Raw genomic sequence first — 72,089 nt, 5'->3', positions numbered from 1 at the left:
ATGGTGAACATGAGATAAGAAACCATGTAACTATTTATGATACTATATGGTCTAGTAAAATAATTTTGATAAACTTTAGGGACTAAGTTTATAATTAACCTATTTAAATTCCGCAGTAAGTCCCAAAACTTCACACGTATATGCTTGTTAGATTTCTTGGGTCTCGCAGGTGGCAGATTACTTATTCCAGTTTATAGTGTTTTTTTTTATAAAAAATATATTAATATTAAAAATAATTTTTTTAAATTTTAAAAAACATAATTTCAATCACGTTTTCAAACACATTCTTAAACCACGTAGATCTACCAAACAACTACTAAAAAGCTGTAAAAACAAGAAAATAATACAATAATGCTATTGTCATTCCAGTTTCCACTGTCTCCACACTACCCTCCATGCTTTTGCATCTGCTACTCTGCTCACAAGAGGGTCTCTAAAGTATATAAATTAGCAGGTGTCATTTTTTTTACCAAACATGTTCATGTGAAAGAGAGTTTCATTTTCTACTCATAAGACCCTATCAACTTTCTCATGAAGAGGAGGCTAATTCACATTTAATGCTATAAAAGAAAGTTCATGTTTTCCTGCTATACATGATGATATTTACCCTTGAGGTACTGCATGTTCTTATCAAACCAAACATGTTCGCCAAGTAGATGTTATATCTTCATGCCAATGCAACTAAAAAGAAAGATAACTTCTTACATCATGACGAACTCCCTTCTGGCTTTGTCTTCGTTTCTTTTGTTTATCTGAGAAAGAGCTGTGTAGAAGTCGTTGAAATGTTTTCCTTAGCCTTTTTCGCTACACTTGAAAATTGGTAACGTGTTTCCTTTATCTGCATGTTAGGGTGTAGGATTGAAATTAGATGATGCTCTTGCATTCTGGAAAGCAGAGTTCTCCCAAAAGGTTAGTAGCTCAGTATAATCTACACGAATATGTGCAAGATTGTGGTGTCAATTTAACTACCAATTTCTTATAGATGTTGCTGTTTGTATATTTCACTGTGCATGTTAGGAAGTTGCGTTTTATGATGAATTAGCAGAAGGAGGGCAGATGTCTAGTAATCTCTCTCCATAACTAGCATTTTACATGAACATGCAATTTCAAAGGTGCCATACGAAAAATATGATCTCTTGGTGCATGGAAATCAAATGCTAATCAATAATGTTCCTCATCTTTATATCTTTTTCCCCTTTCTGTAGGTCGGAGCTGAGAGGTTTGACAAAGAATATGCAGACAGCATTCGCCACAATTATGGAAGAGAAGGAAAGAGAACAGTAAGATGTCTAGCCCATCACCATCATCTAGATGCGTCGTCATTGTCGTGCTAGACTGGTTAGATTGAGACTATGCACCAGAATACAATGAAGAAGAATTATGAAATGATTGTGATTCGGAAATTTAGTAGCTTAAGAATTTCAATTCCGTGATTGATATAATTCTTGGTGAATTGACTTTTTGTGTCTTTAGTTCTTTTATGTTCATTTGTTGGTGCATCATGACTGTCTAAAAAAGTGCACTCTTTTTGTTTATGCAGGATTACACTCCTTATTCTTGTCAAGAAGTATTCTCATCAACTCCTGGTGTCGGAGATCATCATGGTTGTCCCTATCGGCATCCATGATTTTCAAATCCAAGGTACTTGCTGGTATGATTAATTAACTTTTTTCCCATTTGGCTCTCAGAATTTGAAGTTTGATACATGTGTAGAGATTTTTTTGGCGAGGATACGATGTTGAAATTCCACCCCAAAGGAACTAGGATGCAGCCAATAATGGGTCCAGGCAATATGTCGTCATGAATATGATGATGCTGGCAATTGAGCATCAAGTAATCTTGTAATCTGATACCTTTACTTTAAGCTTATCGTATTACACAAACACATTCAGAGATTCACAAAATGATGAGTTTAACTTTTATGGTAGCCATTAATCAAAGGAAGGGAGAAAAGTAGTCTTCGTAACAAATAATCATTTAAGAGGGGAACGAAGTGGACAAAAGAGAAGAAGATTTAGATGTAGCAACAATCGTTGCTTGTTTTTGCTGCACAAGTGGAAGGAAGGAAGTAATGTTTAAGACTATCTTTGTTTTTTGAAAAGTAATTTTTAAGAAAATATTTTTCAAATTTTTTTGTGTTTATTTATTGTTAAGAAATTTGATCAATGAAAAACACTTTTTAATCAACGAAAAACATTTTCTGGTCAAAGAAAAAATTGGTTTGGTTTCCAGAAAAGTGTTTTTTTTTTATTTTGAGCGGAAAACACTTTCTAAAAGTTGTGAAAATTTAGAAATATCATATTATTTGTTGATTATATCAAATTTCGTTCTCAAACTTTTGATTGCTATATATATTTTGTTTTGAATATTTTTTTTTCAATTTCATCCCTTAGAATTTAATTTTTATATCAACTTTGGTTTTTATTTTTATAATTGTTATTTGCTTTTTCCTTATTATTTTTTAATTGGAATTTTTTATCTATCAAATTTGATCCTCATTCTTTTGATTGTTACTTATTTTATTTGAAATAATTTATGAAATGTTAATTATTATTATTTTAATTTCTTCATCTTTCAATTTTTTTATTTTTTAGATTTGATCTCTATTATTTTGATTATTATTTATTTTATTTGAGATAATATATGAAATTATATTTTTTTTTCAATTTCATTATCATTCAACTTTTTAATTTGTAAGATTTGTTCATCATTATTTTAATAAACTTAAAAAAATAAAACATTAATAAGTTATTTTCCAGCTCATTTTTCATGACATAACCAAACACTGGAAAATGTTTTCCAACTTATTTTTCATTACACTACCAAACATCGAAAAATAATTCACTTTTCCGGAATTTATTTTCTAAAAGGAAACTACTTTCCAGCAAACAAACAGAGCTATAATACTAGTATGTTTCAACTCCATCTCTGCAAGATCCGAACCTCCTTTCCCCAAACTGGGTTTTCCAAATAAGATTTGTTTACTGAATCTGTTATCATGAGATTCTATAACCGTTTCAACATCATTTACTTCCGGTATGCTTTGATTCTTCTTTATTGATGATGTTTTAAAGTCTAAATTGATTAGGAATAGGTATTTTAGCGGCTGGATTATGTGCTAATTATATTTATTGTTTATTTTTTATTGTTTATGGAACTTGTAGCTTGTTGTAGAAAACTTATATCCTGCAAAAAAAATTCTTTTTTGTTAGTTTAATATGCCATATAACCAATCATTTGGTTACACTGACATTATTAAATTAATGAAAATATATATTTATTATTAATAAAAGCTTAATTTATCTTTAATATTCATATAAAATTAGATTAATGAATCTAATATTTGATATATGAATCTAGAGTAAAGATAGAGTCTATGAGATAAGAATAATTTGCAAAGGAAATTATAAAGTTGTTATAATTCTTTGATTCATATTGCATCAAAGTATTGTTTCTAAAATGTTCATGGTCGATGTTCTCTTAAATATTAGATATTTATTAGAGTCGTAGAGACTAATGCATATTATGTTCTTTTCTTTATGAAATGAAGCAATTGTTCTCATAAGCTGAGATATAAGGGATACATATAATTAATATGTAAGTGCTTATCATAAGACATGTATATTGAATTGACTTGCATGAAAATTCCATATAGAGATATCACATATGTTTATGGAAAGGCTCACATGACAATTGTGCAAATGATCCTTAGACTTGAGATCACTAAGTTATCTTATATATAGAGAGTGTTATGTTTTGGTCTTGTTACATATTATTTTGGTAAAGGTAGCAAATGGGCAAACATTGAATATAACATAAATTATATGAAGGTATTTGAGTGATCAAGATATGATTTATCACCCTAAGTGAATTAGAGAAAATGTTCCATATATTCTCAAGTAGAATTGATTGTTAAATCCTTGTGCAAGGTGGAATGAGATTTGAAAAGAGTTTCGAATCTTATTCAAAGGATCAATGACTATAATGTTGCAAACAAATATGATTTGACATGGCAGACAAACTCCATGCTAAAATATCTAAATCAAAATATTATTGATGAAGAGATAATAATTACACTGAGAAATCGGTCACTAAAATTTTAAATCAAATCACTTATGACATTCCTAATATTTGATGGATCATGACATGTTGCTAGAAAGTGTACTTGATCTTCAAATATAAATTAATCAATTATTGAATTGATAATAAATTAAATTATTTGATTTATTTAATTTTATTTATTTAGAATTGTAATTTATATTTGGGCCAACATATTAGGAACCTAATGAGCTATATACATTAAAAACCATTAGTAAAAAATTAAACTGGGATAATTAATTATTTGTAACTTGATTGAAAATAATTTTAGAAATTAAGCACTAGAATATATTTAATTCAGGGATTATAATTCTAGTCCTAGAATAATCAAGTAAGGATTTGATTGATTAAATTTTTAAAATTATCCTTAAATAATATATGAATATCATTTAAGGGGCAAATGAATATTTTGCCATTTATAGAGTTTTTAGGATTCCCTATAAATATAAAGTTATGCCTCTTATTTTTTATAAATTTTTATGTAAGATCAAAAACTATGTAAGTCACAGGATAAAGAGTTAACACTTTAGGCATAACAATTCTTGTGTGCTAAATAGGAATTTAGGAGATTTTTCACTGGTAGTTCGTGTGGATTTTCGTTGGAGGTTAAACAATTGAACGACTTGTAGTGTGCGACAACCCAACCTTGAATGAATTATTCAAAGCCTAAGAAGATCATATTTTTAGATAATAAATCCCTAAATAACTCTAGATTTGTCTAACAGGATCATAGAGACTCTTAGATAATTTTGTTTTATTATTTCTATTGTGTGTGATATTCGGGAACCCAACACCTTTGGTGGGATTTGGAAACCCCAAAATGACAAAGTCGGTGACCTTTAAGCAAATAGTTACAATAAATGAAAGAATGAGCAGTTATTCTTAAAAACAAAAAGTGTTTGTTCTTAGTTTTGATACGTTAAAATGTTCTAACATTGAGAAGGTTTTTTTGTTGAGAATAGAGACTATGAACCTCTTCTCTAGATAATTCATAAGGTATTTACAGCCCATAAATCTTATTTTTTTGTTTGAGTGGAGGGATTGAAGTGTAATTTTGCTCTAATGGCATTAATGAGAAATAAATATCTATTGCACAAGCATTAATGAGAGACAAAGATATCTTACACATGTATTGATGAGAGATAAATATCCTTGATATAACCATTAATGGGGGACGGGGAAAAAATATTTGAGACATTAGCATTTTACGTTAAAAGTCATAGAAATAAATCAATGGAGCCTTATAGCCTAACATGAGGCCTATAATGATCTCTAGGCTTTTAGCCCTTTGTACTTGGCACATTACCAAACCCATAGTCAATGGGTATGACAGTAGACCAAACCTAAGCCCATTTATGGAAATAAACCAAAACCAAACCCAAACCCAAACCCATTTAGGCTTCGCACGTGGCCGAGCTCAATGGTGTCAAGTCTGACACCACGTCATACCCATGCTTAATTAGACCTAGGATGTAGCCAAGCTCAATGTTGATGGATCAGAAAGGTAGCTAGACTCATGCTCAATTGGACTTGGTTGCGGGCCAAACTTAAGGGCGATGGGTCTGGCAATTCGTGAGACCCATGTTTAATGGGGCTAGACGCACACCTAAGTTCAAGCGCGTTGGATGTGGCAACTCGACAGGCTCATATCTACTTAGGCTCAACACAATGCCAAGTCCAAGGACGATGGATCTAGAAGCTTGCCAGACCCATGTTTGCTTGGATTCGACATATAGCTAAGCCCAAAGGAGTTGGGTCTGACAGCTCACCCAACTTGCACTCCATTGAGCTTGATACGTAATCAAGTCTAAAGACGTTGGTTCTAGAAGCTTGCTAGATTTATTCTTGTTTGGGCTCGGCTTATAGCTATGTCTAAAGATGTTAGACCTAGAAACAAGTTAAACCCATATCATTTGGGTTTGACATTCTACCAAGCATTGTGATGTTAGGTATGGACTCAAGCCCCACTTATCTATCGATGAGTTATTGTCTTGTCTTTAAACCTTCTAAACAAGGGCTTAGATTCAAAATTTATTTTTTATAAAAGTGCAAAAACTATCGATCCATCAATTGTCTTCTTATTACATTTCCTTTTATTACTTTCTGGTTTTCATGCTTCAGTTTGTCTCCTCCACGCATATCAGTGATGCTAAATTCTATGAGAAATCGTTTATTATATTTGATTTTGTGAAAAATAAAAGATATTGGTGATATCCATTTTTACCAAACTATATAATAGAGATCTTGAATTTTACATTGAGATGTAGAAATGAGTTTTGTCATTTTAAATCTAGATCTGGATAAAACTTGTGTGAGAGAGATTCGAGAAGAGATAACTACACTAAATCATAAAACCAGTGTGAGAAATTAATTTTAGTAACGAGTTTTTTTGTTTGATTTGATATATTTTTTTATTGACATAAGATACAAACTATAAATTTTTAAAACTCGAAAAACAAATACAATTTTGATAATACTATAAAATGTAAAATGTTAGAAGTAATTTTTCATCAATTTAATAATTTAATAAAAATATCTATTTTGAATTAAACAAGACACAAGTGATGCAAGGATGGGAGGCTTATGACGTCTCATAGCCAATATGAGAGAGTTGGATTTTTAGTTCATGCTTTTGATATTTTAGTGTTCTAAGCATCGAGGAACCCACACAAATCGTTTCTAGATTTGATGGTTAAATTGTTCTCCTTCAAAATGATAGAGAGCTTAACTCTAATTTTTTTTTATTTAAAAAAAAACCAAATGAAAGTGAAAAACTGTCGGCATAAAAAAAGTGATTGAATTGTAAATGTCTTGTCTAATTAATTAATTCCTCCCTCTTTTTCGAGAGGTGTTTTGTAGGGTCGTAGCGCAATGATGTCTCGTTCTATATACCTCTAACCAAGTCTTTTTTTTTTTTCAATATCAGGGTTCCGCGGCTGGGAGGCAATAGCCACATGTGATTCACTACAGGGTCAGATAATTGTTTTACATAAAAATAATGGTTAGATAATATAAACTTGTTTTAGAGAAAACAAATTCATGATTTTGACTCGAACCTAAGAATTTTTTTTTAAAAAACAAATAATATAATTTAATTCACAACTTATTAAATATAAAATAATAAAATTAAGTAAAAATAACCTAAAAATATATTACAAGTTAACTTGAGTTAGCATAAAAAATCTATAACCCTGACAATTAAAACTAAATCAACCCGAATTTATTTTTCCAAACCTGCTATTCAAGTCATAATATTGGATTGAAAAAAAAATCACAAAATCTATTTTTTTTTAAAAGAACTAATATCAAATGATGACAGGAGAAAAAAATAATTAAATAAATAACATAAACACAAATTAATTAAATAAATATTATAAATTAAATAAGTCAACCCCAGTTTAAATATAAAATGATAAAATTAAATATAAAATGATAAAATTAAATAAAAATAACCTAAAAATATATTATAAATCAACTCGAGTTAACATAAAAAAACATATAATCCTGACAATTAGAATTAAGTCAACCCCAGTTTACCCTTCTAAACCTACTATCTAAGTCATGATATTGGATGATTGGATTGAAAAAGAAAAAAAATTCATAATTTTTTTTTAAAAGAATCAATATCAAATGATGACAGTAAATAAATAAATAAATAACATAATTACAAGTTAATTTTTTAAATTTATAACTTGAATTATCAGATTAAAAGCGCTAAAGATTAATATGTTCATTATCACTTCAACTTCTTAATTTAATGGTATCAAGATTATAGCTGAATAGTTAAAGCTTGAGTTTCAGCTTGGAGTTCTTGTATTATAAAAGGATTTGAAATTAAACTGGGGGGGATGGGATTTAATTAGTTGGTGTCCATTTTGGACTGGTCTTTCCATGGTTACGGGCTAGGCTAAAGTATCTAGACTTGAATGTATTTATTTTCCCTAGGCTTTATATTTTCTACAAAAACTAGTTCTGTATCGGAATGAATTACCCTTTAATGTTTTAATTAGTAAATTGTATGATAGATTACCTTTTTTTTTTTTATAACCCGGGATGATCGGATCAATTTACACGCAGTACGATTAATTTATGGAACCATTGAATACCATACAAGTCCAGTGAACAGGTAAGACACCATGAAAATAACAAACATATACAAAAAGGAATGAGTCTGAATTTAGAGGAAGGAAATTCCCTGCCAGGACCGCTACACCATGACCTCAAGTGCATATTACCCTTTTCTTGCATGGACATGTGGTTATATAATCTTTTTGAAGAAATTTTATGTTTATTTGGTAATATAAAGTGTATCCCACGATCACATGATCTTATCTTGTGAAGAATGAAATAATAATTAAAAACAATTGATTTTCTTTATATATAACCCGAAAACATGAGTTGTTAAGTGTTTTATCCTTTTTTTGAGAAGACAAGTTGGTGAAAGATAAGTGTTGGTGAAAAGTAAGCGTCTTCTAAGAAAAAAAGGTTAGAGAAGATGGCCATTAACAAGAAAATAGATGACCTATAAGGAGATGTGTTAAAAAATAGCTATTAATAAAAAAAAATAACATCACATTAATAACTCGTGCGTAAGTATAGAAGAGTGCAACTTCATACTAATTTTATTGGAGATAGTATCTGTACTTTATGGTGTGTACTAATCGCTAGACTTCTTGAGAATTTACACGAGATTGGACGAGGCCTGGTTTGTTGTTTAGGGCCTCGAAGAACACTAAGAGTAGGAACGATACAGCATGGCTCAAATGGTAGGAATGCCATTCTTTGTTGTTTGGGCATGGCACAAATGGCAGTCCATCCCCCCCCCCCCCCCCTGTTTTCCTATTTGTTTTATCACCAGGGACGACGAGATTCCAAGATTAAAAGAAAACTATTCCTTATATATTTTAAAATTAATTGAAACTTTCAATGAAAGGATAATAAAATTAAAAATACAATAAAATAAACACACTAGCATGACCCGTGAGACTGCAATGGAAGTGAGTAGTAGAAGCCCCACGTATCCTAGCGTGCCCGAAATCGCTGCCATTTTTCATCTTCTTCATACGGTGTTGAAGGTTACAAGAGAAAAGAATTTAATGTAATTTCTTTTTGTAACCACTTTGCTATACATAATAATAATTATTATTTTGATTAACGTGGGTATGCGGAACAGTTTGCGCGTATCACGACTAATTTTATGGATTCTGAAATTAACGACCATGTAAATCTTCAATGATCATTATATTAGTAACCACAGGACTCTCGAATCACAAGGAGAGCAAACCCTTTAATTTTAAATTCTTATCATTAGGCTATCTATTAAATAGTTAATTTTTTATTTCTATAAATATTTAATTAATTGAACCCATAACTCCGCGATGAGCAGTGTAGAATTAAATGCAACCATAGTTTTAAAAACTTTACTAGTGAGCAAATACACAGCAAATCATTAATTGCACACTAAAATGGTGTATGGACTAAAAGCTTTTGTATTAAATTGATGTTATTCAGCACAATTATTAAATTTGCCTATCTTATTTGATAAATCCATGATATAAAGTATGACTCAAGTCGGTCTTATATAAATTAACTTTGGTATTGACCAATTAAAATAACTTTAATAGATTGACCCTCAACTTAGTTGACCAAACTATATTCAGCCAAATCAGGACTAAGAATTATTTTAAAAAATTAAAATATCATTATTTTAAATAAAATAATAAATTTAAGTTTACTCCATAAACCACAAATCAATCCAACAATAAAGATTTTTTTTTTCAATTAAAATCCTAAATCAGGACTAAGAAATGTGTAATAACAATTGCTATTGAAAGTTGAGTCTAGTTAATTAGCCGAGCCCTTGTGTTTTAAAGAAGAGAGATGCGGGTAACATCTAAGTGATAACCTAGCGAGAATCCATGTCAACATTCTGGCCAATGAAGTTTGAAATTATTGATTTTTTAATCATAGTTGTAAAACTATGATTGATCTAAATTTAAAATCTAGTTAACTCAGGATTTAAATTAGTTTAACAGAAAAAACAATAGAAAAGAAAAAATATTTGGTTTATTGATCTGCTAAAAAAGCCCCACCGACTTAGTTTTTGTTAAAACTTTTTAAAATATTTAATTAAAATAATATTATTTTAAATTATTTTAACTTTTTTTTTTAGAATTCCAATCGAGCATGGCCAAGGTCGGTTCCATGACTATGTTTTTAACAACACAATTCCAATCTCCTTAATTATCATCTTTTTAATTTAATTTTTAGAGATATAGTTTAACTAGTTAGATTTTAGATATGTTTTTTAAAGATTATCAATTTGAATTTTATAAATTTCAGGAACATTAAAGATTTATATGATTGTTAACTTAAAAATTCATGGTATGAATCAAGATAGACGTAAACTAACCCAGATACTTATAATAATAATAATAATAATAAAATAAAATAAAATAAAAATAAAACCAGGTTAGATTACATAGCAGTAGTAAATTTAAGGCTTTCACAACTGGAGGGGATAAAAACAAGATTCAACACGTCCGATTTGAAAACAAATCAGAAGATGAGTTCTTTTCTTTCCTTTCTTCCTTCCTTTCAATCTTTCAAGACATGCACTCACTGCGTATCTGCATTACTGTGAAGTGAAGTAATGCCAGAGAGAGAGAGAGAGAGAGAGAGAGAGAGATGTGTTCATGACTCTCTGTCTAATCCTAATCAATTGCCATTATTACTTACCATGTCGGTACCAAACTGCATTTTTTTTTTGGTTATGATTTTAAGAAATGTGTTTAATTTGATATATTTTTATATAAAAAATAGAAAACGGTAATAATAAAAAACTTAGTTGTTTAAAAATATATTAAAATAATTTATTTTTTTATTTTTTAAAATTTAATTTTATCATTAACATATTAAAACAATAAAAAATATAAAAAACAATTTTTTTTTTTAAATCAAAATCCAATTGCACCGCTGCCCTAGCTGTTCCGTATTCACCACTTTTTGGTACTCCAAAAACTTGCAAGCAAACCTCTACTCTACAAGACTACTACCAAGCGCAAAAAATGCTAGACATGAAAAATACTATTCTCTAATACTATTTCAGATTTGCATGGATTGCCTTGAGGCGTAACAATTTGGACTTGAAAAGAGAGACTAGTAGTCCTAGATGGAAGGTCTATCTCTACGATGATCAATGGCCTATGTATATGTCCTCCTCTTTTTCCAAGTAATTAATGATTCTTTCTTGCCTGCAAATAATGATCTCTTGCGCTTTTTTATTTTTTATTTTTTAATGGAGAAATTATTCCCTGCACTTCAATGCAAGCCATGGAAATTTTTGTGGATTAATTTGTACCCAACAGTACATCTTGCACCAGTGAATCTTATAGTATAAATCCACGTCTACAAGCAAAAAATTTCAAGCTTTGCACAGTACTCCACCATGCAAGCCATTGAAAGACTCGAAGGATAAAACCATTTTTGTTAAAACCCAAAACACACACACAGAGAGACAGTGTCACAAACACAGAGAAAGAGGGGGAGGGAGAGGGAGAGGGAGAGGGAGGGGGAAGTAGTAGTAAATACTGTCAGTTTCTATATTCATCATCATCATCTTCTTGAGAGTACTCATCGGCAAAAATCATCTTCTAAGAATGTGCCTTGATTAACTAGCCAGTCATAGCTGCCATTCTTGCACATGCATTAAGATTCGCCCATTAACAAGAAACTACTAGATACAACTGTAGAAACCCAAGATGAGAAGAAAAAGCACTACCACATATAATATATAGCAAAATACCTTACTACTTACTGAACAGCACTAAACCACCATAGATGGAGGAGAACTAGCAGCACTCTTGTTGCCACCGCGATGACCATCAGACCCCATTCCCAATTTCAAGTCGAGCTCCACATTGCCACCGGCACTAGTTCCTTTCCCTTCAAAATCACTGAACAAATGTGCCACAGAAGTGACAACTGCACACTTCCTACCACCATTACCAACCATTTTGCTGCTGTGGTTATTAACGTTAGTCCTCTTCCTCGCTTCTGCGTTATTAGAGATTGAACCTGAGCATGCACTTGGTGGAGAAGAGGAAGAAGAAGATACAGGAGGCAAAACAGGAGGGATTTCAAAGTTAGTTCTTGCTTTTGCACCTCTAAGTCTTCTAGCAGCTGAGTCATATGCACGCGCTGCCTCCTCTGCGGTGTCGAATGTTCCAAGCCAGTGGCGGCACCTTCCTATCCGATCTCTTATCTCAGCTGACCACCTCCCCCATGGCCTCTTTCTCACCCCTCTGTAGGTCTTTCGTATTGGAACCCCATCACTGACACTGCTTCTCACAGCGCCACTTTCTTGCTTACTTGTTTTTGACCCGGTACGTTGAGAAATTGAAGAAAGACCCGATACTTCTGAATTCCTGGAGTCATTCGTACCAAAAAGGACTTGTTGACCAACAATAGCACCGATTCCATCAAGGACCGGTGGCGTGTCTGGTGATTTCTTGAAACTATCGGAGAGTGAAACAGAAGCCGAGATATCGGGTGAAACAGGAGGGTAACTTGTGGGGTTGTAGTGGTTAAAGGTAAAAGGTGAAGAAAATGAATTTTGGGGTTCTAACAAAGAGCCACGAAACGATGGATTTTCAGTTAGGAGCCGAAACATTTGATATGTTTCGGGCTGAGGGAAGAACGGAACGGGGAGCAATTTCTGGTGGTTCATCGTGGGGTTTAGCTGATTTGATGAAGCATAACATGTCATTTGTTAGTGTGAAAGGAACCTCCTAGGGGATTATATACACGAGGTAAAATAATTATTTATTGAAGAAATTGCATATTTAAATAAAATCGCTAATATTATTTATTTATTTAATAAATTTTTTTAAATAGACATGGCTGTCAAATTTGATGAGACAGTAACCCCTCAAATTGACATGCTTGTCTTTCCTTGGCAGCGGGGATATCCTCATTTAAATCAATTCTAATGTCAGAAATAACCCTACAGTTTGTAGAAGGTATCTACAAATTATAGGTACATTTTTTAGGAAATAAAATACCATTTATTTATTTATTTTTTAAACTCTCACAAAGTGAATGCATGGTTATTGAGCGCGGCCCCTACGGATCTGACTTAAATCCCGGCCGATTCATCTCTGCCCGTGTCAAGTGTTAAAAAAAAATGACTTTGTTTCAACCGGTCAACTCTATAAAAATCTAAATTGATTTTTTTAAAATAATATTGCTTTGGTTTTTTTCTCTCTTCATTAATCTAAATAAATCCAGATTAATTTATTTGATCTGTTTGTTGTATCAAGTCAATTTTAAATTGAGTTTAATATCTATAAATAAATACTATAATTTGATATGTTTTAAAGGTACTTTATAATTTAATATCGTTCATTCGAGCTATAACGAACAACATTATCATGACATGTATGATGTTAGATAGCGGGTACTAATATTATTTGATAGAGAGGGCCAAAACTAATATAAAAAAAATATATTTTTTAATTTACTATACATAAATTGTAAAAATAAAAGAAATTGCACGATTTAGTTTTATTCAAAGAACTTACTACAAACATATGATGATTTTTGTATAAGGTAAGAGGTTTAAAGGAATACTAAATTGAGTCAAAGCTATGAAGTTAATTTCATCTTTATAATATATTCATCACTTTAATTTTGTTAGTCTTTATACCTATCAAATATAAATATACAAAATATATAAGAAACATTAGCTAAAGCAATGCATTATTTATGTTTGATAAAACTTCGAAATAAAGTAAAAAATAATAAAGAATGATTCTTACATATTTATTTTAATTGTACTCGTCGTTCTTTCATAGAATAGAAATCATTGATTATCATATCAATTGTAAATCTTTCAACAATTTTTTTTTCGATATAGACAACCAAATAATTTGCAAGAAAATCATCCTCCATCTAATTGTGAAATCTTGTTTTAACAACTTTCATCGCAGAAAAAGCTCGCTCGGTAATTGTTGTTGAAACAGGAAGAGTCAAAATAAGTCGAATCAACCTGTCAATGACCGGATAAATTGTTGATTTTTCTATTTCTACCAATCCTTGACATAAATTAGCAATCAATGACGTATTCTTTAACTTTGGATGATTGGGTACATTAAGCTTATAATGTTGCAATTGAAATCTTAAATGAGTTTTTTTTTTAAAAAAAAAGTCTTCAGGATAGAACTTGTCAACAAGTAAGCATATATCTTTAACATTGAATAATTTATAGTTATTTTTAGGATATAAAGTTGTGCTCAACTTAAGAAGCTCGATTGTCTGCTTATTGAATCTATTATTTAGCTCTTGGAATTGTTGATCAATGATAGCTGTAAATATATCAACTTGATAGTGATGCTCAACTGTTATTGATTTTGTTTTACGACGAGATCGTTCTATACTAGAAAAACAAGCATCCATATTAAGAACTTCAATGTCTTGATGCTTACAAAATGATGTCACTTCTTCTGAAAGAGTTTCCCAACTATCATCTCTTAACTTCTGAATTAAAGTCTTTATGGTAGTCACCGAACGCATAGCATTTAAAATGTCTTGAGATTTCTGTTGCAAAACTTGACAAACCATATCAGTAATTCCCATAACATTCTTCATTATATGCAAGATAAATGCAAAATCAAATGACATTAGCAACTTAAATGAAAAGACTGCATCACCACATTGAGAATAAATAGATCCATCTAAAGCGATGTTTTCAAGAATCGAACAAGTTGCCCCATATATTTTTATCAAACTGCAAATTGATTTGAAGTGCGAGCTGCATCTGCTATCTCCAGGTCGTTGCAAACCACATACTTGATTAACTTCTTTACCCATTTCAATCTTACAAATATCAACTAAATGTTCAATTGTATCTGCTTGAAAAGCTCCTAATTCATCATTACACTTACAAGAAGCACTAACAATGTTAACAATAAAAATCAAATTCTAAAAGAAAGTGTGAACATCAGATATTTCTCTAGCTGCAGCAATAAAAGTCAATTGTAATTAATGAGCTAAGCAGTGTACATAATATGCATAAGGACAATCATTAATGAATAAAGTTTGCAATCCATTCTACTCTCCACGCATATTACTAGCACTAGCATACCCTTGGCCCTTAATATTTTGAACATCAATATTATGATAAGACAAAACAAAGAAAATCTCTTTCTTAAGAGTTGGAGCAGTTGTATCTTTGACATGAATTATATCCAAAAATTGTTCTCGTATAAATATACTTTTATCAACAAACCTAATTATAAGGGTCATTTGCTCTCTTCTAGATTCATCTTGAGTTTCATCAACAATTAAACAAAATCTTGCATCACCAATCTCATGACGAATTGAAGACTGAACATTTCTAGTAAAGACATGCAAAATTTCTTTTTGAATTTGATGTAAGGTGTATTTAGTATGTTATAGAGCATTATCCAAAACAAGAGCACTTACTTGTTCATTGTATGATGCTAAAAGTTCCAACATTTCAAGAAAATTACCTCGATTTATTGATACTGGACGTTCATCATGCCCTTTAAAAGTATATGCTTGAAATGTAAGCCAACAAACAATATTTATTGAAGCTTTAATACGCAATTGATTATTTATAATTTCTTGAGTAATTTGCCTCTTAACTACCTTTTCAATATGACATGATTGATTTTTCAAATTTTCCAAGCACCTGGTAGCAAATCTATGAGCTGAATTCGGACCTTTTTCCATATAAGTCAAATAAGCACATCGTTCCCCATTATTAACTTTCTTCCAACAATTGAATCCTTTAACAATAAATGTGTTTGATCTTGGTTTTCTAGATGACTTACCTGAAAATAGATAGCAAGGAAAACAAAATGCAATATTTTTCTTTGAATAGTCAAGCCATGGATAACTTTTGAACCAATAAGACTGAAATCGATGAGGATATTTTTCATCTGTTAGCGGATATTTAGACATCAAAGGTTGATATGGCCCCAAATTAATGTATACCCTTCAAATTTCATCTTGTTGATTAACCGAGTATTCCCAAATTTGAGGACGATTGCTTGGATCTCTAATTAAATGAGCAATATCGATTCTAGTAGGAGGCTGCTCACTAATCAATGCAGGTTCTTCGTAAACTGAAGCACATTGGGGCTGCTCAACCATAACTTCAACATTACACATTGGAGTTGGTTCACTAGATTGTGAGTTATCAATAATTTTTCTCTTTTTCTTAAAAAGAAATCAATTCTTCTTATTTTGTTCATCATTCAATCTCAAATCAAAACATCATAAATTTTTATTCAAAACATCATAAATTTTTATTGTTTTCTATTTTAAAAATAAATACAAATAACGATGTGTTGAAGCAATAATAATAACCAAAAATAAATTTTTACATGTAAACCACACTGACATATAAAAGCAAAATTAACTTATTAAAAAAAGAAATTGATATATAAAAGCAAATCTAACATAAAAAAAATGGGATTATTGGTTCCTAAATAAGAAAACTTACACTAAATCAAAGATGGGTATATGTTCTTCAAAGAACTCAATTTGGCTAGAAAGATTGTGTCTAATTGGACCTGGTGATAGTAAGGCACACATGAGAAAAAATGGATAATTTTTGTGGCTTTGCTAAAAATAAAACATAAAAAAATCCAAGCGTAATCAAAACAAACCCATAAAATATATCCAATTAATTAAAAAAAGACAGTCACTATAACAAGAATTTAAAAAATAGTAAAACTAGCAGATCTGGAAAAAAAAAGTAAATATAACATAATTATATAAAATAAACCTCATCATTTTCTTAACAAATATATAAAGAAAAGATTTTAAATTTGGGTCACTATTGACTAATTACCTGGTAGCTTTTCTTTAGCCTTCTGCGGCGCTTTATATTCTTATACTTTTGGGTTAGGGCTGCAGAGGGCTTCGAAGAAAGAAACAGAAAAATAATTAAATTGAAAAATTTATTTGCCTTTTCTTTTCCACTTCCACGTAAGTAAGTAGAGCATAAAATAGAGACTTTTAAAGTGGAGAGTTTAATAGGTAAGGAAATAATAATTTATTATTAGAAGGGCCCATCCCTTTAAAAGATTACACTATCTATGCATTTACACACTAAATAAAAAAATGTTTTGTAGGGGCCACCCCCCTTTAATTCCGTCCTTGGCGGGTAGGATTCTTGGATTAAAAAGGTTTTAAATGTGTTGGGATTAATCATAGAAATATGATTAATAGGGTTCAAGAGTCGTTAATATGGAATCTAATTATATGGTTACTACAATAAATACAATGACATGTATAACAAACATGTAGGACTTAAACTATACCAAAATTTAAATAACATACACATTTACATCACCATAATTAGTTATTGATAATAGTTACATAACAAAATAGAGTGTCTGAAATTACAATCCATAAAATTGATATTACAATATATTAGTTCATATTTTCCTATATATACATAAAGGTAATAAACTATTTATCAACCATGGTGAGTCCGTGAGGTACCTTTAAAGAAAATCGATAATATTCATTAAGTTTCAAGATAAATAGTTTGTTTGAAACTTTAAGAAAATATCCAAAATTTTCATCTAGACAATATTTAAAACCATTTCATATAATAATTCCAAATTTTTTTTTACATAAATTTATTCAGCCTAAAACAAATCTTACAATATTCATAATGTAATCTTGGTTGCCAATCAATCTAGCATTCTTATATGAAAGGCAATCATTCGATATTCCTTTATGAATACCAGTCAATTCGACAAATCCATTGTGGTATTTTCACATGGGAGCCAATGATCTGATATTCTTTTGTGAATATCAATCAATCATCTCAACTTACATGATTCTCTCTCTCTCTCTCTCTCTCTCTCTCTATAGTGTGTGTGTGCGTGTGTATTTATGGATTAACTAATTCACAAGTAAAATTTACAGGAAATTATTACAGAAAATTACTACAAAGTACAGAGTACCCACCTGTAGTCTAACTATGAGCAACTCCACCAACTCTCTCAATCACTACAACAGTCTCTCCTGCATCGATATGTTTTTCAATTAAGTATTATTATCATATAATAAAATACTCCTTATTCATCATAATATTTCTTATTATTATATTCAAGTTTTTTTTTATCAATACATTCTAATCATTAATTACACAAGAAAATCAACTTAGTTACAAATAAATTCATGATTCCTTCAACTCTTATCGATTTTACACAATTCCATACAATTTATAATTTCTCTAACATTTTACAAATTTCCTCCTTTTAGGCCCAACCAATCAATTATTCAATATTTCATCATTTCATTAATTCAACTCAATGAAAAAACATTATTCACATGATCATACACATATTTATAACAAAATTAATAGACAATATTATAAATGTGAAACCTCCCCCTTTTGTTCTTTTTATAGCCAACACCTAGGGCTTCCCTACATATCAAAATTTCTTTGTTATTTCAACATGATATCACTCTGATTACACCTTACAAGGATAATAGAAACTCAATCTATATGAAAACCATTCTTCCTCTAATTTCATTTTAAGAATCCTAATTTAATTTTGATCAATTTTGCTCAAAATCATTTAACTCTTATTCAAATTGGTATAAAGGGGTTTCAAACATCTTACCTGGTTAAAAGATTTATTTTGAAAATCAACCAGTTGAAATTTTTCAAGGCTTCTTATTTTTTCCTTTTCTTTCTTCACTTTTTCTCTAACTCAATTTTTTTTTCTCTTTAATTTTTCTTAATTTCTAGTATGAATGTGTTTTTTTTCTTTCAAAACCCTCTCTTTTCACTCTTAGACCTTTCTATCTAGTCCTTCAAGGTGAAAGGAAGGAAGAAGAATTGAAAATGTATTTTCTCTCTTCTTGGACACCATTATGTTAGAAGAGGAACAATAGTCTTTTTTTAAAATAGTTAGAGACAATTTCTGAAACTGGAGAAATACAATTTTTGCATATAAACTTATCTTTTTACCTTTTTAACTCTCTTTCCCTAATTTATTCTATTCATTTACTTATTTCATTTAATTACACCATAATTTCTATTATATTATTACTTTTAATCTATCTTGGGGTTTACAAAAGGACCAAAATTAACTAAATTAGGAGTCAAATTGAGAAAAATTAAGAGTTTGATGGTCAATGGAGGATCAAATTGGATAATCTAGAAATCAAGGATCCATTTATAAAAGGCATGTGAATAAAATGATTCCAATCAACATTTTCAGAGATGTAATTGCATAAACGAAAAAGTTTTCATGTTAATAAACGATGCATGTGCCAAAATTCAAAGTACAAAGACTATAATGGAAATTTTTGAAGCCTAAATTTAAACTCTAATTTTTAGGATTTAGGCTAGGCGACATGTCATTTGAGTTTTAATAAAAAAGAGGATGACACTTTATTTAGTCATTGTTTTTCTTTTTCAGCATAAAAGATTAATTGAGAGCCACTTTCAAGTGAATAAATGTGACGTCTTTGAACATTTTAAAAGCTCTAATTAGAACCGAACATCCAAGAAACACTTTATCTATAAGGATTAGTCATCCTCATAAAAACTTTATACCATAGTTTTCAAACCCGGCCCAGTGGTCAGCTCGGTCCAAGACCCGGGTTCCGGGTGTTGACTAGGTCACCAGGTCGTCGGGTCAATTTTTTTTTTAAAAATCAAAATGATATCATTTTAGTAAAAAATAAATAAATAAAAGTCAACAGGTTGCAATCGAGATTTTGACCGGGTCTTGTCGGGTCACCCTAGGTTTTGCCTTTTCCTATTTTTTCTTAAACTCGAATCAGTTCCAGCCCCGGGTCCCGAGTTAACTCGCCGGGCCGAGTTTAAAACTATGCTTTATGCAGTATTTATCTAAAAATTTTTTCTAACATCTTATCCTTAGTCAACCTCCCTTTCCTTGAAAAATTCAAGTTGATCAAAAGCTAATCTTCCAATTAATAAATATTATGTTATGGACCTCCAAATTGAGTGCGACTTGTTCCCGATGATAGATGTCTCAGGTCCTTTATTCGAACGTTTACATAATTTCCATGATTAATTCATCAAAGCACCCTACCCAAATAATCTTGACTGAAAAATAAAGTCACCCATAGAAGAGTAAGCTTTGAGGCTGCATTCTTTTGATAAGGTTTATTGTATAAAGAACAAAAGGAAACCATACACCGTAACTTTTTAGGAAGCTTATAAAAAACAGGGGTGAAATCTTTCATTACCACCTATATTTGGAAAGCAACCAAGAAAATGATGAGTAGTTTTGTAACTTCTTAGTTTTGTTATAGCCTATAAAAGAGTGTTTTTCTAGAGAAAAAAGGGAAAGAGAACAAGAGAGAGATTCCAAAAAAAGAAAAAGAGGAAAATAGTAAGCATAAGTGAGGAAAAAAAAAGATAGGAAAAGGAGTAGAGCAACAAAGGGTTGAGAGGGAGAAAGAAACAAGAAGAAAAAGAGTAAGAATATACTATTGGCCCTTTATGAGAGGATGTAGCTTAATGAGCACACCCCTTTCAATGCCTTTTAAATCATTACTTGAATGTTTATTGTTCATCTATTGTAATTAGTTGTTGTTTAATGGAAAATATATGTGTTTTCATGTATTTAATAATGTCATGAAGTAATATGCATGTTTTGACATGTATGTTCAAAATGGTATTGGATGCATAACTTGAATTTTGAGGACTATTATTGTAATGATATTAGTTTGTTTAAATGATAGCCAAATATGTTTTGATGTTTAGATTGGTCACTGGATTTGTTTTGATTTCATGTGTTAATAAGTGATTTACCAAAATTGTGGTCATAAGTTATTTTTGGTGAGAAGTTGAGTTTAATCAAGCTATGTTTATGATAATGTTGGTTAAAAACAAATGTTAGAATCTATATAATAGTGTTTAGAGTCGAAGAAATACACTTTTAAAGTTCGTGGTTAATTTGCTTTAACTATTGCATTGTTTTTTTTCTCGAGTTTTTTTATGGTTCAAGCAAGTCATTATGATTATGTTTGAATTAAAGTTGTCGGGTTTAGGCTTTTATTTTAGGATATTGGTCATTTTATGGGTTTTAAGTTGTTTTTGGGTTTTTTCTAAGTTTCTAGGTTAGTGTTTATAGGTTGTCATTTTGATTATCTTGCAAATTGATGTTTTTGGCTTATCTTGTGTGATTTGATCTAAACCTATACCCATACACAAGTGTTCTTTGCCCACAATTAGTCTTTTTAGCGACTGGTTTGGATCAATCGATCATTTAAATCTAATTAAAACTTTAGTTTAGGTTTAAGTTGTTTTGCTTGATTCAAGGAATATTTGACCTTTTTTATTCTCACTCGATGCGTCTTTTTGCTATAGTTTTACATGCTCTCTTTTTTGTGCCTTTAGTTTGATATGATTTGGTCTTTATTTTTAATTTGGTTTCTAGGATCATATGATGTTTTTCGTGTTTTTAAGTTATTCAACCAAAAGTCCACATTTTGATCTTCAAGAAATTTATTCTGATTATGGGTCTTGTTTTTAGGATTTGGGCCAGGTAGGGAAGCTTAGTTCATGTGACTGGGCTGAGCTTTTTTGGTAGTTTAAAGCTTTTTTTAGCAAAGCAAAAATCCACCAAAGAAAAAAATATATATTTGGGTCTTTAAGGTGGGTTTGGAAAACATGCCCAATGTTATTTTCACAACCTTTTTATTTTGGTGTTTTGCCGAACATGCCCTAGTTTAATTTTAATTGATTTTAAGATTTTTAAAGGACTATTTTATAATTAATATTCGGTCTTTTATGCTATTTTAATATTTTTTTATTTAACATCTAAGATTGTGAACTTATATGTAAAACACTTTTTCAATATTAAATAAACCATTTTTTAAAATAAAAAATAAAATTATTTGTTCAAAAACAAATAACATATTTATGTTTTAAACTTCATCGACCAAGTTTTTTTAAAGAAATCATGTTTTCTTTAATAAAAAATAAAAAAAATGTGAAAAGAAATAGAAAGCAAAAAAAACATATTACATGATTTAACATTTCCTGAAAATACCAAAAATTCAAAAAAATATAGTTTTTTATATTTTACATGCATCTTGGATTTAATAAAAAACTTATCAAGCCAAAGGAGGACTTGATCCAAATTTTAAAAATACAAAAAAAAAACCAATTTTGCTTATTGAAGTACATAATAGATGAATCTCTTTATCTCTCTCCTCTTTTTGTTTATGTTTAATATTCATGAAGTACAAACTTATACAGAAGATCAATTCCTGGTATTAAATGAGACAAAAATAAAAATATAATGAAATTTTATTTGATTTTTAATGGCTAAACTTGTCATATAAAACCACAATTCACCTTATTAAGGTGGATCCAGTTTGACCAATAGATAAAGAAATGAATAGTAAAACACAATGAGACTTAAAAAATAATTAAACAAATAAACAATACAATTTACTTTATGTAAGATGTATTAGAGATGATATTGTCTTTTCTATATACAATCAATCCATTACTTAAACTCTAAAGATCAATTGAGATTTTTAATAATCAAAATATTAGATGATAACTTCAAATTTTTTAAATCATAAAAGTAATAACAATTCCTTGTTATTTTCACACATAAAAAATCCCAATACAAAAGAACAATCATTATAACGCTGCACATTAGCTGTACAAGGAATTAGTGTTTATAATCATTATATGTTTCATGATACTATCAACATTTATTTGTTTTAAACACATTAAGTAGATTAATTAATTGTGAAAAAAATATAATTAATTCCATTGTAATGTAAGTTAATATCATATTTTCGTTAATAACATAAATTATTAGAGGCTGCATTCTGAGTCAATGTAAAAAATAGTCGGGTTCAAAACCAAAGCTGCGTATCTACTGCTAATTGTAGCTGTAAACTGGGACTGGATTGATTTGTAAAACTCAATTATAGCTGGCAATGAATTCTACCACCAGTTTTATATATATATATATATATATATATATATATATATATATATATATATATATATAAAGAAACAGAGAAAAGGATGGGGAAGAGGACAGAAGCTTCAGCAGGAACAGATCAGTAGCGTTTTGCACAAAACCTCATGATTTGATGGGGGGATTAAGGGACGTCGATGTATAATATCGAGGAAGCAAGCTAGGGTGTTTTCTTTGATAACCGTTGGATTACGTAAATCCTTTTTAGCGTCATGTTGTCGCCAAAGACTAGATTGTTTGACTGCAATTCGTGCTTACCTTCAGAGACAGTAATGGTGAGTTTGTCAGCGTGGTCAAATTGTTTTTTTTTTTAATTTTAATTTAATTTAATTTATATATTTTTAGATTGTTTTATATGTTGATATTAAAAATAAATTTTAAAAAAATAAAATAAATTAAAAAAATAAGATTCTATAATACATATAAGATTTGACACTATGTTCACAAACAAATACCGTTTTTTATATAAATTTCCAATTACTAACACAAAGTCCACCAAAGTAGCTAAGCAGAGCTTGTTGAAAACCAGGAATAAAGTGGGATTTGTGTACGATTCAGTCTTGGAAATTTACGTTCGAGTGAGAGTCGTTGGCGTATGATGACATACAAATGGTCTTTCATCATGTCAATCACTTCTGGGTAGATCACATAAGAGGTTTTGAATTATTATTTTTTTTTTGAATTTTTGTTACTGACTATAAAAAATTTATATTATTTTTATACAAATATCATTGGTTATTTTATGAATATATTTTGAAGAAAAATATACAAGATAAAACCACATTTAATCATGTTTAAAATATAAGAATATCTCCATCCAAGCTATAATCTTTTTATTCTCTCATTATAATATATCCCTTTATAAAATAACAGCTACCAATGATTTTTAAAATAGTATAAAATAGTTTTAAGAGCATAAACGTGAATTATCGAACATTATCCATACTAGTTTTATGCCGTTAGCTCATGCAATACAACAAAATAGATTGTTTTCTTGAAGTTTCTGTAGTAAAAACTTTAAAAGAGGTTTGCTAGGGAAATGCCTGATAGACGAGGACCCAAATTCTTTTGGTTGGGGATCTAATTGCAAAGTAGATGATAATTGGAGGATAAATATGTCCTTTGCTCTAAACTGTTTCATTTAATTACTATTAAAAATTAGTAAAACATAATGTTAAGAGCGCAGGGTGGTTGTGCATTGCATGTGTCTCGAATCCGACGAATGCTTGACAAATATGTTAATGTCATTAAATTCCTAGAAGTGCCGAGAAAATACATGTTACAAATTGGCTTTTAATCCAAGGGGATGGGAAAGTGAAGAATCAAGATTTTATATATATATATATATATATATATATATATATATATATATATATATATATAATGATGGATAAAAAAAAATACATGGATATAATTTTTCTGAATTATCAGGTGTGTTGGACTGACACGTGCCAGCACCGAACACATCCTAGTAGAGATGTGCTGGGTTTGGCCAACGCCTAACCTAAACCTTGTTATGTCTAGTGCTAGCTAGACCCAATAGATAATTGGGTATGACCAACTCTAGACCCAAATCTTACTGGGTTTGACAATCATTCCTAGCTTAGTAGCTGCTGCTGCTAGATTTAACAACTTGGCTTCAAGTTGCCAGACTAATGATTGAGATGGGCTTGGCGCACGAATTCCAAGGATATCTAACCATTTTTATCATTGCACCTTAGGCATGGCCAGATTCGTTACACTCATGGATTCAAACATAATGCCTGAATCTAATTTCATCAATTTTATAAATTTTTATATAAAATTATAGATTAATTATTTCTCAACAAATAGGCTTAATTAAACAAGTCTATGCTCCACCAACATCATTAGGTGTATTAAAGTCTTTCATGACCTGTTATGTCTTTATCTTTTAATTAGATAAAATAAATGGAATACAACTTACAATACAACTTAAAATATTACAAAAATAAAATTATACACCAACTCTTCCTCTTAACAAAAGAACAAGACTCATAAACTATAACTATGAATCCTTCGAAACAAAGGTTCACAATTTTCATTCTTTACTACATACATATTTAAGATCATCTATCTTTATATTATTATTGTATTTTCTCTTTCTAAAAAGATATTTATTTAAGCATATGAGAATCTCCACATCCACCAAAAAGGATTTTTTACAGGTACTAGTCACAAGCCACATTGACCTACTAAATACCAAGTACAAGCTATCAATTACCTTGGCTATAAAAAATAGATAAAATTGTTAGAACCAATTGATTGACCAATTATTTAACCTGAAAGCCCTATTCCTAAATATCTTAAATTTTTGAGACCTGGTCCGAAAATAAATGGTAAAATTAATTTTAATCAATATTGCATCAAATCAGAAAGAAAAAAAACTAAGATATTCTCCATTCATGAAAAGGTATACAATAAAAAGAAAATGAATACTTTTTTTAATTATATTTCTTAGATTAAAGGCCAATATGTATAACAAGTTTGGTGATTATAACGTTTTATTGGCTTTTATGACACAAAATACCTGCTTGTCTCTAAGTGATGGAGACACTAGTGTATTTCATGTACACTAGTTATATGCTCCACATCATGAGGATATTATAATTTTAGTTATTTGATTATTAAATTGTTTAGTAGTTTAATTATATTATCATAAAAAAAATTTATGTGTTATTATAATTTTTATAATTATGTGTATCTGACAAATCTTTTACCCAAAAAAATGTTTAACCTAAATTTTGTATAATTTCATAGCGTTTCATTTTTTTTCCAACCTGATATCAGTTTTTATATATTTTTACTAATTAAAACAGAATTTAAAGAATTTATATCTTGAAACTAGTTAATAATATTTTTAAAAAATATATAACACATTTTGTTTTTTCAATATATATGGGATTTTTTTATTATTCTTGATTTGTAAAGAAATACTATTGTATTATTTGATTTTAAAATTTTATTAAGAAAATGGTTAAATTAAAAATAATATGAAATCCAATAATATATAAGAGAAATCTTGTTCTATTATAAACTTTTGAACATAAGAAAGATCTTGATATGAGTTGATCTAGCATAAGAAATTGATTTCTTGATTTTTTTTCCTTTACATCTTACTAGAAAATGAAGTATGGATCTTAAATTAAAGCATGATCTTTCTATTTTTTAAGAAAAAAAGTTTACAATAAACCTATGTAAAAAAATCATGATTCAAAGTATTTACGTGAAAATCTTTTTTCAACTTGGAATAAATATTTTGATTTTTCTATTTTTATCTACATAAATGGCAAGATAAACTTTTATGATGCCCTAAAAAATTCAAGAAGCTCAAGAACAAGGCTTATATGTTGAATAATTGATTAATCACTTATTTCTAACAATCTGATCCATTTTTCCTGATCTATATGGCTGGTAGCATGACATGGGAAATCAAAGTAGCTGATAGCTAGTGTGTGGTAAATGTGGTAAACTAATATGGTTGATAAGTCAAGGTGGCTGATTCTTGGTAAACTGAAGTGATTGATTCATTGTACTTACAAAAGATCTCCTATGACGGATATGAGATTTTCATATGTTTAAGTAAGTATATTTGTAGTAAGAGAGAGAGAGAGAGAGAAAAAGAGTGCAGTAATATTTTAGAGAGAGATGCTTTGAAAATATATATGCAATAGAGAATGAAGATTGTAAGCTCTTTATCTTGGTAGTTTAGGGGGTATTTATAACCTTTGAACCTTGCCTTTTTATGAAATAAAAGGGCTAGAGAGTCATTTCACCATATTAAATTAATCTTAACTCATGAACAATATTTCACTTAGCCTACCCAAGACACCACAACCACACATGTCTTCCATTAAAATTATCCAGCTAAGAGATGGAGATATGATAGGCCATAAAAGACTTTTGTATATCTAGGGGTGTAAATAGAGTAGGATCTAAACTAAAATGGCTTGGGTTAGTGAAAAAATACACTTGACACAAGAGGTGAAGGTGGCACACGACATGAGGAGCATCAAACGCGGAGCATCGACTCAGTAAAATAAAAAAAAGGTTATGTGTTGGGCCTAAGCTATAAGTCCAAGTCCAAACAATACCTGAGTTTGGGTTTAATAGAGCATCGGGCCAAAGATGGGTAGGGCTGGTGGTGCACGAGGCAAGGCCTATGGAAGGTTGTGCTTGGTAGGGTGTCATGCCCATGAGGGTCATGCTAATAAAGTGTCATGCCTGTGATATTTGGGTCTGGTAGGGGTGTAGGGCCCACGAGAATTGAGCCTGGTATGGGTGTCGAGCCAATTGTGTTTGAGTCTAGTTAATGTGTTAATAAGGTATTTGTCTCATAATGCTTAGGTCTGGTTAGGGTGCTTGGCCCATGAGGATTAGGCCTGGTAAGGTGGCAGATCCATGATGTTTTGACTTAGTAAGGTAGTAGACTAATGAGGATTATGTTTGATAAGGTGTCAAACACATGGTGTTTAGGTTTGGTAGGGTGTCAAACCCATGAGTATTAAGACTGGTTAAGGTAGCAGGTTCATGTTGAACATTTGATCTGGTAGGGTGCCATGCCAATATGATATTGCGAGATCTAATTTGATAAATCCTAGTCTGTCAAACCTGAAATACATGTTTAATTTCTTTTAGTAGATGTCAAATTTTATTAGTTAAAACTTAAATATATTAACACATAAGCAATCCATATATCAATAATCATAACACCATTTTGAATTGCATCATTCTTTAGAATCTTATATAAGAAAACGAAGGAGGATTAAAAACTAAACATTTAAAATTAAAAAAAAATAGATCAGATGCCCATTTTTTATACATTCAAGGAAAATGTTATAGTTTTACTATATTGAACATATATCTTACATTTTCATGCTACACATGTTCAAGGTCTGTTAGATGGAAGGTCTTGATTACTGATTTTAATTATTAATGTTAGGGATTCAATGATCTCTTCTTCTTCTTCTTCTTCTTTCCAAGGACCCCATCTGTGACCAAGGCCAAGTTTATGCTTGTCCCAAAAAATATCAAATCTGGGCACTAGTTTGGACACGAGCTTGTAGAATGAACAGATTAAACTTTACTCTCAAGTTATTGCTAACATGATGTATAATATTGATAAAATCCAAACCAATGCTAGTTAATATTTTACTCTTAAAATAAGTAGACGGTTAGAATATATTTTTTTTAAATTGATAATTAATTTTTCTTTACAAAGAAATCCAATCTATTGGCTTCAAAATTCTTATATAGTTCAAATTTCACAAATATAATACATACATTACCTCTTAACTTTCTTAAAAAAAAAAAAAAACTAATCCGATCTGAATGAATACAATGTCATGCATGTACCCAAGCGAACATGTAAATATTGATTTATATTCATAAACAAGGAGTTCATGATTTTTCGGTACTCTCATATTCATGCATATATAAAGCTAGACACAAAATGAGTCGGAACGGCCGCAAACACAACATCGGATGAATACAGAAAATAATGAGTGGTCCAAATCAAATAGATCTGTCCAAATCTTGAAGTCAATCTTCTATTCTTGTGCTTTGCTTACTACTCCCACGCAAAAACCCTCAAGCAGAACCCCCTCTTGCACACAATCACGAGTATATATATATTGCTGCATTGACTGGTATTGCTTGGCTTTATATAGGGCATATTTCAATGTGCTAGAGGAAATTAATTAATATCACCTCCTCCTTGCATGTTACCATGACATTTGAAGAAACATTCACTAGGAACAAAAAAGAATGTCGGTCTAGATGACTCAAAGCAGACTGCATGAGAGATAGATAGAAAGAGAGGGATTGTGCTCCCAAGAATGCTTAGTGAAGCACGCGAATGTTCGTGTTTTTAACTCTCGGGACTCGCATTTTCCACTTTGCAAGGAGTGAAATTGACCATTTACCTTGGCGTTTTGAGAGGGCAGGGAAGAGAGAGTTGAGTGTGACAAAATCCCAAGAAGAAACCAGACAAAGAAGGTGTGCCATGATGATATCTTTATGATTTTTGTACTTTGATCGATGGTGTTTATATTCGAGTAAGTGATCTCTATTTAAATTGCTAGTTTCATGACTTGTCGAAAAGTGTAATGTGCATAAACACCACTGCATATTTTTATACGTGTTTCTCTTTCGAGTCAATTGATGGAGCCTCTCTTGAATATACTTCCATGGTTTTGCTCCCTCTGCGCAAGGTTAGTATTGAAGGAAAGATGAAAGCTGGTGAATAGCACCAAGTGCTGTCGTTGTAAAGATGAATTTGACTTGAAGGTGTTACCTTAATTAATATGATATTATGTTTGTTTTCGGAAATTCAAAATATAATTTAAGACGGAGTTCCACTGATCTTACATAAAATTGGAGAAAGTAAGGCGTGGAGAAGATTAATATGTTACTGACGAAAGGCTTGCTTCTTCTTTTTTCTTTTCTTTTTTGTGTTAGAAAAGAGAGTTTGTGTTCTAAGATTTACAAGAGGTAGAACGCTAAAATGAATTGAGCTAGATAAAGAAGCCGTGATAGGTGGTCAGCTACAGGCAAATATTCATATTTTAAATAGATATATAAAATATTATTTTAATATATTTTTAAATAAAAATTATTTTAAAAAATAACCACTTAAACTTCCAAACGCGCCGATTATAATTTTAATGTTTGGTCTCCACGCAGTTCTGGCCTTATCTACCTCCATCCCATTCCTGAAGCAGTTGGGTTTCGGGTCGGATACTTAAAAAAGTCTTGATGTGTTTTAGCTTTAGGCCACGTCAGGTTGGAATTGTTAATAGCCTTTTTTTCCCCTGTATTGTGCAGCATGGACCCACATAGCTGACGTGGCTGATGATGTGTACACTGCTGATAGTATGGCAACGTTGCTGATGACTGGACCGGTTTTGTGCATACGGAAGTGGTGCTTACGTGTTTGGTGATGAGATCTGAGTTTCGGGTTGACCCGGCTAATATCGTGGGTTGACTGGTAAAGAAGGCGATCTAGACTCTAGAGTATGTAGCGTGTGTAGAGACCAAGTCAGAGACGTTGAGGACTATTTTGATCTCTTTTTTGACATATTTTTCACTATTGTGTTTGTATTGACGTGTTCTTCGTATATTCAAAACATATTTTTGAACGTTTTGAATTATGAACAAAGATTAAACACGCATTTTTTCCTAACAATGCTATAATGCCACGCTTTTTCTAGTTTAATATTTTTTTTACGAGAAGAACAAAACCGTCGTTAAGTGTCCAATGAACAAAGTTTTTACAAGGAGTATTAGTTTTTGTTAATAAGATCGCCTATGGCTTATTCATCTTTGCCGACACACTGGTAAATGGACATATTTTCTACTGGTTTTGTGCTACCATATCTCTGAAGGATGTTTTTCTAACGTTATAAAGAAGTACAAGTAGAAAACAAGAAGTCTCCCAAGGTTATTGTGTTCTGTCATATTCCTTCGCCATCTGCACATAAATTTCTGTAATTTTCAGAAATTTAAATTTTCTGCAACCTTTTTTGCCTACGTTTTTGTTAGTTAATGTAGGGGTTGTGTTTTGTGCTCTCTTTTTCCTCTATAGTAGTTGATATTCTCAGGGTAGCTTTAACGTACGGAGTTTTCCACCTTTATTCTGTCCAATAAAATCATAGGACTTGGAAAGAATCAGAGATAATAAAAGATTAGGAAAATCTGCTTGATGTGGTTCAATTAGAGCTGCATAAAACATGAACTCCAATTATGATCATACTAATCGATGAAAAAACCTTGCCCTCACCATTTTCTTGTCTAAAAACAGGTCTGGTTTATTACATTTTGGATAATTTCATCTCCTGAAGTTGTAAATGTTTTTGGCAGAATCATCACTCATCCAGCATTTCTTTTGTTGAAAAAGAAAAGTAGCTATCGAAATGGTTCGGGGGCTCGTACACGAAACAAGAGATCACATCTCTGAGCGTAATCACGCCCACAACTTCTTCAGATTGGTTAACCACATGAATCCTGTGACCCGACCTGGAAGAAAGAGCATGGATCAAGCTACCAAGAGTTGCATCAGGCTTGCAGGTAATTGGTGGGATGACGCTTCCTGTTCCTTTGGTTGTTGAGACGATGATGTTCATGAAATCCATAACGGTATGCTGCCTGAAAAGAGAGAAAAATTGGAAGAAGTGAACTTGGATAAAGCAGACTTCACCAGTAACATGCTTAATATCCTCTACACTACCTGAAATTGGAGAAAAGCTCAGGCTTGAGCAGCAAGTGTCTGATGTCCCGTATGCTGAGATTTCCAATAATCTTCTTATTTGGTCCCTCTACTACAGGAAGACCACCAATTTTGTTATCTTTCATTTTCTTGAAAGCTTCCAAGATCAGTTCACCACTCTGGACACTAACAACCTGGCCAGGAAGCAGAATATCAAAGAAGTCCAAATTGAGAAGTCAGCCACGAGAAAACTAATCAGGAGAACATGTACCTCGTTAGCAGACACAAAAGGAAGGCCTACATTTGAAATAGGTTGTGCAGCAATGCAATCAAACCAGTCTCTTCCCTTGCATCCCTCCAGACCTTGAACAATTGCAGATTGAGTTATGAAGTTCTGAATATCAGGTTTCCCTGGCTCGATCACAGGTACATTTCGCAGCCGATATTTTGAAAGTAGAAGTAAGATGCTCAACATTGAACTGTTTGTTGTGACTGGAAGAAAAGGAGACCAGCGGTATGACTTAATAATCGATCCCACCTTTAGCCAACCAGAAAAAATAAAACATAAAATACAGTTAGCCTTTCCCAGATGGCTAGAAAAAGACTGGAGCTTCTTTCTATTCCCTGTCAAGGTAGTCCTCAAAATGTATATGTAAGTTATGAAAAGGTATCTTGAACACAGCATTCTGAAATTGAACTTACAGTGGTTGACTTGAAGGGTTCTTCTTGAAGAAGAACTTTGTAGAAATCCTGCCCCAAGTTGTCAGCAGCTGTCGAGGCGTCTTTTCCAGCTCCTTTTTCTGCAGCAACACCACCAACTACAGCAGCACCTACTGCAGCAGCAGTTAGCCCAGCAACCGCAACAGGACCTGTTAAACCCAATGCTACTGCTCCAAGAGCACCGACAGCTCCAGTACCTATGCCAGCAGCTGCTGCAGAAGTGGCTGCTAAAGCAACAGCCGCGAGCTCAGCACTCTCTAATACCCAGAGGACGATTGCTGAGTAATCTATGATTCCTAGGTACCTATCTCTCCAATCCAAACTGTCTCCAGCATCTACTTTTTTTACAGGAGCAGCCATAATGTTGCATTCAGATAAAATTCTAACAGCATCAGCAACCGACGAATCCGCTAAAATTTCAATGACTGCAAAGATTGAGTTGTGAAACACCTTTTAATTAATTAAGAAATATTGTTTGTCAGACTAACTGTAAAGGCAAGAAAATTTTGCAATCACCTTTGCCACCTGGAACTGGTGGGAATGATGAAGCTGGAATCTCTGCAAATGCAGCAGTTAAGGTCTCCTGTAATGAAAATGGCAACTTCTTTCTGGACTGTATGTTCTCAAAATATGAATCACAGATTGAAAGTTCTGAACTTTTTGTAACCTGTTGTTTTCCTGCCATATCCACACCCTGCGCATAGAACAACTTGGGCAATGAAAGGGATGGTAGGCCTAATAGGTGGTTTAAGTTCCTAGCCCATAAGAAATCATGGGTTAAAACAATTCAATCACCCCATTGAACATTGCACCCACTGAATTGTCTTCACAAAACTGAAGACCCAGATCTCATAACCTTTAATCTGCTTGGATTCTGACATATTACAACAATTTTCCAATGTTATACCTGAAAAGGCTACAATTTTGTTTCCTCCTATAATTAAGTTGGACAATTTAGTAGAAAAGATGTCAAGACTTATTCAGTCATAAATGCTCAGCATGGAAATTAAGCTCTCCTCGTTTAGATTCAGAAACAAAAACCAAAAACAAAAACCTAGTATCATATCATTAAAAGAAAAGGATCATTCAGTGGTCGATGCAACCATGATCATAAAAAATATATATACTAAAGATGGATCTTGTATAAAAAGATCAATTCCACAGAAACATACCTGCAAGCTTTTAAAAAAATTCTGTGTTAAGAAGTTGGATTGGGGTCCATTCTTTGGCAAAAGCTTATGCCTATCCATTCCTCAATTCACTGATTGTACGTGGCACTGCCATGTGTTGGCATTACGAAGCTGGAAGAGTTAGAGCTGAGCACGTGTAATTTGTTTTTTGCTTAAACACCTTTTTGGAACTGGAATGCATATTCACTAGCCCGACTTAGGCAACTTAGTTGCATATTAGTGTAGCGGCCCACTCGTTTGATAGCGGGTTAATAATAATATTTTATAAATATAAAAAAATTTATTTTATATTTTAAAAAAGTTTTGGACCAGTTAGTAATATCAGGCCTAAAAGCTTTGGATCTAACAGTTAAGATAGATCCAAGAGCCTTGGATGATCCCAAATACTTATGTCTAACAGTCATGCCAAATCCAAAATACTCAAATCAAAATGCTTCAATCGGTGTAGAACAACTTGAATACAACATAAATTGTGTTATTTTCTTGATTTTGTTAATTATGATAGTTTATAAATTATAGATTTATAAGAAAAAACATTATTATTATAGCATGTTTGTTATTGTATTTCAAAAATATTTTGAAAAACAATAATTTTTATTTTATTTTTTCTTTGTTTTAAATAATTTTTTTATATTTTCAAATTATTTTAATGTATTAATATTAAAAATAAATTTTAAAATAAAAAAATATTATTTTAATATATTTTTAAATAAAAATACTTTTGAACAAAAACTATATTGGTAACAACCATAAAATAGAATTTCTATTGAAGGAATAATAAATTTATAAACATAAAAAATAAACTATTTTAATAGGAAGATATGATTTGAATTTTTAGATTTAAAACATTAAATTAGATTTTTGTGATGATTTGTTGTTTATAAATAACTTTTTAACCCACATTACTTAGATTTAACAAACATGTTTGGTCCAAGTTTACTTGAATAATCATAACAACAGCAACAACAGCAACAATAACAACAATAATAACCATATTAATAATAAAAAATAGAATTTTTATTGAAAGAATAACAAATTCATAAATATAATACATGAACTATTTTATTGATATAATGTGAACTTTTAGATTTAAAATGTTAAATTAGATTTTTGTGATGATTTGTTTATAATAATAAAGATATGTTTGTTTAGGTTTGACAACCATATGTGTTGCTAGACCGAAGTGAGCGAGTCTGCAGATCTGAGCATCTAGGACTTGGGTCTAGCTCTCCTAATAATAATAGAAATAATTATATTAAACTTATCTTGTTCAAGTTCTTATAGTTTTTAATCAATTCAAATTAAATTTATGGTTTTTCTTTAATAGTAATAATATTTTTTTAACAATAATAATAATAATAATAATTTTTAATTTTACTCTTTAAATTAAATATATAATTTTTTTAATAACAACAACAATAATAATAATAAAAAAAAAGCTTGGAAAACTGGTATCATCTCTTTATGCAAAAGATAATCTGTAAAAAAAAAAAAAAACCTTAAAAGAGAGGCATGAAAGAAAACCAATAAAAAATATAAATGAACCTATCCACACCCTTTAATCCAAAGAAATGACGTGGAAGAATGACAATATTACCAAACTCGAGAATAACAGTAGCATGCCTGATTAAAAAAAAACAAACAATAAAATAGAACATAAAAATGATATTACTGTGACTTAACTGTTACAATCCAGATTGGATTGTCTTTGCCCGCATAGTAATATCAATAAGAGTTTTAGTTTTCTTTTAATATATATATATGGGTTTTTTTAGGTGCTAATATTATAAATAATTTTTTTAAAATAAAAAAATTATTTTAATATATTTATAAATAAAAAATAATTATTATCCTATTTTTAAATGCTTTTTATAATTTAAATATATAAATAGATTTTAAATTGAGGATGAAAATATCCATATTCACCTTAACTATAATTTGGATTGACATCCTCCGGCAGCTATTAAGATAATATGTTTGGTAGTGTAATAATAGTTGTTTTTTAAATAATTTTTCATGTTAAAATAGATGTTAATGATGTTTTTTTATTTTTTAAAAATTATTTTTTACATTAGTACTACATCAAAACGATTTAAAATTATATTAAATTTTAAAAAAAAGAAAAAGAAAAAAACGTGATTTGCTACATTTTGTAGATGGCTAGTTGGCTTGTGAAGAGCACGAAGGAAATTAGTGCTGCAGGTGACAATCTCAGTCTGGCTGATGTCCATGTTCTGCTCTTGTTTTGGGCTTTTTCGGCTTTTTCATACCATTTTGATTCCTTAGTTGCTACAAGTAAGGTTTTAGTTTCATCCTTTGTCATAGAATCAAGGTTGTTAAAATTATAATTTTAACACAGCACGAAGAACTGCACGTAAACTCGAATGGTAAAAACAGATTATAAAATCATAAAAAAATTATAAAGAATTTTAAAATACATTAAAAAAAATTTATATTTTAAATAAAAATTCATACATAATTCAAGCACTTTAAAAATAATGCTTCAAATAAAAATTCATACATGATTCAAAATTAGAAACCATCAAATCTCTCCTTTTGTCGTGACTTGTTTTCCACAAGTCAATAAGATTTTTTTAGATAATTAAGAAAAAAAATAAAAATTAGATAAAAAATTTCAATTAAAAAAATAATAATAAAAAAAATAAATAATAATCATAAAAATAAAAACCAAAATTAATATAAAAATCAAATTATAAGGAATAAAATTAAAAAAAAATTCAAATCAAAATTGATATAATCAACTAATAACATGATAGTTTTAATTTTTTTATAACTTCTAAAAAGTATTTTTTTTGTCCAAGATAAAAGAAAAATACTTTTTTAAAAACCAAAATAAATTTATTTTTTATTGAAAAATATTTTTCGTTGCTGAACTTTTCTAATGATAAACAAACACAGAAAAATATAAAAGTAATCTTCCAATAAAACCCAAAGAACCTAGCCTAAATTCTCCAAGCTAATGGCAGACAAATCTGAGAGTAAAATAAACTAACCGAGCTCACAGCTCTGCTCAACCACATATGCATATTGTTTTAAATCATTAGTACTTTCATGTAATTCGAGGGCTACTATGCATGCCATGAGTGCAAGATATAGAGAAAACTTGGGACAGGCTGATAACAGGATTTGATAATGAATACATATATCCTGAATTTCTGATAAAATTACATGCTACCAAACCTTGCTTCAATTAGTCTTGTCAAGTGCTGGAAGACATTCAAGTATAATCTCAGCAGCACGCTCCAGTTCTTGTTCTGAGATGATCAACGGGGGCACCAGCCTGACAACATTTCCTTTTCCAGCAGTTAATATTAGAAGACTGGAATCTCGGCAGGCATCTACGAGGGGTGAAGCGGATACATCCAGCTCTATCCCAATTATAAGTCCCAAACCTCGTACTTCTCTCACATGTGAATTTCCTCCTAGTTTGTGAATTAAAAGTTCTTTGAAGTATTGACCTTTCTCAGAGACACTGGCCAAGAAACCTGGCTTTGATATTTTATCTAAAACAGCAATGGCAGCGTTACAGACAAGAGGTCCACCAGCAAAAGTGCTCCCGTGGTCTCCATATTTTATGGCAGCTGCAACTTTTTCACTCACCAATGCAGCTCCTATAGGTAGACCTCCTGCGAGAGGCTTGGCAAGTGTCATTATATCTGGGACCACACCATATGCCTCGTGTGCCCAAAGATAACCAGTTCGGCCTAAGCCACATTGGACCTGAGAACAGAATGTTTCAAAAAATACTTCTCAGTTGAACTGTGATCATTGTAGCATACATCAGAACACCTTCCAGTGCTAAACATGATATGAAGTAATTACACAACAAAACTATTGCAATTAGGAATGAAGAATAGTATCCCATTTTCTGCCCTTTCCCTTTTAAAAGGTTGCCTGACCCTGACCCTGACCCTGAATCTGAAAAATGTTATCTTCCAAATAAAAAGAGAAGGAATTTTCATTGAAATTGCACTTTTGGAGCTATGGTGCTCTATCCAGGGTGATGCTAATTTGTGAAGAGACTAAAAACATGTCTACAACTTGCTATTCGGATACTTTTCTATGATTAGAAAAAAACATTTTTGGTTCAGGTGGTGTGTCATGGGTGGAAATGAGGGAGAGAATAACATGCATTTAAGAGGTACCTATAACCTTAGAATCCACAATTTATATGAGAAAACACGATTTCAAAATGAAAAGCAGTTCACCTCGTCAAAAACCAGGAGAGACCCAGCATCATCACAAGCACTACGTAAGGACTGTAAGAATTCCTTTGTTGCACTATAAATACCACCTTCACCCTGTATAGGTTCTACAAATACAGCAGCAATCCTGCCAGACTTAATCAGTTCTGTTGCAGCCTGTACGTCACCATATTCCAGGAAATTAACTCCAGGCATGACAGGCTCAAAAGGAAATCGATACTGCTCCTTGCTTGTCAATGCCAGAGCCCCCATTGTCCTCCCATGGAAGCTATTACTAAATGAAATAAACTCTGTCACTTGCTGCTTCTCATCAGGATTTGTAAATCGTTGATACTTCCGTGCAAACTTTATAGCAGCTTCATTTGCTTCCGTACCAGAGTTCGTGAAAAATACACGATCGGCAAATGAACAAGCCACAAGACGTCTAGCAAGCTCTACCTACAAGAGATGCATGCTTTCATTTTAACGAACTTGCTCTAAAATTACGAGAGAAATAAAACTATGAAGGAAAAACTTACCATATACCAGCATCAAAATCACCATATACATGTTCCCAGTTCATATCAATCACAAAGCAGACAAAATCATAATATTCTTGCAATTCACTTCATTATTATATGCAAAATTGGTCTATTAAAACTTGCAAAATGAACAGATAATAATTCCCCTGTCCATGGCATTTCACAGTTAATTCTTTTTCCTATAGCCAGTCTAAATAATAATAATAATAATTTCAAATCGAAAAATCTAAAAATTCACGTTTCAGATTGTAAACAAATGAAGACAACACAAAAATATATGAATTAAATAAAAAAAATTTCTAATACAATCAAAATTAAATTAATATGTGAATAAACCCTCATTATATATATATATATATATATATATATATATATATATATATATATATATAAAATGACAGTAAAAAAACCCATTACCTGAGGAACTGAATAGAAAACATTGCTGACATGAGTGAGCAAATTAGCTTGCTCAACAACAGCTTTGACCCAATCAGGATCCCCATGACCAAGAGCATTAACAGCAATACCAGAAGTACAATCCAAGTACTCTCGCCCTTCGGGATCATACAATTTACAACCTTTTCCACTCGAAATCACAACTGGGTTTCTTGCATATGTCCCAACTAACACCTTCCCTTCCATCTCCATAACCTCTCGACTTTTCAAATGGGTTTTGGGTTTCACTGATTCCGGTGCATGCACGTCCAGGTTAAGGCATGCTCGTAAGAAAAAAGAACGGCGATGATTGAGATTTGGAGAAAAGGGGAACGAGATCGGACTGTTGAGGAAGTGCTGGAGAGAACCCATTTTTTTCCTCTTTGGTTCTGCTTAATTTGAATCAAATTAACTGCTTATAGGGTTTAAATAGGAGGGTTTTGAATTATTTTTTTTATTATTTTTTTTAGTTTAATGTGGCTACTGTCGGTGTGAGTTTATGTATATTTTAATTAATTTTATATATTTTAAAATTAATAATTATATAACCTTTAATAATCATTATATAAAAAACTAAAATGTTCAAATCTTAAAAAAACAAAAAAAACCTCTTACTACTAGTTAATTATCTAAATGATTTATTCTCTTGTATTTTTAGAGGTGGTGGTGGTGGAATGATTTGATTTGATTTCTGCGTGATAACTGTGGGAGAAAAATGAAATGATGGAGTATAGAATTTTTATTTATTTATTGAGATTTGAGGGGAGGGTGTTTTTTTTATATATATAAAGGGAGGCTAGGGTTTAAGGTTCTGTTCTTGAGAAGAAGTTGATGATGGAGTTTAACTACAGTACAGCTTAGTACCTATAAGGTATCTAAATTAATTAATTAGTCCCTTTATTATATAAATTTATTAAATGACCCCTTGATTATGCTCAATTAGTAGTTTATTTCTTTTCAAATATGCCCTTATTTCCTAATCGAGTCTCCCTAATCCCTATCTTGCATGCTTCTGTTTTCTTCATTCTACTTTGAAAGAAAGAAAAGGACAACACAAATTAAAATTAGAAAATAGCAAAAAAAATGACAAAATGGGTGAATTATATACAATTTTTTGGTTAATTTTACATTTGTTTTTAATTTATAAATTATAAGAAAATTGGAACACGTTTCTCCTCTGACCCAAACATTGAATATGTTGTAGTTGAGCCGTTTGACCGGGAAAAAAACTCTCACAAGATAGAATTCTTGTTCTTGAAATCCTAGCTAGCTGATGGCAACGAAGGAAAAAAAAAAACAGAAACTTTAGATACACGTTCCTTCTGTTCTTCAAAGAATGTGCTTGAACGATTGAATTGTATTATAAAATAATTTTAAATTTTTATTGTAAAATAAATTTTTAATAATTTTATATCATTTTAATATACTAATATCAAAAATAAATTTTAAAAAATATAAAAATATTACTTTAATATATTTTTTAACATTGTAGATAGCTGTCGGTGCGGAGCTTCTGCATCCTATATTGACAATGAAATAACTACTTGTTATTTATTGATAATCAATTAAAATAATATTTGAGAGTGTAGTAGCTGTTATAGTTTAAAATATTTTTTACTCAAAAATATATTAAAATAATATATTTTGTTATTTTTTAAAAATTAATTTTGATATTAATATATTAAAATAATCTAAAAACATAAAAAAGTAAATTCTTATATCTGTTTTTTAATTAAAAAATACATCTTCAAAGTACAAGCAAAAACTTATAGAAAAATGATGGTGTATTTTATTTTATAGAAAACATTCAGCAATAGTAAGAAAAAAAACAAAAAAATATTGAATTATTTATATTTTTATTATTGATTTCAATTTAATAAATAAAAGCTCTTATTGCTTTAAAATAATAAAATTGCAACTAAAAAACCTCTTTCTTTGCCAAACATGAAAATGTAGCCACCTCCTTAATTTAGAGGGTGTTTGAAAGTGTGGTAACAATTAATTTTTAAAGTATATTTTTACTCGAAAATACATTAAAATATATTTTTTATTTTTAAATTTATTTTTGACATCAACACATTAAAAAAATTCAAAAACACTAAAAAATTAATTTGAACAAAAAACATTTCAAGTTTTTATGAAAAGTAGGCTGAATCGCAATCTCAAACGGGTACTTAGACCTTGATTGTTTGTTAGAAAATAGTTTTTTTAAAAAAATATTTTTCGTAGAAAGTGAATTTCTGAAAATTGAATTATTTTCTGATGTTTAGTAGTGTAATAAAAAATGAGTTAGAAAAAACTTTAAATTTTTGAATAAGTCATGAAAAATAAGCTAAAAAATAACTTTTTAATTTTTTAATTTTTTTTATGTTTATTGAAAGAATGAGGACCAAAACTTATAGATAAAAAAAAGTTTGAGAAAGAAATTAAAAAATATATATAATTTTATAAATTATTTTAAATAAAATAATAAATAACAATTAAAATAATAAAAACCAAATCTGATAGATAAAAAAGTTCAAAAATAATGAAATTAAAAAAATATAATTTATAAATTATTTTATATAAAAATAAATAGCAATAAAAAAATTAGAACAAAATATAATAGATAAAAAATTTTAATTAAGAAAAAAAATAAAAATAAAAAGAATGATGACTAAAGTTTATATAAAAATCAAATTTTAAAAAAATAAAAATTAAATAAAAATTAAAATAAAATATATAGTAATAAAAAGATGATTAACAAATAATAAAATATTTATGTTATATTATAAAAGAAATTAATTGAAAGAAATGAATGGTAGGAAAAGAAGATTAAGAGTGAAGTTGTACAGAAGAAATAAATTAGATTTGATTGATTGATTTTTTTAAGTGAATAGTAAATCTTGATTGTTTATGTTATATTATATACCAGGAGAGATTCATTTTACCGTTTAAATTTAAAAATTGGGTTGATTTGGAATGTAAATTATAATTTTTTTTAAATAAAGATAATATAAAAAAATAACTAAATTATAGTATTCTAAAGTAATTTTACCTTATTAATATTTATAATATTAAACGAAGATAAATATAATGAAAATAATGCGGTTGATTGTGGTTCACACACACACACACTAATTAACAAGTTCCTCGGATCAGAAGAGATTAGCGATGAGGCTTCCTTGGTAACGTTTGGCTCTCGACTTTGAGTGAGATTCTCTCCTTCCTTTCTTCAGCACCATAACGTCCATCTTTGAAGTTTGATTCTTCGTTCAACGAGGTCTCTGTAGCTACAGGAGGACTTGAAAAGGACGTCTGTGTGTTGTCTGCGTTGTTCTATTAATATCATCAGACAGACAAAACAATATTCAATTAGCCATTGATGATGGAGAAAAACAGGACAAAAACAGAGTAAAAACAGGGGACTAAACTAGATCAGTGGGTGGTTTGAAACTTGTAAATAACCAGTGCTTCAAACCCTCCTCAATTGACCAGCAGGCAAGTTGTTTTGAGGTAAGATTACGCCTTGACTTTGATAATTTGGAGACTCTAAGAGACTATCAAAGCGAGGTTGAAAGAGAAAGCCAGGCTTGCCTTCAAAAGGAATGCTGCTGTAGCTTCCTTTGCCACATTATCTAAGCCACTCTAACTTTGAGGCATAAAAGAGTGTTGATCGTATGAGGACTCGAAACTCCATTGACATTCCTCGGCCTTCACCTCCAGAGGATCCAAGTCAGGGAAATTACAATACCCATTGGCAAGATTCAAAACCAAAAGCCAAGTAGCAAAATGCACGTACATTTAGGGACCTAAATTGATTGAATGAGAGGTCAAATTAAATTAAATTAAAAGTTTAATAGTTAATTGGGAATCAAATTACATAATCTGAAAACCAAGAACCAATATATAAAAGGCGCATAAATCAGAGGATTCCAATAGACATTGTTAGAGATGTGATTGCATGAAAGTTCACAAAAAAAACCTAATTGAAACCCTTTTTTTAGGAATTTAAAATAGGTGACATGTTGTTTGAGCTTCAATGAAAGGAAAGGATAACATGTCATTCGACCATTGTTTTTCTTCTTCTTTAACCAAAAAGGTTGATAAAAAAGCCACCTTTAGGTGAATGAATGTGGTGTCTCTAACCACCCCATAAGCTCTAATTGACACCAAACATCTATGAAACACTTTTTCTATAAGGATCAGCCATCCTCATACAACATTTATACATTATTTGTCTCAAAGGACTCGACAACATCTTGTCTCTAGTCATTCTCTCATGCCTTGACAGATTCAAGCTGTTTGAAAGTCAATTTTTCAATAAATAAATATGGAGTTCTAAACCTAAAAATAAAGCGTGGTCTATTCCCAATGATAGATCTGCATCTCCTCTGAATGTTTCAGGTCATTTGATGGCACGTTTACATTCCAATCTTCACGATTAATTTATCAAAGTACCCTACTGGTTAGCCTGGACTAAAAAAAAGGGTCACCTATAAAAGAACCAACTTTGAGGTTGTTTTCTCATGGTAAGGTTCATTGCACAAAGACAAAAGAAAACCATGCACCATAACTTACAAGGAAGGTTATAGAAGATACAGATGAAGGTAGAATCTTCCATAACAACCTATCTTTGAAAAACCATCATAGAAATTTTAGGTGGTTTTATAACTTCTTGGTTTTGTTTCAGCTTATAAAAGGAGTGACTTTTCAAAAAAAAAAAAAAGGAATCAAGAAGGGAAAAAATTCCAGAGAAGAAAAAAAGAAAAAGAAGTAAGAAAAAGTGAAAGGAAATAAGAGTAAAGAAGAAGAGCAGAGGAACAAAGGTTGATAAGAGATAGAAATAAGAAGAAAATGAGAAATAACATCTAGAAGAGAAGGCTGCGTTTTGACCGGAAAATATACCATTTATCCTTTATAAGATGATATAGATCAATGAGCACACCCTCTTTCATTTCTTTTAAGTCTTTACTTGAATGCTCAAAGTTCATCCACCATTATTAGTTAGTTTGATGAATGATGTGTGTGTTTTGATGTGTTTAATCATGTTTTGAAGTAATATGCATGTTTTGATGAATATATGCTCAATGTAGTAATGAATGCATTGCTTGTGATTTCAAGATATGATAGACTATTAATGTAAAGTTAATAGTTTGTTTAAATAACAACCAAGTCACTTTTGATGATTGGGTTAGTCATTGAAACGTGGTTAGATTGAAAATATGTGTTGATAAACATGATTTGTCAAAGTTATAGCCATTGATTGTTATAGATTGAATGGTGTGTTTACTCAAGCGATATTCATGATACTTTTGAATTAAAACAAGTGTTAAAATTAATGTAACAGTGTAATGTGTCAAGAAATCCATTTTAAAGTTTTGTGGTATTTATTAGTTTAACTATTGCATTATATGTTTTATTTGTTTTCTTGAGGTCTTAGTAGTTCAAGCAAATAAGTTTGAGTATGCTTGAGCTAAAATTGTTGAGTTTAGGCTATTTGTTTTGAGAGTTTTGGCTATTTTCTAGGTTTAAGAGATTTTCTAAGTTTCTATTTTCTCCTTCCAATTAATTGATTTGAGTACTGGTTTAGAACAATTGATATTTAATTTTTTTGAAGACCTAGGTTTTTTTTTAAAAAAGTTACCAGATCGATTCTTGGAATATTTAGCATATTATTCTCTTTGAATAAGTTTTTAAACTTTTATTTTACATAGTCTAGCTTTCTATATGTGTGATTTGATGCAACTTGATCTTTAGATTAGATTTGCTTTATGAGTTTTTATAATGTTATTTGTGTTTTTAAAAATGTTCAACCAAAAACCACCATTTAATCTTTAAAAATTCTATTTTGATCTTTAAAAATTCTATTTTAATCGTGAGTTGTGTTTATGGGTCTTGGCTGTGTTTATGGGTCTTGGCTAGGTTGGGAAGCCTAGTCCACATGATGGAGATGAACCTTTAAGGCTTAAGATCTTGTTTGGTAAAGTCAAAATTTATCAAAGAAAAAAATATATTTTTGAGTTTTTTTTTTTTTTTTTTTAAAGCACATAGGAGTTTTAATCAGGCATTTCATTAGTTTAGGAATTCTCAGGTGACCAGTTCCGCAAACATGTTCTATCAATTCAAAACGTAAATCCTTACAAGAATGTTTCTAAAACTTTCGAGTGATAAAAATGGCAAAATTGAAGTTTCAAAATGCTATTTCATAATAAATCCACAATGACCATGGTATTATTTAACAAATTTATGGTTAATTACAGCATTACATATTTTGCAATCACAGCCAAATAATCTGACTGCTATAAGTAACAATCATACAACAAGCAACGGATCCAGAAGACAGGATTTTGATCAAATCGCAAATAATGATCACTTACTTACAGAAATCCATTGAAGACTGCACAAATTAAATTCGTAGACGCCCTTTTTTAGTCCAATACAAGTTCAATACATCCATGATAAGTCTTGCCGGAATGACACGGATCTTGCAGCTCCTTGAACGCCCCTTTCAGAAATTTGAGGGCAATCTTCAACAGCTAAGAAATCCAATTTGTCTGTTCCAGCAAGAGGGTACAATCCATCATCAGTAACCCCTAAACATTTTTTTAATCGTAAAATGCACAGACGAGGAAACTGCCCCACAAGCTGTAGCCCCTCGTCACTGATTTCTTGGCATCTGACAAGCTCTAAGGTTTCAAGATAGTGAGCTGAACAAAGAGCTTCCATACCATCGTCATTGAAGGAATACACATGGTCAAGAGCAAGTTCCCGAATTGGGCACATCTGAATCAAATTAAGGATTCCGTTTTGTGTAAATGAAGAAAAGGAAGGAAATTCCCCATCAGAAAAAGATATCCGGACAGATTCAAGCATTGAACAGTTCTGAGCTAGGGCTTTAAGACTCTCATCTGTTAATCTCAGCGGATTGTTCATCAGAAGTGGCAGAGAGAAATCAGAAGGAACTCGGAGTGAAATTGAGCGAAGGTTACTTGATTTTTTAGCTAAGCCTATGATGTCACAATCTCTGACTCCAACACACATGTCCAAATGAATCTTCTCCAGGTTCTTGCACTTCCCCAACATACAAGCAAGCCCTCTCCCAGGACTGATGATACAATTCACCAGGCTAAGCTCCAGCATGGACTCACACGGGATCCACTGTTTTTGCCATCGATCAACAGCTAGCCTATCATAAACCTTCATATATCTGTAATTAGCATCCACCTCAAACTGCAACCTTTTTAGTTTTCGCCAGCTAGATCCTAGCTTAATCAAATCACCCTCACCAAGTGCTCTGCAATTCTTAATTGAAAGGTCTTCCAGTGTTTCAAGCTTTCCAATGTATTCAAGCCATTCAACGCTGGTAACATTAAGACATCGAATAAGGTGAAGAATTGTAAGATTCTTGCAGCCCACAACAAGAGATAAAATGCCACAACCAGTGATTCTTGGAGTGAAATTCAACTTCAAGGCAGAAAGCTTGGAACAAGAAGCCAAGTGCCGAAGACCTACATCAGTTATGAATGTACAGTAGCTCAGTGTCAGATCAGTCAGAGAAGGACAATTATTGGCAAGAATGACAAGCCCTTGGTCATCTAATTGCTTTCCCAACTTAGACATCCAACCAGCATATGTTATTTCTACTTTTGCCAAGTTAGGAAACCTATTGCAGAGCGATGTCAGGGCTTGATTTGCAGGGTCTAGTCCACAACCAACCCTCATAGATTGTCTTTGTTCATTATCCAGTTCGTAGATACGTTTACATGCTAGTGAAGCAGAGTTCTTATCCACAGTTTTCTTAACCCTGCTCAAGATATCCCACACCAATTGGTCTGGCAAATCGTCCATCGAAACTAGTTTTTTCTTCTTCCGTCAAAAAATGAACATTAGCAACAACCTGAAATTTATAACAGAACCAGCATGAAACGTTAATATATAGTAGAGGAAGATTCAAACGAAAATCATTGTGTGCTATTTGCATGAATGTTTGGAAAAATCCACGTACAAGCTCTCATAAGCCACAACACACGGACAAACTCACATCATGAATCCAAAATTGAATAATTGAAGCTAAGAAGCAGCATTGGAGGGGGAAAAAATGATAGAAGCAACCACAAAGGGAAAAAAAGGTTACTTTGACATTGATTTGTTTGCACCAAACGAAAGAACCTATTGATAAAATAATCCAAAATTTTAATATTTCGTGAAACAAAGAAAGAAAAACTTACCCAAACCCAGATGATATCTATCCTCTAAGACTATAAATCCAATCATTTCAGAACATTATTAACCCAAAAAAAATCCAACCCACAAACAAACACATAAAACCCAGATGCAGAATCCCCTGAAATAATTGATAGAGAAAAACGAGAGAATATCTAGTCAAACCAAGTGAAATTCATTAAAAAAGATTTGATTGAAAATTGGAATAAAAAGCACATGTTATACATGAATGCTATAATTATGTAGTGGTGACCACAAAGAATGAAACTTTATTACCTCACAAGGGGAAGACTGTGGAGAGATTTTGATGATGACGGTAAATTTTTCTTAGATAATCTGCGGGTGCTTGTTGGAGCAGTTGTTTCATCTGCATCTGTACGATTCAAGTTTTCTTGTATTTTTGTTTTATTTTGTTCTTTTCTTTATAGAGAAGTATCCATGTCTTTATTACTCCAATCATGATTTTCATAACATTGTCTTGCCGTAAGGATATTTGCCGTCCTCGTTGGATCTGACTTAAAACATTACCTTTCATTATTGAATTGGTGGATTAACGTAAAATATTTTTTTATTAAAATAATATTATTTTACTTTTTATTTTTTTATTAGATTTAATTATGTCAAATAAGTTATTGATTAAATTGTTAAATCAACTGAATTTAAAAGCAAAGATGTTCTTTTACTAAATTATCCATTTAGTTATTTATCTCTTTATTATTATTTTGATTTTTTCATTAAATATTTGTTCTATTCTTTTTGTTTTCAATATGATTTATGAATAGATTCATTCAGAAGATATTATAATAAAAGAAAAAAAATAACATAGTAAAACTCAAATATATTTTGATTTTTTTATTAGTATTATATAAAAAGAGTATTATAAATTAAGGAAAAGGACAATATGGTTTGTAATTTCTGCTTTAGCAAGGGTATTATAAATTAAGGACAAATATGGTTGATTTAATTATACATTACAAAAAAAAAAACTAAGTCTCATAGTGAAGTTATTATGAGACAAATTATTGTGAATTATAATAATAATTCATGGTAATATGATTTTTTTTTTAAAAAAATTGATCCTTTAATTTTTTTTTTTTGCTTTGACATTGCAATATTTTAGTTTTGGACTTCACTAGTTGTTTTAACCACCTATGAATATAGAATTGAAGGTGTCGATGAAATTTTCCTTCCTCATCTTCAATCTATTTTTTAGATAATATTTAGGTTTGAAATAACCATCATTCAACTCTTTTCATGAAATAAAATTCATAGACGCCAATAACAACTAATTTGGTGGCTGAAATATGCAAAAATAACAATTTTCTCTCTCCCTAAAACCTATCTCTCCTTAAAAAACCAGGAACTTAAAAATAATAAAATTGAAGTTGTGTATCAAAATTAGATTTATAAAAATATAAGGGACTGAAAAGGTCTAATTTTATAAATTGAGGGATTAAAGTGTATTTTTTACGTCAATTTTAAACAAACCACTCATTTTCAGCGCTTTTATTATGTTGGTCCTCTCTTTCTTTCAATTTTGTCCATAATCGATAAATTTGAAGCAGCAGGGTGCTAACCTTGCAATTAAAGAACATTTTAAAAAAAAAAATAAGGGATCAAAGCAAAAAAAATACAAATAACACAATGTATTGTAAGTGTGTGAACAATATTTTTTAATATTCAAACATACCCTTCCACTTCAGTTTTTTTTTTTTACTTATTAATAGGTGTTCATGTTGATTAGGTGGCTCTAGAAATCAGATCATATATCTCGTTTAGGAAATTCGACAATTTTTTTTTTGAGAAAGGGGGGAATTGGATAACTATAGTTGGGTGTCTCTATTTTTGTTTTGTTTTGTTTGTGTTTTTATGAAGATTCATCTAGCTTTTGTTTAAATTTTATTATGTTTAATGTTTCTTTTGCCCAACTTAACATATTAATTCGGGAGGATATAATATTTTTAAGGAGAATGAGGATTTAGTTTAAATTAAATTTTAAAGATTTAATTAATGTTTGTTTCTTTCTAATACAAATTATAGAAGTGGTGTGATTACGCTATTTATTTAAGTCAATTAACTGCTTTTAATCAAACCCACAAAGATGAGATGACGGTTTAAAATAGTCCAAAGGGGAAGAGTAAATGAAAGCCATTTTCATGTATAAAATTACAATTATGTAAAGATGAACTGTGGTTTTAAGCTATTATTATTATTATTATTATTTATATAAAAAACTAAAACATTCGAGGTTTCTTAAAGGTATTTCACTTATGATATGAACTAAAAAGATCAGAGAATAAAAAATAACCAAGAGAAACAAATAAAAAAAAATTCAAATAAATTTTTTTATAAAAAAGATGAAGAACAAGTCAATTTCAAACAAAAACAAGGAATGATTCAGGCAGGGGCGGAACAGGTAGCATTTGATAAAGAGATCAAAATTAATATAACAAAATATATTATTAAAAAATTTATTTATTTAAAATAAAAATATCATACTATTTCATATTTAAATACTAAATAAAAAAATTAAAATGTTTTGTAAGAGCTCGGCCCTGCATGCCTCCCCTGATTCGACCCCGGTGTGTTATTGGCAAGAGAGAGCGGATGAATTATCTAAATTTAAAAAAAAATATGAAAAAAACTATTTATGGAGTTAATGAATGAATTATCTATAATTCTTCAGAGCACATTAAAGTTCACAAAATAAAAATGTATTTTCTAGTGGTTTTTCCAACAGAGATAGGCAGGAAGACATTATTGATAAATGCATGAAAAGTTAGCGAATAAACTTATATAAACTGTTGAAGAACTTGATAAAACCAATGTAATGGTGAGATGGAATTTACTAATAACCCAAGGAAAAAAAGAAAAAAGCTCTGAATCTTTCTCAGGGAAGACAGAAAGTCCTTTTATCTATTGTATCTGTGTTTGCGCTCTATGCTGCTACTTTTTTATGCTGTCATTATTCCACATGGCCATTCAAACAAAGTATAGCGGATCTCGATACTGTTTGTGAAATCAAAGGGTAGTTTCTGTAGATTAATCTTGAATTTCCGTAATGATATAGTAACATCTCTGTACATTTCTATAACAAAAGGTCAGGAATTCAAGAAGCATGAATTCTGATTTATGTGTGTATATATCTGAGAATCACTATTTCTCAAGATGGCTAGATGTTTGAGCTTTACTGCATACCGGGATTGGTTCTACCGCTACTCATTGGCCAACGCTGGTCTTCGTTCCCTCTCTTCTAATCTTGGAGATGGCACAATTATTCATTGTTGGGTACCAAGAATCAGCAAACAATCAAAACCCAGTCGATCTGCTTCTCCATGGCTTTGGAGCCAATGCAATGCGGCAATATGGTAAGCATCTCCAGATGTTCACATCACGTTTATGTTCCGGACCTTCTTTTCTTCGGTGAGTCCTACACTTCTAGGCCTGAAAGAACCGGATCTTTCCAGGCTCAATGCGTTATGAGGCTAATGGAGGCACATGGTGTGCATAGAATGAATCTTGTTGGGATCAGCTATGGAAGGTTTGTGGGGTATAGTATGGCTGCGCGATTTCAAGAAAAAATAGAAAGAGTTGTGCTGTGCTGTGCTGGGGTTAGCTTGGAAGAAAAGGATACGAACAATGGTTTGTTTGTGGTTTCGAATTTAGATGAAGCAGCCACCATATTGTTGCCACAGACACCATAAAAATTGAGGGAGTTGATGCGGTTATCGTTTGTCAAACCTGCCAAGGGCGTGCCCTCGTTCTTTCTCACAGATTTCTTCAATGTAAGAGTTAATTTCTAACATTTACTGGAATTCCATATTGTTGACCTTCTGTGGATGATTGAAGTTCATGGAATTTTTCTCAGGCTAGGCTGAATATAGACACAAAAAAAGTCCCAGATATTCTCTCTGTAATGTTTCTGTTCTGACAGGTTATGTGCACGGATTATGTCAAGGAGAAGAGGGAATTGATCCAGGCTATACTTCAAGATCGAAATCTTTCTGATCTACCAAAGATCACACAGGTTCCTTACCGTTCTTGGCACATCTAGTTCAAATCGTTTATTTCGTCCCATTCTTTTACCCTATGAGACTTTGACATCATAGGAGGCATTAGTGCTAAGGAATGTGTAAAATGAATCTTTGAAAAAGCAGTCAGTTCATGATACAGTACTCCTGGTCTTAATGTTTTTTTTTTTTTTTTGAAAAGCAGCCAACATTAACGATATGGGGAGAGCAAGATCAAATTTTCCCACTGTAATTGGGGCACAGATTGAAAAGGTCAACTTGAAATCCTCTGTTGATTTTGGCTTCTGATGCTCTGAAAATTTGAGTGTATTTTGTCTGTAGTAACTATTCCCTGACAGCTTACATTCTTTGTACGCATGTGGGAGAAACTTCTCACTTAGTGATGATTAATCAAGAATGCGGGGCACGCAGTCAATCTAGAAAAGGCCAACGAGTTTGCTAAGCATCATTCCTCACTGACTCAGTTGCTCCTCCATATCCAGAATCTTAGAAAGATTTTTATCCACGAAGGATCAACATTTGATTCAAACAGAATGAAAATAGTTGGCTTGTGTTAGAAATGGAAAGCTCTTATACTTTGAAAAAATGGCCAAGTTTGGTCATAAACTAATATGCCGTTTGGTAACCCCCCAAACGGGCGTTTCACGCAAAGGAATATTTTTTTATTTAAAATTATTTTTTTTATTTTTAAAATTATTTTGATATGTTGATATTAAAAATAAAAATTTTAAAAAAATATTATTTTGACATATTTTTTTATCAAAAAATATTTTAAAAAATAATCATTACTATAATACCAAACACTACTCAAATAGATTTTTAACTAATATGCTGTTTGAAAATGCGCTCTAAACAACGTTTCATAAAAAAATATTTTTTTGTTTAAAATTATTATTTTTTATATAATTTTAGATTGTTTTAATAGATTAATTTTAAAAATAAATTTTAAAAATTTTATTTTAATATATTTTTAAATAAAAAAATTCTTTAAAAATTAATTATTACTACAATCAAATAGTAAAAATAATGCTCTTGGATAGATTGTGCTAGAGGTGATCATTTTCGATTCGGTTCGGTTTTTATAAAAAAAAATAAACAAACAGAATTTTTTTTGAAAAAAACCGAAACCGAACCAAAACCGGGTCAAACCGACCGGTTTCGGTTCGGTTTTTTAGGGCAAAAACCGGTTCAAACTGGATTGGCTTGGTTTTTCCGGTTTTGGCTCGGTTTTTTCGGTTTGCCTCGGTTTTTCTGATTTGGCTCGGTTTTTTTTTGGTTTTTTCGGTTTCAGTTCGGTTCGGTTTTTTGCTTATAAAACCGAAACCGAACTGAATCAGCTGATTTTTTCAAAATTTTAATCAGTTTTTTTTTTATTTGATTTTTTTAGTTATTTTTTTTAATTTTCTTAATTTAATCAGTTTTTTAATTTTTTAAATCACCCCTGGATTGTGCATATCTAATTCTTGCTCTATAAAAAAATAAATATGGTAGATTTCGTGTTCATCGAGTCCTAGTGTGATTTGACATGGCTTGTTTTGAGCATATCCATTGCTTGTAAAAAGAATATACCGTAATAGAGCAGAAATTGTTGATCATCGTTCTTACATTGAATTGTCCTAACTGAGAGTTATTTGTACTTCTCCGATACAGTTTGATGGTTTTGGAAGTTGCCGATCAGCTGGATTGAATTCAATCCCTCGAAAAGAAGAAGAAGAAGAAGAAGAAGAAAATCCCATCAATCTGGCTATCGTTAATAAAATTGGTCAGAGACTATCAACGGTGAGAAATTGGTCTAGAAGGGTCGTCATTCGTCCATATGGTTGGCCGGCCACCACCTCCGTTCATGAATACCATCCTTTCATCACTATTTTTTCTCGCAATTATGTTTACAAAACGGAAAAATAGAGGTAGCAAGCTTGAATATTAAACTTGAGTTTTCATACAACTTCGTAATTTCAAATATAAAACCCTAGTTTTTGTGGTTTAGAATAATATATTAATTTGCATGTTATTATAAGTAATCTTGTTTGATTAATGTTTCAAGATAAAAAAAAAATTGTGACTTGATTTTTTATATTTTTATTTTAAAATTATATAAATTTATTTTAAAATTGTAAAATTAAATTTATTTTATATTTTTATTTCTGGCTTTTTAACTAAATATTTTTTATTTCATGCGACACTAAAAATAATCATAAGTACGATCCTGAAAATATAAAATAAAATATACTGAACAGTAATAATTTTTCTCAAAAATTTGATAATGATACCAAACAGTCTTTTAAATTGACCTACATGGATCAGCCACGTGTTAAAGTGGGTGGACAGAATTTCATGATATAAAGCAAAATACAAGCAGGTATGGTCCAAGCTCTGTCCTTGTTTGGCACAGGCTACGAATTTCGTCCACAGAGCCTAGGCTGATCTGAGACGTGAATTTATCCCTAAGCATGCAGAAAGTCCCGTGTGACACCCCACAAGTGGTTCCCAATCACCGCAGATTCCGATCAGCTGTCCCCATTGTGAGACTTGACCATGTCCTCTAATTCGTTGCTCATAAACCGTACACAACTGTTATCTCTTTATTTCTCACTTTTTTTATTATTTTAGTTTAATATAGGTATTCGGGCCAGTTTATGTGTACCTCAATTAATTCTATGGGTTCTAAAATTAACAACTATATAAGCTTTCAGTGACCATCATATAAGCAATCACAGGGCTCGAACCTGAGACCACATAAAAAACAAATTTTTTGATCCCAAGTTCTTACCACTGCACCACCACCTAAATGGTTTCCAACTTTTTTTAATAGCTTTGTTTATGTGGTTATAATTGTTTTTAATATGTATTTTTATTTAAAAATAATATTTTTTATGTTTTAAATTATTTCATTAAAATTATAAAAAAAAACATAAATAAAAACAAAAATAATTTTTTTTTCACAAAACAGTTTTAAAATACAAAAACAAACGCATACCCTAATTTTTTTTTTCTTCTATCCTTTCCTTCCTGACCATATATAAATATTACACACAAACAATTCGAAGCACAACCACATCCAACCAGAAGATTGAAAACCAAGAAAAACGAAAAACATATACTCCATCAATCGAAACATGGGCATGATGGAAACCTCTCCCATCACCATAGCTCCTTTGCTAATAAGAAACATAGCAACCGCCATATTTATCTTTGCTGATAAATCCCTTGTTGCCTTGGCCCAAAAGCACAAACTTCTTGAACATATTCGTTATCTTCTTGTCACTTCTTTTCTCTTCTTTCTACGTTTACTCCCTTCTCTATTCCCTTCTTTAAACCCTAGTTCTGACCACCAAGATCATGATAATATTCAGTACCATCATCTTAAGCCACACAAGACTGCAAACTACTTGCCTTCATCAGGTTATGGAGATTCAGGTATTGCTCGAGCACTCACACAGCTATTGTCAATCGTTAATGATATTCCGGTTAGCTCAAGAAAGTATGAATTAGTCAGATCATTAGCTGAGAAGGTTGTAGATGATAACCATGGAGAAAATAATGAGGCCTTACGTGAGGTCAACCGTGGGGTTTTATCAGCGGCTTTTTCAAGGACACTTTGCCAGCTTGAAGCTGCCATAATGGAGATAGCGCATGACGGGAGTGAAAATGGCGGCTCAAGGACTGGACCGGTCAAGGGTCGCTTGAACCAGATTTTAAAGGCTGTTAGGGCTGTTGGGGATGGGAGTTGGGCCCGGTCTGGTAGAGGTAGAGAAGGAGTGGACCGGTCCGAGGAGAAGTTGGCGGCTGAGCTGCTTTGGTTGGGTCAGAAATTGTCAGCATGTGGATGTGGGGAGGAAGCTGTTCGGAGGTGGGCTTCGGCTTCAAACTTGGCTAGGCTTGCTCTCTCAGCAGAGGCTCGCCTACAAGGTTCGTTGGTGAAAGTCTCAGGTAAGTTAATTTTTTTCAGGCCGTAGTTGCACAATCATTGTTTTAATTTACTAAACTAATTTATTTATTTAAATATAATAATTCTTGTTTTAAAAATATAATAATCCTTTCTATTAAATACGATTTTTTTTATTAAATATAATAAAATATAACGGTGTGTTGTGTTTCTTAGAAATTGAGTTGCGTACGTAGAATGCTGCAATTCAAGAAAAACATTCTTACGCACGTCTCACTTACAGTTTTAATAATAATTAATTGCAACGGACACGTTTTTTAATCAGTCAACAATTAAATTATAATCAATAATACCAGCGAGTTCAAAATTATTAATCCTTATTTAAGAGTTAACTCAATATAAAACTCGTTTTATGAGTTGGTGAGTTAATTCAAAAGTTTTTAATAATAGTGGTATTTTGAAGATGCGGGTTTGTTTTTATTTGAATTTTCTTGCTTGTTTCTTGTCCAATATTGAATAAAGAAATCTGTCCAGAAAAAACAAGAGATGATGTGAGGGTCATAGATCCCAAAGAATCACCATGATTACTTGCCTTAAATAATTTATCTGGAAGCTGCAAATGATATTCAGGAAAAGAAATTAGCTTGTTAATTCTCATAGTGTTTAATTTGTATAATTCTTTTAATTTTTTTTCTTCCATAAATCAGTAATGTCTTGACTGCTTAAAATTTTGTTCAGCCTTCCTGTTCAAACAAGCCAGAGAATTGGGACTTGATGAAGCCGGAGAAGGCCAGAGGGAGCCACAACGACAAACAAAGATGAAGATGCTAATGTCCTGGCTGCCATTGCTATGCAGAGCGAGCAATGGCACTGATGCACCTGTCCTCAGCATGAGGGAAAGGGCTGAGCTAGAGATAGTATTGGAAGAGATGATAGACATGCTGGAGCACGAAGAAGAGCAGGAGCAGGTCTTGTCTTTGTGGCTGCACCACTTCACATATACCCCATCTTCTGACTGGCCTAACCTCCGTGCCTCTTACGCTAGATGGTGCGCTGCTTCTCGTCAGCTCTTAATTCTCAATTGAAATTGGTAAGCAGGTAATATTATTTAGATTTTCGTCTGTGTAAAATTAATAAATAAATATTGTACAGATGAGTAAAATTATTTGCAGTATTATTTAGTACAAATCTGGTTCCCTGCTAGACCAGCCTCCATCAAAATAGCTGTTAAACAAGCATAAGAAAAAAATAGTCATCTGGGAATAGTCAAATTTGTCTGCCTCCAATACGATCTCAAGAAGGAATTGACCATGAATGATTAATCGATAGTTAAGCATCTATAATGTACTATGGCTCGATCGGCTATCTATTTCTTTCTGAATTGTGGGCTATGAATCTATGATCAGACAGTATCGTCTTTCCACGTGAAAGGGATGTTTGCGGCTTAAAAATAGACGCACGTCTATTATTTGCATGACTTTCCAGTTCCTCAGGAATTTTCTTCTGCATTCCACTATTTGAGGCAAACACAGATATGGCCCATCTTCATCCTTGGAAAGGCACTCTTCAGGTATGCTGCAAATGATTAATTAGTATATTAAACTAGTTTTATTTAAATGTATTAAAATATTTTTTTTAATTTTTAATTTATTTTTATGTTATCACATTAAAACCATTAGAAAACACTGAAAAAATATTAATTTAATATTTTTTTATATAAATATACATAATTAAAATAAACTCAAAGGCAATTACAAATGCAAACATGCAATTTTTTCTTAGGCCACTTGCTTGTGTAAACAATAGGAAAAAAAAAACGATTTTGAACTGAGAAAACATCAAATTTATTGAAATTACAATTACCACAAATTCAAGCCATGTAATTTACAGAGATGAAGAGGATGTTCTCTAATATCTATTGGTCTAAACCATGCTCCTTGAAGCTGTACAAACTGTGAGTATCACAGTATAGTGTTTTTGACAGATTATGATGGATGAATAATCATTCATTTAATATATAACAATTTCCATTGCAAGACTGGATAGCAACTGTGACCCAATTCAATTTACAGTATAAACTGCTTCGCGTAGATGTCAAATGTCTCGGACGAGGAAAGCTGAGGCTCCTGAAATTAATTAACAAGCAAAAGAGTTAAGGATTAGGCTAAGATCGTTCCTATCTTGGATTTACCAATGATTGCAAAAATTCCTGATAGTAAAGCTAGCATATACCTGTGTTATCTCAGTGTTGAACAGAGCTTTATTTACTAGGGATGCGATGGGACCATTTAGGCGTAATCCACCAGTTTTCGCCCCACGAATCACCTGGCGCATAGAATTAAGCAGGCGTCCATATGTTAATCCAGGTTCATTTTGCACTGCTTGGATGAAGCAATACGTCAAGGCACCAGTCGAAGCATTGCCTGCCAATGCCTGCAAATTGAAACTACACTAAAGTGTAAACAAAAAATGGTGTGATATGTTCAAACCTACAGGTTCTTGTCTTGTTCAATTTGCATTGGAGCTTAACCACAATAGGATTAGGAATATTTTCTAAATTATTTCTTCTGACAATCAAGTAATTGGAGGACTAACTCACTGTCGTATCCACACTGGTTTGATTATCATCACAAGCACTGATACAAAGTGCCAGCCCTCCACTCGTGCCTTTATAAGCATATGGTGAAAGAGTTTGGTCCTCCCATGTATAGTATCCTTCCCTGTCAGAAGCAAAATGCAAAATAAAATAAAATGGTTCTTCCACTCATTCTGCAACTATGCTATGCTGTAGGATTGAAACGTGCAAAATTTACTACTTTTAATTACCTATTCATCCTGCACACAAATGGAAGATCAAGCATAGTTTGACTATAGCAGGCATCAATAATGGCATGAAGTGTGACTCCTTGTAGCAATGGCCTAACAATGGTCTCATTGATTTCATCATCAACTATCATCCCTTGAGTTTCATAGTCAAGGGGGCATAAAGTTTCATCAAACCCATCAACCTCATCCATGTCATAATCAAGTTGCTTTGAACCATGGCCAGAGAAGTGAAACACTAACGAGTCCCCTGGCTGGCAGCCTTGAACAAGCCACCTTAAAGCCAGCCTTATGTTCTCTTTTGTTGGTATCTGTAATGGGTTTGTCTCATCTTCTGCAAGTAGATTTACCTTACATGGTTATAGCCCAAAGAAAGAATGTATCGCCAATTTCCAGCCAGTACTGCTAATTAGATATACAGTGACGGGACAAATCTCATTATCAGGTCTCAATTTCCATATCTCTGAGCCAGTTGAATGACTTGATAATTTCATGATCTCAAGAGATTAAGAAGAAATCACAAAGAAAAATAGACATAAAACATGGTTTGGTTATTATCAATGAAAATACAATTACCTGTGAGCATGAGTATGGAGTCATTGGGAAACCCAAACTTCTCGACAAGAAAATATCTCATGCACTTAACATCATTAATACTTCCTTTGATCTTATAACTCTTGCCTCGATAGCTTACTCCACAAAGCAGAGCCCGTTTCCTCCCATGCATTGAAGGAAGAGGCAACTGCAGTACGGGCCTAATTGGTGGCGGAGCATAATAACCACCATAACCCGGCACAGGATAGCTACTGCTACTAACCGAACTAGTCATGGTGGTAATGTTGCCAGAAACCATGCTAATAAGACCAGAAGTAATCCTGCTAGCTGACTCGCGGGCTTGAGCCAGAGGGTAGTAGGAATGAACCCTGGTGACGGCTTGACACACAGCACATCGAATCGCTTGAGCGTCTGGGGGCACAACTAGTTGCACACCACACCGGCTACATTTTTCTATTGCCATTTCCTTTCCCTGAGGCTGAGAGGGTGGGAAATGAAGGCAATAAGAAGAGGATTTTTGCACTTGAACAAAATAGCTAGAGGCTACCATGTCCTAGATATATGGCATTGTTAGTCAAATCTAGCTTTGTTTGATCACATGTGGCAGCCCTCGAGAACCAGATTCGATTAGTACTTGTAGTGGGTGTAGTAGATTCTGTATAGCTAATTGGATGCCAAATCAGCTAGCTAGGCCATAACTCGGACAAAGATCTTGGGGTGCCATTTCATGAGAAGATTTAACTCAAATTTGGATTTGGTGGCATGCTTAATTACAAGCAACCACTGACTGTAGCTATCATATATCTGTCAATTCTACTATTTTTTCTGACAAGTTTTCAAGAGTATTCTGGGAATGGTGGAATTTGAACCTTAGATTCTCCAATCCTGCAATAATGATTTGCAGTCTAATTGCTGGACCATCCAACATCTAAGTGTACATTTTTCTTCTCCTAGTTTATCCTAATCAAGTCTCCAACATGTTAACTTTGGTGACTTACAAAGAATTCATCGAATTTAGAAGTTTTATGTTCGAGTATCGTTATTAGTTAATTTAAAAGATAACGTGTCTCTATCTAATTAATAGATAAAGAAAAGACTTGTCTACCTTGGCAAATTTATATTCCAATGCTGTCATTAATCTTTTTAGTAACATATTTTTATATGATTAATCTTATTTATAAAAAAATATATCCTAATTTTTAATATCATTTATGTGATGGGGGTCTCTAGTATTAAAAAACACGATTTTTTTTACTGTGAAACATATTATATATATTTTTATTTTTAAAATTAAGATTATATGAAAAAACAATAATTTAATAGCTTTTCAAGTATAAATAATTTTAAAAGCAAGTATTATTACAATGACAGACCATGAAAAACAATAAAAAAACCAACCATGTATTTTAAAGATTAAGACAAATAGCAGGCTTGATTGTTTGATAGACCCACCGATTGCAGGTTTTGGGTCATATGATTTTGGTTGGAAATTTAATAAATAAAATAAAATAAAATATATAAGGTTAATTAATAAATATATAATATAATTATAAGAGGTGTAACTCAACTAGTTAGATCTTGAGTTTGCTTTTTATAGGTTACCAGTTCAAATTCCACAAATCTCAGGGCCACTAGAGACTTACATGGTCGTTAATTTCAGGACATGTGAGATTAGTCTAGATGAATACAAGATAACTATGACACCCATATTAATAAATAAATAAATATACGATATACTTCATATCTTTTTTAATTTTTTTAATTATTGTTCTCATTTTAGAACACCGAAGTTTCAATATGATTTATTTTATCTATCTCATTATATTCGTGAACAAATAAAAATATAAAAAGTATTTTTTTAGGTATAATTATAATAGTTCTAGCTTTGCATGACCATAATTATTATTTGTGTTATTACAATATATAGTCAATAAATCCACTTATACATATATAATCTGTACAAATTATTACAGAGTTCTATAATTTTGTTTTCTATTTAAATTTTAATCTTGATACAACAAATTTAGTTATATAAGTAACATGCGTAATTATATTAAGTAAAAGGCCAGTGTATTTTTTTTAAAATGTTATATATATTTTTACTGATTTGAAATTTGATAAACATGATTTAGTTGAATAAATAATTAATTAAATTGGAATAAATAAAAATCAAAGCACCAGGTAATTTACACGTGTGTGTTTATTTGTTAGTTTGACATTTCTTAATTCTGCGATACAACCATCGTATAAAAGTAGGGATCAGAACCAGATGCCTTTTGTATATTTATTTATTTATTTATTTTTCCTCAAAATTGCTTTTGTTTGATTCCAACACTTTTATTAATTTTTCAAAAAGAAGAAGAAGAAGAAGAAGAAGAAGAAGAGATTCCTACTCCACCTTCAGAATTGAGCAGACCACGTTAACAACTGGTTATGAAAGATAAATAATATAAAAAAGAAAGGAATATTAAGAAAATTGCTTTTAGATTTAGGATTTTGAACCACTTCTTCATCAAGAATGGAATATATATGTTATTTATATGTTCGAGCATGGCACAAGTTTTGACAGTTTTGCTTGGAGGACAAAAGTAACATTAAAATAAAAATTAAAATTAAAATAACCTAATAATGTTCATGCCATTTTCATTGCACACTGTGGGTCACAACAATGTTTTATTTTTTGTTTTATTTTTGAATCATTTATTTTTTTTTAAAAAAATTATCCTTCAAACTTTAATTAATTTGAGGTTAGATTCTCATAATATTTTTTTAAAAGAGTTTCTCACAAGATTAAATTATTGCTTAATTTACCAAAATTAATTTCATTAATTAAATATAATTAAAACTGTAAGGACTTAAATGGACATGAGAGCAGATTCCATTCTCTTTTTTCTTGGGGTTACTCTAGCTAGGGCATTTTTAGCATTATTGGTCCCTAGATTCACTTTCTTTCATTTGTTTTCAATATTTTTAAACCCTTTTTATGAGGTTTTTACATGTTGGTCCAAGATTTTATTTTCTTCATGTTTTGGTCCCTAAGCTTAAGAGAGAAGAGAGAGACAGAGTTGGAAAAAAAATAGCAAAAACAAAGGTCTATTAGTCCAATTCCGATTGAGAAAATTAGAAAACTTGGAGTCAAAATGTTTCTCTTGATGAGAAGAGTACTATTAAGGTGTTTATGAGCTTCCATATGACTTGAAAATGTAGATTGCGATGGAGAGAGAGTTTTTCACTGGTTTGAGTTTTTATTTTTAGGTCGTCTTTTTGGATTTCCAAGGTTGATAAATTGTTTTTTATTTTTTGAATTTTTAAAGGTGTTTAATAGGTTTTATAAGTGAAAATAGGTTGAAAATGGATTTCTAGAAAAAAAAAAAACTCGGTTTTTTGGCTACTTTTATAGCAGTCAGATTCTAGATAAGCACGTGACATATTGTCTACCCCTTAAAAAAAATAAAAAAATTTAGCTCAAGTCCTAGCTTGGTCTTTTTTATTTTGAGGTCTCCACACCTCACTATTTATTATTATTATTATTATATGTTCATTTGCTCTTTTTTTTTATAGGTACTTTGTTTTTTTTAAAAATATGATCCTTCCACATTTAGTTGATTTAAGGTTAGGGTTGATGATTTGTCCCCTTTAACTTAGTGAAAGTTTCTTAAAATATTTAAACAAGGTTGTTTTTTTCTTTGTTTTTTAATTTTTTTTTAATTTCATCATTTAATATTGAGTTTTTGTTATTGACTTTTTTGTTCAACTTCATCTTTGAACATTTGGTTGATTGAGAACTGAACTTCATAATTTATTTCGACTTGCTTTCTATAAGGTTGTCATAATCTCATTTATCCTAACAATAGGTTAGTGATTGATTTTATGAACATCTTTTTTTTTTATTATCATATGGTTAAATAAAAATAAGTCTTTAAAAAAGTTGTTAAAAGCCTAGTAGAGTCCATGACCTAGGTTATGTATTTGACAGGTGAACTTAGGTTAACCCTAGTCAATCTCATATGTTGTTTTTTAGATGAGTGCCTTTTAATTTTGGTTTTTATATTCTTTACTACTAGAAAATGCATTAACAACTTTGCATATATTTTCTTATTTGCATTTTCAACAACTAGCTTGATGAAACTTCTCTTGCATGTTAAAAGGTAGTTTGTGATGCAACATGGGTAATCTTGATGAAACTTCTCTTATATGTTAAAAGGTAGTTCGTGATGCAGCATGGGTAATTTTTCTAGTTATAAACTAAGTCTTATTTTTGATATATGATATTAAAAACATTATTAGCACATGAAACATAATTTTATGCTTGGGTTCAAAGTTATTAAACATGGTTTGACTCATGATCAAGCTCAAGCTTTTACTCAGGGACCTTATTCTAAAAAAATGACAAATAACATATAATATTTCATTGCTACTTTTCAATGGAAATAGTGATGGAATATGTTCCATTGGTAATTTCTGAGAGAATTGCTGACGGACTAAAAAAAATTAGTTAGTAATTTCATTGAAATGTTAATATGTCATTATTTATCAACAAAATTATTGATGGAATGATTCAATCAATAAATGTAAATAATTTAAAAACTGAAAATTCCCTCCCTCCATTTTTCTTCTTCTTACAAAAAATAAAATAAAATATACTAGTCAACCCCATTCCATTTTCTCACAAATTCAGCCTCCCCAACTTGCTAGCATAGATCAATATCTATTAGTAGTGTCAGCATCCATCATTGGATTTTTTTTATGATGCTTCAATACATAAAGTAAGCAAACCCATCTATTTTATTTGTAACCCATTTATGTTCTAGGTTAATTTATTGAATATTTTTGTAGTATTTATAGTTTGCTTGGATATTTAAGTGTTTTACAACTTTTCCCTAAATAAATTTGATGTATTAATGTATGACTTGTATGTTAGGGTTTGTTTGAGATTTGAAAGAAAGCGAATTTTGTTGTTATTTGATGAAATCAAGTTTGATTTTGTAACTTAAGTGTGTTATAATTGATTAGTACTTAAAAGTGCATTTTTATCAAGGTTTTATATCATCATTTTGCACTTCAAGTATCAATAACTCCTTAACTAGAGCATGTTTTATAATAATAAGTTTGATAATATAAGAAAACTTTAATTTATGGTAAATGCTCATTTTAAATGCAGACATATCTCACAATTCAAAGGATTGATTGTTGTGATTAACTATTGAAAGTTAAAGGACAAAGAAAAGGCTAAGCTTAGAAAGGAGATGCCAATTCAATTCAAATTCGAATATTATTTAGTCATTGGGTCATATTTGGAGCTATAGATCTTGGATTTCAGTTTGGTTTATATGGCTAGAAAGATAAGAAATAGGCCTACAACGTTCATGAATAGGGAAAGACCCAAATCTACCATTTTCAAATTCAAAGTTTGGCCACAAAAGAGAAGTCAGAATTTATCATGCAATCCAGCCCAAATACTATTCAAACTTTTACCCATATCTGGAGTTATAGAAGGCAAAATGATGTCAAATTTGGTGGGTGGAAGGATAAGACAATTTTCAACAACTTTCATGAAGACAACCTTCTCAAATTTTGATGTTAGAAATGACATTTCATCCAGATAAGAGCTTGAGGGCTATCCACCACATCCACCAGAAACACTACTTAGTATTTTAGACATATCTCTAGCTTTAGTGATCCAAATGCTCTGAAATTTGGTGAGTGGAAAGATAAGATGATTTACAACAACTTTTATGAGGAACACTTTGCCAAAGTCTGATTGAATCAATGTCATTTCATCCACCCAAATGCTTAAATGCTGCCGTCCACCTAGTCCATTAAATCAATAATTGGCCACTACATCAATAATTAATTACCAAATGAATAGTTCCAAATTTTAGCTTATAAAAGAAGATATTTTCCATTCATTTAGGCATCTTGGTTCTTAGATCAAGATCTTGCTCTTGCTCTCTTTGTATTTTGTAATGTTCAAGTTTTATTTCATATTATATTTTTCTTAATCTCTTGTTTATGCTTTTCATTTCCTTTACTATACTTATATAATTATGTTCTTATTTTATTTATTTATGTTCTTCTTCGTCATAATGTCTAGCTAAGTTAATTATGTGAAGGTGAAAAGGTTTCACTAATTGTGTTAGGATAAGTATAATATAAACTCAATATGGACTTTAATGCTTATATCCTAAACAACTTGCTATTAACATGTCCTATCATTTTTATCTTATTAATTCTTAATACCTTGCTTGTTAAATGATTAATCTAGATTTGTGTTGTATAACACTTGGTACATCAAATACTTGATCCTTCATAGTCTTCGGCCGACATCGCTGTTATGAGAGGAACTTGATTTATTGTCAACATAAGTTAGCATCATGAATACTTGATAAAATTTATAAGTATGGTATTACGTAAATAAGATGATTAATATGACCATGTTGATAATTTATGAAGAGTTTATACTTTACTTATCTCTAATACTATTAGTGGATCCTCTAACCTTGACATTTGTTTTTTTTTTTTATCATTGTTTAAACCTCACATTAATCTTACAATCTCAAAGTCCTCTTTAACTTATTATTATTATTGTTGTTGTTGTTGTTGTTGTTATTTATAATTTATATAGTTAACCTTCCTGTGGTTCGACCCTGATCTTGCCAGATTATTTATTACTTTGACACTCCTGCACTTGGGAGAAGACATTAATTTTTTGATCGTGTCAATAATTGAATAAAGATAAGTTATTTTAATATGTACCAATCACTTTTTGTTAAATTTATTGTTAAGTTAAAAACTTAGGGGAAATTGATTTTTTGTAGAATTGATAAAATCAATATTATTCTATATAGGTTTGATAAGTAATGGATGGTTATTCTTGGATGTATCGAGATTCATTTGAAGAGTTGTATACGTAAGATTATCTTCTAGTGGTTGAGGATTATATTAATTTTATACTTTCTATTCCAAAAAATATTAGTTAAGGAAAAATTAGATGTCCATGTGTAAAGTGTAAGAATACAAAGTTTCATCATATATGTAATAGCTTGCCTTTTTTTACTTAACAATTTTTTTTTTGGGTTAGGTTTTTTACTTTCATCATAATATCATTTCGGAATTTGATAAATAGGCCCTACTCATTAACAAGGCACAATCCACATAGAGTAATGTAAATCAACAATTCATATAGAGTAGTTATTACACGTACTCATAACATCATATTTACATATTTACAAGCCTACATTATATTATATGTACATATTCATAAGTTTGCATTCCTATTCTAATAATACTATCATTATGAGTTTAAATAAAAGTGTCGAGCGATAATTTATACATTTAATAAATTTGTTCATACAAAATTCATACAAAATACATCATAATCTAGCATGTGACTACATGGTTCTTTGCAAAAGTATGGTCCCGTGAAATGGGATTCCTAGGCACTACGTTGGTGTGACATCCCTACTGTAGTACAAATATTTACAAGAATTATAAACAATTTATGATAAGAAAATAAATAGTTATAAGGAAACATTATCGTTACTTCTCGTTTATAGTGTAATAATCATAGTTCTTTTATATACTTGATACATACACAACTTGGTATGCATGAACACATCAATTTTTGAAACTAAATTATAACTTTCAAATCTGACCATCCACTACAGATGTCATAAGCCGAAGCTAACCTTCAAATATAACTGGCCATCCATATTAAAGGCCACTAGCCAAAGCTACTCTTCGAACACAACTGACCATCCATTTCGGATGTCATTAGTCGAAGTTAATCATTACACATAACCGGCCATCCATTTAGGATGTCATTAATTAGCAGGAGCTAATCATTAATTCATTTTGGCCATCCACTTAGAACGCTATTAGTCGAAACTAATTATCAAAACATCCCGACCATCCACTTAGGATGCCATTAGCTGGAGCTAATCATCAATCCATCTCGGCCATCCACTTAGGATGCCATTAGTCAAAACTTATCATTAAAGCATCCTAACCATCCATTTAGGATGCCATTAACCGAAGCTAATCATCAAACACAAACAATCAATTCAGATGACTTGGTATTCATTATAACGTAGTATTATATCATTCGTAATGAAAACATTTCAGAATTTAACATTATGTGAGAAGAAGGTGGAACCCACCTATATGTTCCTTTTATGGAGTATCCTCGTTCGATCCCCGTCACACCACCTTATACATCACATGGTCATAAATTAACACATTTACATTCGACAATTACATGACTTACCATCATACGTATTTCAAAAGCACATGTTCACATTCCAGTGTTCCACACAATAAACAACCACATAATGCAATTGTTATAATCATTGAACTAATTCTGATATGTAAGTCTACCGCAAACAATCATTAGCGGAAACTAGTTCGTTTGTGATGCAAACTCATTAGCGAAAACTAATTCACTGGAACACAAAATTGTCCTCGAAACTGATTCACTGGTGACATAAACTCGTCAGTGAAAATTGGTTTGCTAGTGATACAAACTCGTCAGCTAAAATTGGTTCATTGGAACACAGAATCATCAGCAAAACTGATTTGCTGGTGACGCAAACTCATCAGTGAAAATTGTTTCGCTGGAACACAAAATAATCATCAAAATTGGTTCGTTGGTAATGCAAACTCGTTAGCGAAAACTGGTTCATTAGAACACAAAATCGTTAGCGAAACTAGTTCGTTGGTGACGCAAACTTGTCAGCAAAAACTGGTTTGCTAGAACACAATATCGTTAGTGAAACAGGTTCACTGGTGATGCAAACTCATCAGTGCAATTTAGTGCTACGACTGACACATGAAATCGTCAATGCACTTAGTCTACTGTTGACTCATAAATCGTTGACATGGTTTATTACTATGGTTAACATAGAAATCATCAGCGCGTATAATCTATTGTTGGACTTGAAAATAATTGATGAAAACTGAGTTGCTATCGATGCAAAAATCATCAGCACGATCAAGTTCTACGATCGATGCTGAATTTATCAACGTACACATCCTACTGTTGATAACAAAATCATTGATGAAATTGAGTTGCTGTCAACTCAGAAATCATCAGTGCTATCCAGTTCCATGGCTAACATTGAATTTGTCAGCGCACATATCCTATTGTTGATACCAAAAGTGTTAACAAAAACTGAGTCGCTGATGATTTTTGAGTCACTACAGATTTAGAAATCGTCAGCAATAATTCGAGTCAACTCTAGCTTTGCTTTCTCCCTAGACTATGAGTAAGATTTACACTATGTTTTTCTCATTTGTAACATTTTCTAAGCGAGACTTAGACACATATTGACAACAAATATATTCACATTCTATCACAAGGGCATCAATAATGCATAACCAAATCCCAACATGCATATTGTTTCTAGGTTCACCTAACTACTACTCATTATTATACAAATTCATCCATTACATAAACAAAATCAATGCATTATCATGAGATGATTTTCGTTTCAACTTTAACATGTTCCTAAAGGTTTAACAACAATACAATCCTGCACATACAATCAATTTATCTCATTTTCACAAGTATAATCACAACAACATGCCACAACCATATCTTCATTCACTTGATCCATTTTCATATAAATTCATCAATCTCACAACAAAATCAAAGCATTATAATCATTACCAATTTTGTTCCAACCCACATATATTTCTAGGAATCCAACAAGATCACACTTTATGCATTTCATAATTTCATTTCACAATTTCATTTGACATTTCATGTAAGTTCACGAATTATATATGAAATCAAGGCACCAATCATCAACATACATTCTGTTTTAGTTTAAACATGTTCTTAGGAGTTCAACAAGGTCATTGTTATGCATTTCATCACAAAAACACATTATATCTAGCCCTTTAATTTGGCCAGTTCTTCCTCCAAGTTTATGCATTCAAGTTCATTCATTTCTTTTGTTGTTATTTCTGGAAATATACCCCCCCATCTAGCCCCCCATTCTCTTTAGTATTTTTAATTAGTTCTCTTAAGTAATAGGTGTAAGAACCTTAGCCAATCCTTTAAGGTTTTCCTTTTCTTTTCTGTTCCAAAATTCCAAGTAATGAGGTGATGTGCTTTCCATACCTTATGATTTTGAGTAGCTTTAGGAAAGGATTTAACAATTTTTCTCCCCTCTTCTCGCGATTTTATTCTTCTTCTTTTCCCCTCTTGGTTTCTCCTCTTTTTGTCAGCTTTGAATTGGTTCTAGACCCTCATTCTTCCATGTTTTTAGCTGTTCAACCTTCTCTCTAACTCTCCCTTCTTTTTTACGCCTAAGAAGGGCACATGTAGTTGGGGTTTTGTTAAGTTTTCTTTGGAAAAGAGGAAAAGGAGTAAGGACATGCAATTAGGCATATGTAACTGCTATAGCCGGTTTTTTTAGAGGAGAGCAAGAGTCATCTCTTTTCTCCCCCTTGTATTTATACCCCTCATAAAGGTGAAGGGGTGATTAGAAGGCTGGTTACCCATGTTATTATCCTTATTTGGTTCATCCTAAGGTTAGTAAATCCTTCTTAGTTCCTATTTAGGATAGGTCAATTCTGCTCCTTCACATTTCCCCTTAGAGCAGGTCGATTAGCTACCTCTAACTCCCTCCTAGCATAGGCCGGCCAAATTTTAATTTTTGTTGGGTGTTACAATAAAGATGTTGTGATAATACTTCTACTTAAAAAAGGGTTCGTCGAGAAATACATATGTTGATTTGCACATGGAGAACCTTATGTTCCTCATGAAACCATGTTAGAAAGGATGATTGACTTGATTTATAATTCTAGCAACATACATGGTTTTATGGATTATAATATTAATCCTAACAAGAGTATGATGATAGATGTAATGAGAATGAATCATGATTGTTCAAGTAAAAATTCACATAACATCCATTTAGATGAAAAACAAAATGTACATGCAACTAGTTTTTTAAACTTTTTAAGGACTTCAATGGAACATTATAGGATAAATACATAACTCAAAACAAATTATCATCAATTGCACAAATGTTTACCTTCAAGTTAGATTATGAGTATAGTAAAGTTGGTTATGATAACATCATTAAATGAGCTAAAAGCATGTTACTTGAAAGAAATAGGGAGAAAGAAAACTTTTCATACTGCAAAATCCAAGATGAGATGTTTTGACCTAGGATATCAAAAAATTAATATATGTCTAAATTTTTACATGTTGTACTATAGTGAATATAAAATTTTTCCAGAGTGCAAAACCTGTCAGCATGCTCGGTATAAACCTAATAGTGGTAGAGAAAGAACACTTGTTGCATATAAAAAAATAAGACACTTCTCGATCAATTATAGGATGTAGAGGTTATTTATATATTCAAATACTATTGAGCACATAACATGACATCATTTATATGATACGGTGGATAGAGTTATGGTGCACCCTTATGATGGTGAAGCTTGGAAGCAGTTTAATAGTATGTATCCTTAATTTTTAATAAATACACGAAACATACATCTTGACTTGTGTACGTATAGATTTAACTCATTTGGATCCTTTCTTGCACTTTATTCTTATTAACCAATCATACCAATAATTTATAATTTACCCCAGGGATGTGTATGAAGCCAAAATTCATGTTTTCATCTATGGTCATACATGGTCCTTACAGTCCAGATAAAACCCTGGCCTAAAATCTTAACCAATGCTAAATTATGTAAATCTAGGTCTGAAAAATAATACATTCAGAGGAAATGTTTTTTATGATTTAGGGTGAATTCCCCACTAAATTATCATAAAATCCTTAACAAAATAAAAAAGTAATCGACATGCAAAAATAATTGATAGCCAAGTAATCATGTGAAACCTGTGATAATTTTTGTAAATCTTTAACTAGGAAAAGCAAATAAACAAATAAACAAGTTAAAACAAAAATACTTTATTGAGGTAAAATTTCCTAAATTATTAGTGTACAACTTCGAAAGGAATAAAGGAAATAATTGTGCAAGAAAAATATTGGAGATTGGGGAATTAACTAAATTAACCAATATTTATTATAAGGAGTGACAAAACTATAAATAAGAGAAAAGTCTTCACCTCCTTCTCTTTTAAACTCTGGCCGGTTGTTATAGGAAGAGAAATTTGCAAAATTTCTCAAAATTTCCTTACCTCCTTCTTTTCCTTACAAGTGTGAATTAAAAGGTGTTTGATTAGTAAGGTTTACTTAAGATAAGTCTTAGTTAGTAGTTTTAGTGAGACTTTTGGTGGAAAAGATGGAGAGAGAAAGTTGGCTCAATTGAAGAGGAAGGAGTGAAATTTGAAAAAGAAGCTTAAAAGGCTTGGAAGGTTTGATTAAAACTCATTAGTAAGGTGTTTTTAGATGGTTTAATTGTGTTCTTTGTATTATTTGTGCTAGAAATTAAAAAAATCCCCAATTCTAAAAAGTTAGGGTTTATGTCAATTTTGAAGATTTTAGTAATTAATGTAATTGGTTATGAATTGTGGTGTTATAGCATGAATTAAGGATTAATTAGTAGGAAATAGAGGTCAATTAGGCTTTATTTGGATTAATCTCACATAAATTGAAATTTTAAATTCTTGAACTTTGGAGAGGTTATGTTCATTGTATGAAATGTGAAAATTTTATCTCTTAGATGAAATTTGATTATGAAAATAACAATGGAAGGGTTAATTTTGTGATTTACACTTATAATTCAAAAAGGACTATTTTTTTGAATTTTAAGGTTTGTAAGAAATAATTGAAAGAAAAATACCTATTTGTGATTTACTTAAGGGATATGATGATTGCATGAATGATTAGTTGGAGAAAAAAAATGACATAAACATGTAACCTAAATATTAATGCAGACCATTGGAAGACATTTGGAAAAAAAGAGAGGCATACTTACATGATGTTTAATGTTTAATAGTGCTAAAAATGTTAATTTGTGATGTACTTGGATATTTTGATATGTTTTGCTAAATATGTACTTAAATAAATCAGTACTCATGTATGCATGTTGAATGACAAAAAGTCTAGAATCTGATTTATTTTGCATTTAATGGGATAAGTTGCATGTGAAATGAAAGTTATTGAATAAAAGAAATTAAAATGAAAAAGTGTTTCGTATTCCATATTTAAACACCAAAAGTATGGATAAAATTATGTATGGTCATTGATCTAGAGTAGGAGCACATTCATCAGCAGTAGCAGGTAACAGATTCACCCCTTATATTTGTATTTGCATAACTCAATGTATTAAATAAATGCCGCTTATGGTTATACAAATATTTTGAAAAAAAAGATATTATGTTAATATAATGATAATATAAGAGGGTGTGTATTGTGACATGCCATCGAGGAAGGATATAATGAGAATATATATTTTGACATGTCTTCGCGGCTGGATATAATGAGAATATATATATTGTGACATTCCTTCGGAGTAGGATATAATGAGAATATATATATTAGAACTATATATGGGTAGCTAGAGAGAGAGATTCTATATTAGTGTATTAGACCAAAAAAAATATATATATATATGATAGAGATGAGGTGTATTTCTATTTCTAGCATAGAAGATGTTGAGGTTACGAGGAACTGACCCTGTAAGATAGAGGATTCTCTTTTCTAGATTCCAATGCCAGTGGAGGTTAGGGTAAATTGTGTAGCCTAGTTCTTACATGATAGTGCGCAATCATGTTGGATCACAATGAGACAATGATGGAGTGAGGAAATATTATTGAGGGGAGATTTTTAGAAAGACTTTGAGACTCGTTATTACTCCTTATAGCACCAAAGATAAAAAGAAGCAGGAGTTTTTAGCATTATATAGTAGGATAATGTGTCTTAAAAGTTTCAGCTGATAGGTAAGATTTCAAGATATGATTTATAAATTATTCTTTAATATATTTCTTTAAGTGAAAGTCATTTGGGTTTGAAACTTTCACATGCCCATATTACCTTGTGCTTGATTTTTATTAAATAAATGAGGAAGATGAGAATCGAACTTATAACTGCCTGGTCATTAAGGCTCTAATACCATGTTAAATAACCAATTCAATCCAAGAATTTAAGTTGATAGGTAAAGCTTTAAAATATAATTTATATTATTCTCTGACAATATATTAGCAGTTGCGTACG

At 31.1% G+C, this 72,089-nt stretch overlaps 6 protein-coding genes and 1 pseudogene across 11 annotated transcripts; 2 read left to right on the top strand and 5 right to left on the bottom strand.

The window, feature by feature from the left end:
* Positions 1-11,666: 11,666 nt before the first annotated feature.
* On the bottom strand, positions 11,667-12,850 carry LOC133670479 (ethylene-responsive transcription factor ERF084-like). Its single transcript, XM_062090981.1, has one exon. The coding sequence runs from the start codon at positions 12,824-12,826 to the stop codon at positions 11,924-11,926; it is 903 nt and encodes a 300-aa protein (XP_061946965.1). The 5' UTR covers positions 12,827-12,850; the 3' UTR covers positions 11,667-11,923.
* Positions 12,851-30,910: 18,060 nt separating this feature from the next.
* LOC133670976 (SNF1-related protein kinase regulatory subunit gamma-1-like) lies at positions 30,911-33,414 on the bottom strand. Of its 2 annotated transcripts, none has more exons than XM_062091580.1 (6): positions 33,249-33,414; positions 32,593-32,770; positions 32,059-32,501; positions 31,628-31,894; positions 31,378-31,550; positions 30,911-31,295 (listed from the first exon to the last, which is right to left on the bottom strand). In XM_062091580.1, exons 1-6 carry the CDS (start codon positions 33,324-33,326, stop codon positions 31,016-31,018), a joined length of 1,419 nt encoding a protein of 472 aa, XP_061947564.1. In that variant the 5' UTR covers positions 33,327-33,414; the 3' UTR covers positions 30,911-31,015. The 2 variants fall into 2 exon arrangements, with proteins under 2 accessions (XP_061947564.1, XP_061947565.1); XM_062091581.1 differs by having other exon boundaries at positions 32,593-32,950; positions 33,249-33,393.
* A 2,852-nt stretch (positions 33,415-36,266) lies between these two features.
* Positions 36,267-38,896, bottom strand: LOC133671591 (acetylornithine aminotransferase, mitochondrial-like). The gene is made up of 3 exons (XM_062092383.1): positions 38,431-38,896; positions 37,496-37,930; positions 36,267-37,007 (listed from the first exon to the last, which is right to left on the bottom strand). Exons 1-3 carry the CDS (start codon positions 38,818-38,820, stop codon positions 36,474-36,476), a joined length of 1,359 nt encoding a protein of 452 aa, XP_061948367.1. The 5' UTR covers positions 38,821-38,896; the 3' UTR covers positions 36,267-36,473.
* Positions 38,897-44,631: 5,735 nt separating this feature from the next.
* Positions 44,632-47,146, bottom strand: LOC133670575 (F-box/LRR-repeat protein 14). The gene is made up of 2 exons (XM_062091094.1): positions 46,930-47,146; positions 44,632-46,327 (listed from the first exon to the last, which is right to left on the bottom strand). The coding sequence occupies exon 2, from the start codon at positions 46,276-46,278 to the stop codon at positions 44,875-44,877; it is 1,404 nt and encodes a 467-aa protein (XP_061947078.1). The 5' UTR covers positions 46,279-46,327; positions 46,930-47,146; the 3' UTR covers positions 44,632-44,874.
* Positions 47,147-49,821: 2,675 nt separating this feature from the next.
* On the top strand, positions 49,822-51,241 carry LOC133671511 (uncharacterized; annotated as a pseudogene).
* Positions 51,242-53,716: 2,475 nt separating this feature from the next.
* On the top strand, positions 53,717-57,345 carry LOC133670620 (uncharacterized). Of its 5 annotated transcripts, none has more exons than XR_009834116.1 (4): positions 53,717-54,614; positions 55,309-55,660; positions 55,977-56,140; positions 56,842-57,345. XR_009834116.1 is itself a non-coding variant. In XM_062091157.1 (3 exons), the coding sequence occupies exons 1-2, from the start codon at positions 53,801-53,803 to the stop codon at positions 55,653-55,655; spliced, it is 1,161 nt and encodes a 386-aa protein (XP_061947141.1). In that variant the 5' UTR covers positions 53,717-53,800; the 3' UTR covers positions 55,656-55,668; positions 55,977-57,345. The 5 variants fall into 5 exon arrangements, 2 of the variants coding, with proteins under 2 accessions (XP_061947141.1, XP_061947140.1); XR_009834114.1 differs by having other exon boundaries at positions 55,309-55,668; XR_009834115.1 differs by having other exon boundaries at positions 55,309-55,668; positions 56,817-57,345.
* On the bottom strand, positions 56,399-58,463 carry LOC133670621 (metacaspase-1-like). The gene is made up of 5 exons (XM_062091158.1): positions 57,970-58,463; positions 57,397-57,727; positions 57,170-57,290; positions 56,803-57,003; positions 56,399-56,696 (listed from the first exon to the last, which is right to left on the bottom strand). The coding sequence occupies exons 1-5, from the start codon at positions 58,409-58,411 to the stop codon at positions 56,637-56,639; spliced, it is 1,155 nt and encodes a 384-aa protein (XP_061947142.1). The 5' UTR covers positions 58,412-58,463; the 3' UTR covers positions 56,399-56,636.
* Between the last annotated feature and the right edge of the window lie 13,626 nt (positions 58,464-72,089).

The sequence above is a fragment of the Populus nigra genome, chromosome 13 (genome assembly GCF_951802175.1).
Source record: "Populus nigra chromosome 13, ddPopNigr1.1, whole genome shotgun sequence".
NCBI classification, from domain to species: Eukaryota; Viridiplantae; Streptophyta; class Magnoliopsida; order Malpighiales; family Salicaceae; genus Populus; species Populus nigra.
This window is presented reverse-complemented; position numbering and strand designations above follow the sequence as displayed.

Excerpts from the sequence above, each read along its gene's own strand:
- LOC133671591 (XM_062092383.1), bottom strand. The coding sequence starts at position 38,820 with ATGGGTTCTCTCCAGCACTTCCTCAACAGTCCGATCTCGTTCCCCTTT. Across the intron at positions 37,931-38,430 it reads TTTTCTATTCAGTTCCTCAG|GTAGAGCTTGCTAGACGTCT; the intron begins GTAATGGGTTTT and ends CATCTCTTGTAG. Across the intron at positions 37,008-37,495 it reads CTCTCCTGGTTTTTGACGAG|GTCCAATGTGGCTTAGGCCG; the intron begins GTGAACTGCTTT and ends TTCTGTTCTCAG.
- LOC133670575 (XM_062091094.1), bottom strand. The coding sequence starts at position 46,278 with ATGGACGATTTGCCAGACCAATTGGTGTGGGATATCTTGAGCAGGGTT.
- LOC133670479 (XM_062090981.1), bottom strand. The coding sequence starts at position 12,826 with ATGAACCACCAGAAATTGCTCCCCGTTCCGTTCTTCCCTCAGCCCGAA.
- LOC133670620 (XM_062091157.1), top strand. The coding sequence starts at position 53,801 with ATGGGCATGATGGAAACCTCTCCCATCACCATAGCTCCTTTGCTAATA. Across the intron at positions 54,615-55,308 it reads TTCGTTGGTGAAAGTCTCAG|CCTTCCTGTTCAAACAAGCC; the intron begins GTAAGTTAATTT and ends AATTTTGTTCAG.
- LOC133670621 (XM_062091158.1), bottom strand. The coding sequence starts at position 58,411 with ATGGCAATAGAAAAATGTAGCCGGTGTGGTGTGCAACTAGTTGTGCCC. Across the intron at positions 57,728-57,969 it reads CTCCATACTCATGCTCACAG|AAGATGAGACAAACCCATTA; the intron begins GTAATTGTATTT and ends ATCTACTTGCAG. Across the intron at positions 57,291-57,396 it reads TTTGTGTGCAGGATGAATAG|GGAAGGATACTATACATGGG; the intron begins GTAATTAAAAGT and ends TGCTTCTGACAG.
- LOC133670976 (XM_062091580.1), bottom strand. The coding sequence starts at position 33,326 with ATGGATAGGCATAAGCTTTTGCCAAAGAATGGACCCCAATCCAACTTC. Across the intron at positions 32,502-32,592 it reads ACCAGTTCCAGGTGGCAAAG|TCATTGAAATTTTAGCGGAT; the intron begins GTGATTGCAAAA and ends CAATCTTTGCAG. Across the intron at positions 31,895-32,058 it reads AACCCTTCAAGTCAACCACT|GTGGGATCGATTATTAAGTC; the intron begins GTAAGTTCAATT and ends GGTTGGCTAAAG.